The sequence below is a fragment of the Xyrauchen texanus genome, chromosome 12 (genome assembly GCF_025860055.1).
Source record: "Xyrauchen texanus isolate HMW12.3.18 chromosome 12, RBS_HiC_50CHRs, whole genome shotgun sequence".
NCBI classification, from domain to species: Eukaryota; Metazoa; Chordata; class Actinopteri; order Cypriniformes; family Catostomidae; genus Xyrauchen; species Xyrauchen texanus.
The window spans coordinates 33,746,135-33,818,223 of NC_068287.1; the positions used below are offsets into that span (position 1 = coordinate 33,746,135).

At 37.6% G+C, this 72,089-nt stretch overlaps 2 protein-coding genes across 3 annotated transcripts in view; both read right to left on the reverse strand.

Moving 5' to 3' along the window:
* Positions 1-303: 303 nt before the first annotated feature.
* Positions 304-36,860, reverse strand: LOC127652633 (signal transducer and activator of transcription 3). Of its 2 annotated transcripts, XM_052138889.1 has the most exons (24): positions 36,817-36,860; positions 31,049-31,182; positions 18,248-18,491; positions 17,800-17,892; positions 17,344-17,425; positions 17,129-17,229; positions 16,501-16,652; positions 16,252-16,410; positions 15,606-15,698; positions 15,441-15,500; positions 15,323-15,352; positions 14,822-14,915; positions 14,568-14,615; positions 14,366-14,449; positions 13,429-13,527; positions 13,200-13,335; positions 12,628-12,680; positions 12,409-12,503; positions 12,154-12,293; positions 11,558-11,776; positions 9,256-9,298; positions 7,752-7,811; positions 2,855-2,955; positions 304-2,645 (listed from the first exon to the last, which is right to left on the reverse strand). In XM_052138889.1, exons 1-24 carry the CDS (start codon positions 36,853-36,855, stop codon positions 2,539-2,541), a joined length of 2,466 nt encoding a protein of 821 aa, XP_051994849.1. In that variant the 5' UTR covers positions 36,856-36,860; the 3' UTR covers positions 304-2,538. The 2 variants fall into 2 exon arrangements, with proteins under 2 accessions (XP_051994849.1, XP_051994850.1); XM_052138890.1 differs by lacking the exon at positions 7,752-7,811 and having other exon boundaries at positions 305-2,645; positions 36,817-36,859.
* Positions 36,861-63,670: 26,810 nt separating this feature from the next.
* Positions 63,671-72,089, reverse strand: part of LOC127652638 (caveolae-associated protein 1-like) — a 22,076-nt gene continuing 13,657 nt past the window's right edge. The window contains exon 2 of the mRNA XM_052138898.1: positions 63,671-67,659. Coding sequence (XP_051994858.1) covers positions 66,913-67,659 — 747 coding nt within the window. The 3' untranslated portion in view covers positions 63,671-66,912. The remainder of the gene's footprint in view (positions 67,660-72,089) is intronic.

Here is a 72,089-nt window from a genome sequence, read left to right on the forward strand (position 1 = left end):
TGCTTTTATAAAATGAAACGCTTCACAATTATGCCTTTAAACCCTCCAAAAATTGGCCCCATTCACTTCGATTGTTAGTGCCTCACTCTAAATTCGATTTTTGCTTCTTTTTTTTTAAGAAAAGGAGGTGCAGATCAAAAATGTTTTTTGTGGTAATCAACATTATGCCACATATGCTGTCGATCGAGCTTAACTTGTATTGAATCCGGAATATTCCTTTAAGAAAATTTTCAAAATCTCGCTTAATTCTTTAAGTGACCAATATAACAGTTTTATTTCAGATGAGATTTGCTTTTACAAAATCTATACATTTCTGAAAAACAACTTCAGTATACTTGATTTAGTCTGTATCATTACCAATAAAAATAACTGAATATGAACAAATTAATAATTGTGGAGAAAAAAAATAAGCATAGCATATATAGTTAGTTTGCTTTAGAACTAAAGTATCACAGAATAACTGATAAACCAATGCAAAATAGTGAAGATTTTTAATGGCACCCAGTGAAGAGACACTGAGACTGTACATCTTTTCTCAGCTCAGAGAACATTTCCCACAAAAATGCAGCTCAGCATTTCAGCTGCAGTAAAATAACTGGTTACATGTTTCATAGGCTGTTCATTGTTTAATTCAAATTCAGAATCAGTGCAACGACACAGAGCTTGTCAGGAATGACATGTATATGACCATAATGCTGTAACATGGAAACAAAACAAAAATTCAGGTTTCTTGTGATAATAATAATAATACAATGATAAACAGATGTATACTCAGTCATCATGAGTCACCAGTCGCCACAAGTGCAAATATTTAATACATCACTACAACAAACCTATAAACAGCTTGAAGTCTAATCAAAGAACCTTCAAAAAATGTATAATGCAGGCACACTATCTCTTTTGGTTAACCTTTATAGCAGAACGGCTGGGATACGTTTAGTGACAGGTAGACAGATAAACATTCAGTTATTACCATTTGCGTGAAAGCAGTTGAGATTCATTTGGGAAGAATAACCTTTAAATGTCCACTGAAAAATAATCGCTACATTTTGTTCCACTGTGTATGCTGATTAAACTGCCCCTAGAGGGATCTTTATTATTGAGTTTACTTGTTTCTTTATTTTCACTATCAAATGTTCCATCTATGGTCTGATAGTATCTAAACATACAGCCTGAGTCCTGACTTCTCTCATTGCATGACGGACTGCATAACTCTCTCATTATGAATGCATATTACAATAAAGATAATATACATAATGCAGTATATATAATAGTATACATCTATAAAGTAGAGAGTGGAAGAACAAATACAGAGACTGAGAAACAAACCTAGACTGACTGACAGACATTTAAAAACATGGAAACAAATTTTCCATCATATTCCTGTTTAAAGCACTACCAGTTTATTATCAGTGAATCGTCTAACATCAGTGAATTAAACAACAAATTTATATATATATGTGTGTGTGTGTGTGTGTGTGTGCATATTTGTGTGCCTGTATATACAGTATATCTAAATTTCACAAATTCTGTTGCAATATTAGTCCTGTCGGCTCAGTGCAAGATTCATCTTGCTATGTAAACTAGCACTAACAGAAAGGGGAATATGGTGGAAAGAACATATTTCCTAATTTGTGGAACATACATTAATATATTTATCTTCTGCAATTAACCTCACAAAGACATCCAATAAAAGAGTAAAATACTTTTCTGCAACATTAAAATACAGTATGTTAATGAAAACCAGACAGAAGTTAAAAAGGTCTTTATAGACCTGCATGCACACATTTTGCATGCACACATTTTGCACTTTGCAACACACGATTTTATGAAAGGAAGGTTATACTTATATAAAAATCCAGGTTTTAGTTCAACATGGTACAATATAATGGCAAGTTGTGGCAGCTTCAAACTGCTTAACAATTTAATTTTAAGATTTTCTGACCCTTCACACTAAATATTTAAATTTCAACGTTGGCTCACTGGCTGCTATGCTTACAGCTTAAAATATTTGTCATGTTTTCCAACATCAGTGAATATTTTCTATGTGGTACAAGTGAAAGTAACTTCTGATGCAATAAACTGAAAAAATAATTACATGTGGCTACAATACAGTCATGGCCAAATATTTGCAAGCTTATTGTTTTGTTAATATAATTGAAACTCATTATAAATCCTGCTAATAATCTTAGTATTTACATTTTCATTGAGGAGTATTTACTAAGATTTTGATTAACTAGCGGTGCTTCTACTGTGGTCCCATTTTTGGGATAATCTGCATGATAATACAGTGGTAGGGATTATTTTAGTGGTAGATAGAAAAAACACTTCCATTAATAACCGTATTGAACCCATAAAACTGGCAAAAATGCCAATCTTATTTTAAATGCACACTCTTGGCAATGACTGTAAAAACTGAAGAGAAACAAAGAACTGGCCCGGAGAAAGAAAGCAGGATTAGCACCTAAGCATCCTATGTACATGAAAAAAAAAAAATTTCCAGTAGAAATAAAACAACAAAACTAAAATGTTGGAAAACTAAGCATTTCTGCAGGCATCCATATCTGAGACATTAGAGGCTGGAAACGCTTCTCTCATGGGTGAGGGATGATCTGAGCTCATATCTATGTCCAGAGTGAGGGATTCTGGGGGAAAAGAAACACAGTAATATGAGTTTAAGCATGAAAATATGCTCGTCCTTAATGGGATAATTCACCCAAAGATGTTTTTAAATAATTTAGCAAAAGAGAAAAAGATGTCTGCATATGCATACTGTGATGACACATCAAGTGTACAATAAAGCATTTAAATCTGACTTTAAAACTGGATGTTTTTATTTGTGGGTGTGTCTCACCAAGAGGTCCAGGATTGGCCTCCACTGCTTCATTATGCATGAGAGAGTCAAGTGTACGAGGGGACATTGGGAACAAATCACTTGTGTTTCCAGAGTTAGTCCTGCAAAAAAAGGGACCATGCATTACAAATGCCTTTGGAAAAGCTTACACATTCACACCAAATCCAAACTTCTTCAAAAACATTTGCAATACCACCAAAGCCCTGAGAGTTCATTTGCCACATGTAACCATTAACACATTTTTGTACTATATCATGTTTTTAATATTTGATTGTCTGAAACACACAGGTACACACACTCAGAATCATTCACATAAACATTACGTACTAGGGAACATCAAGGTTAAGTGTGTAAATTTCATTAAATTAAAAAAATAATTTCTCCTATCCCAGCTTAATATGCAGAGATGACTTAAAGTAATATACATTGATAGGTTGATTTCTCTGAAAATATATTAAATTAATATATCAAATAAATTACAAATCAACTGATTTGGAATCAAATCAATGTTTTGAAAGCTATCAAAACCAGCCGACCATAGCAAAATTGCTCATCCAATGGTGTGAGTTTGGGGTGGGATTATCTGTGTTTTCTAACCAATGACAGACAGAAGAAGTGTTTTATTTTTGCAATTCCATTTGGTGTCACTAGAAGCACATAAACAACAAACTTGAACTTTAAGCATTTAACAGTTCTCAGTCATGTGTTAGAAGAGCTGTGCACTGAAAATATATGTTAGTACATGGGTTACATCAAGTGACAAAGTGTATCTGAGGTTTTTTTCTCAACTATTTATCCAAGGATTTCCCAACTGAAATAGGTGTGTTTGGTTATCAAGCCTACTACCACCTCTAGAATAGCATTGATTGTAAAAGGGTTGATCCAACCCATTTTATTTCTGATTATAAAGCCTGGAAACAGGCAATGTTTCTGCCAATCACAGCTTACTTTCAGTGTAAACTAAAGTGAAAGATATACTTAAATTTTTTTTGTTACTGGCTATTAGTCTTTCTAATGTCTTTCAATAATAAGGGACACAAATGGAATGCAATCATTAATTCTAAACAGTATTTCGCCATCCTCTGATTAAACTAATTGCAGGACAAAATGTGTTAATTTGCAGTACTGAATTGGTGCTTGTAGAGGTTCCGTTACATACCTATACTGATCTAGCCAATTACTTAAAAGGAGTTAGCCCTACCCTGGGCAGTGATTTAACAGGGGTCAATGGTTTCCGTTTGTTGATATTCAAATGAGTTATATGAGCAGTTTGATTAAGTGTAACAGCTACTGTATTTTTTACTAGTGATGCGAGAACAAGCACACAAGTTGGTGTTCTTGACATACTCATATTGATGTGAGGTAGTATACTATTTAACAAATTGTAGTATCCTATTAAAGTCGGTCATAAATTCTAAAATTATCTTTAAAGACATCTAGGAGTTATTATTTCTGCATCCTTACATATTATCTCATTGGGTCTGAAAACTGAAGTCTCTAAATATTGTAATGCCATGCACATAAGATTGCTGTAAATCAAACCAGGTCATACTTCAACCAGGTCTGGCTTTAGTATTATGGATTGGATGGGACCTCGGTCAAAGTCTGGTCATCAGTACTTTGATATGTGCATTTACTTATCACAAGGCTGTTACACTGCAATGTCTCAAAGTAAAAGCATATTAAAAGTGACAGTAAAAGCACTAGCACATGTGCTATTTTTGGCTTGCTCAAAATAATTCAATAACAAAGGGTCAAATTTCACAAATGAGTTGGCTGTAACAATCCTGAGTTCCAGGAAGCATAAAAAGAATTTCTTCAGATTCTTGTTGGGCACAGACTATATTGAAAGAAGCATTAATGGGTTCTAAGGCTTACCCTTGCTCATATATGCAGTGTGAGAAATGTTACAAGAGTTGTTAGGGTTTAGGTCTTTGGCAATACAGTTAGCTAACCTCTAATATGCTTGGTGAACAGCTGTTATTTTGTAAACTGCTGTAGCCATATTGGACTTTGTAAGCTCTTTCCGTGAAAGGTTTTATCATGCCCACGAAAAGGACCAATCTAGATATTCACAATCTTAGATGAAGGAGCACTTTTATGTTTTCAACCAAGAACTAGTTTTCCTCCCTGGAATACCATATACTACTTATCAATGTCTCAATTAAAAGCTGGATTATTTGGCAATTCATTCAAACATATGGAAAGATTATCTCTAGCATATTTTATTGGGTCACCTTTCAGATGGTTATTTAACCCTTAATTTAGCTAAATGTAAATTCGGAAAATGGTTCAGTGATTGTCAAAGTGTCCGCTATTGTTACATTTTCAAACCTAGCAAAATGTGAATTGCGTCATTTGCTAGCTGTGATTGGAGTTTTGTATTTACTGTGTTGATATTGTATTAATTCAATGAATGTGTATAGAACATTGCACAATACATGTTTCAAAGCAGATTTCCTCAGTTCCTCTGAGTCGTTTGTGTGGTTTCAAATGTTTGGATGTATATAACTGCAGACTGCAAAATCTAAACTGAAAGTCTAATGACTTTGTGCTACTGTTTAAGTAAAAGGTACACTCAAATGTTATCAGGACAGGCACGGTACCCTTGTCTGTCTCTTTCTTCTGTGCTAGCATCTTTACTACTCCAGCCACTGTGAGAACTTGGCAGTTCTATACTGCAGATGTTGATAAACTTTGTATGACAAATTGCTGCTATGTGTCTCATTTGTAAGTCGCTTTGGATAAAAGTGTCTGCTAAATGATTCATTGTAAATGTAATCATTTTGTTACTTTTCAGAAAACATTTAAAACTCACAGCACATCTCCACTGAAACAAACTATTAGATGGCTCAACAACCATAACGTAAGAAAATAAATAACTTCTATTCAGAAAAGGACATATTTATAATACAATATTGCATTATTGTATACAACACAAAATATTAATTATAAGGATAATTATAAGTGATCTTTTAAGTAAAAGAATAATTGTGAGTTCCTTGAAATTCTTTGGTTAAAAATGTTTAAGTAACACTGACTCAAACAATCAAGTTAAGAACTGAGGTTGTGGGAAATACACATAAGCGCTTCAATAATTTGAGCATGTTTGTTTGGTCAAAAGGAACTTATCGGGACATTTAATAAGTTATTAAGAATTCATAGAGATTTGAGCTCTTTTTAGTATTATTGGTGTTGTTTTACTGTAATTAGTTTTGTGTGTGTGTGTGTGTGTGTAGTCACCATTAGGGTGATTAGTGTTCCCTTTGGTGAAGTTTAATCCATGTAATTTTTCCTTGCGTATGTGAATGAGCATAGCTGAAGAGCAGCTTTATCTGCACTTCTTTGGGCAATCAATTGTTTAAAAGACTAACCCAAGTCATTTTCTTTTGAGACAATTAAATTAGGTAGAAACAAATACATTTGAATGAACTGATACATTTGTGTATATCTAACAAAGGTTTTCTAGTTAAGCAGACATAAATTACAATAATCTGAATTTTCTAAAAAAGCATAATGCAAAAATGTTTATCCAAAATATATCCAACACATAATTTCTTTCAGTGTGTGGTTCCAAAAGTGGTTTATATAGATCATAATCTTTTCGTCTTGGTTCATATGATGGCCATAGTTTTAATAGCACATTATTTGTGTATTAACAAGATGACATTTAAGGGATGTTATTTGTATTGCTGTGGTTACATTTTCTTCTCCTGTCGCTACACATCCAGGTTGGCCAATGCCCTAATTTATCCTTACCTGTAACTGGTGTGGTAAGGAGATTGTTCAATATAAATACAGATTGCTGCCGTTTATAAAGGGGCTTCTACTTCAATAAACACCCACACTTCTCCAATTGTCATTAAAAGCATTGTACTATTGTTACCTGTGTTACTATGACTGTTATCTTTTGTTTGTTTGTTGATATGCATACTGTTGGCAATAACCACCTTTACAATGATTTATATTGATTAACTATTGTAAATAACAATCTACATTCCTTATTTTTTTATATTTTATAAAGGTACATTTTGCATTCTGTTAGGGAAGCTAGATAGATGTCAATTAATTTCTCTTGAGTCTGTGTATTATATTTGTATCATATGTTTTATTATTTTTGCTGAAAATAAAATCAATATTTTTGAAAATATTCTGGGTTGAAACAGTGTTTTAATTTGGATAAAGGTTATGGTCTTTATGCTGCATCTTTACCCTAGACAGGGCCACAACAAGGGTCACGTATGTGACAAATGGACATTGTAAAACACAACGATGGACCGAACCATTTAAATACCATATAAAATGCAAGACTCTTTCTACAAAACCCTCTTCTAAGGGTGAATGAGAGAAAAACATAAAAGACAAGAAAAATAAATGGAAAAAGTGAGAGAACATACTTTTTTCTAAAGTGTGAAAAAAGTTTACATACTGATGCAGGAAAGTTCACATGTGAGAGCAGAAAACATTAAACAAAGGGGTTGGTCAGACATGACAACAAAATCCTCATCTACAGAAAACCCATCCAACATTTAAATTCACATAAGAAATTAAAGTAGATATAGGGAATGTAGTTACTGCACATTTTAGTGAGGATAAAAGGAATGATCGCAGGAAAAACTAATTCACAAAACTTCAGACCAACACAAAGGTGTCCAAAAGAACCAATGTGAGACTTGTGCAACAGCTTTTCCAGCCCTTGAACATTATGAAGGTTTTCTCTGATGTTTTGTTATGAATGGATGAAGTGAGTTAAGGTTTGAACAGAACACTTGGTCAAGTTCTAGAAGTGTTAAAAGGGATATTCTATGTTAGCAGACAGTGAATTGAACCACAAATATTCACTTGCAGACTGAAGTCATTCTCATACACACAAATACATGAGCTCCCTATTGCCTACCCAGGGAAGCCGTTCCCAAGCAGCTCACTGTCCGGGAAGTCCATGAAGATGGAAGGACACCTATGGAGAGAGGTCAGTTTATAGCCTGCCTAACACACACACACACATGCAGGCACATAGATGGCCTCCAACCCCTCTATAAACACAAAGTAGTATTTGTGATTCTTATGTCAAGTATTTGAAGCAGTTTTTATTACAACTTTAAGTCGGTTTATGTAGCCAAACCTGTTACCTAAAATACAGTGGGGTATGTGCAGTTTGATGTGTTGCAGTTTACCATGTTTTTTGTAAAAGCATTACAATGGACTACCTCATTAGAATCAATAATGTAAGCAGATAAAAAATGTACATTAAGGACTCTCAGCATTATAAAAGGTATATTCCCCTTAAAGTCAACATGAAACATTGTTCATTAGATTTCTGTAATGTGATGTGTTTCCAAGTGAAACAGGATGATAAAAAAAGTATGGTGGAGCTTGAATTTCTCCTTCAGCGTTTGACTGCATCATGAAATTCATCCCTCTATAAGGCTTTTCACACTACACCAAATCTTGGAATAGTGTAATTTTTAACCCCAGATTAGGGACACTTTAAACCTTGGGTTAAGCAATATTTCACACTTGTAATTTTTAAAAGAAACAAACTGTGTGAAATACAGTATGTACAGTTTTAATTACTAACCCACCATCAAGTACGAACAGTGTGAATCATGGAGCGATATAACCCAGGCACACGTTTGTCCAGGGTTAAGATTGACCCTGGGTTAACAAATAAAAAGGTGTGAAAAGCCAATAAATGACAGGACATTGTAGCGGATTGGTTGAAAAATAAGACGGCTAGGTGATGTCAGCCGCAAAGAAAAGTCATTTCAGAGTCTAATTGATAGTAAGGAACATGTATTAATAGGGTCAGTTTGATTTCACACTAACATATATATTTTTTTTTCTTGTTTTTTTTCTTCAGATGATTTTTATGTTTTTTTTTTTTCTAAATGTCTACAATAAATGTTAAGATCAGAAGTCACATGGCTACAAAGCGTTAACACAATAATTACCCACAAGCTAAGTGTGCTTTTACAACTAAAGGACAAATATAGCCCTGAACTCTGTGTGATAGAAAAAAGAGCTTGACATCTATGCCCTTGAGTTCTCTCTCTTCCTGTGTAACACTGTTGCTAAAAAGATGATGGGAAGGCTCCTTGGAGGTTTCAGTAGAAGTTACATTCCTGATCCATGGTGAACACAGAACAAAGAGAAGTATTTTGCATGTGCTCCTGTCTGAAAAGTCACCAAAGATTTCCCAGTTTACAGGAGGACAGAGAGAAAACAGACTTCAGCAAGGTCAATTACTCTCTCTCTCTCTCTCACACACACACACACGCACGCACACACACGCAGCGCACACACGCGCACACACACACGCACGCGCACACACACACGCACGTGCACACACACACACACACACGCACACACACACACAGAAACGGAAGAGAACTGCTACTTACGGGGTGACACAGATAAACTTGGTCTTCAGGTATGGCTGAATAACTGAAAAAAAACAACAAACTCTGTGTTATCAATAAGGATAGCATATATCCAGCTTAACAAGGTGGTTCCCCCCAAAATTAAAATTCAGTCATCATTTACTCACCATCATTTTGTTCCATTTACTGTATGTTGTGTTGGATGTTAGGAACTGACAACCTCATTCACTATTCACTTTCATTGTGTTTAACATCTCTTTTTGTGTTCCACGGAAAAATAGAACGTTTTATGGATTTGGAACAACACAAGGAAATGATGACAGAATTTTCCCCCATTGAGTTTATATCATTAAACAGCTTTGACAACCCAAAATACTTCCATAACGTGACATGAAACAGGATTATAAAAAATGTAGGACAGGACTTCATTGTCTCTCTCAGCAATTGATTGAATCATGGATCAAGTGTCAATATGACTGACAGGTGGTTGGAAAAATAAGAGCGCTTGGTGAGTTGTTTTAGAGGCAGAACATGTTATTAGATTTTAGATTTTGCAAACATAACCAATGAATCTTTCACATTAAGACCAGAAACATGTATAAATAACACAATGGGGTCAAATTTGAGGTCAAGTTTAGTTTTAATATCTAACTAGGGCTGGGCGATAAAACAATCTCAATATTTATAAAAATAAATACATTTATGTGATAAATAAAATCCACAATATCAAAGAAAAGATTTTGAGTAAATTTGGATATTTAGCTTGTGTTCTACATCTAGACGATCAGGTGTGTGTCGCTAAAAACTCAAGCAGTTCCACATTATCTAGCACCGAACACCCTTCATTTATGCCGTCCTACACGTGTTGCCTCTTTTCCCTGCATGTGAGCAGACATGAGGTGCCACATAAGCTAACGCAGTTCCAGAGCACCTTTATGCTGTGCTCCATTCAAGTCAGATGTGGGTTATTCTTACATGATATCTCCGATCTCTGATCTGTGCAATGCCAGAGGTGATGTTGAAGGAAACAAAACTAGCACTCTTGTTAGCTTAGCAGGTGTTTGACTGTCACCAGTGATGTCTCCTAGCAACCCAATTCATAAACAATTTTGCAACGCTAGTACCTGTGCTACAGGTGTACAACTATCAAATGACAGTATAGTTTACCATGTTTTGAACATCTGTCTCTGCTAACATTTGTAAAACAACCTTTAATATCATATAATGTAGGTACTTTGACTAATGAATTGATATTATTTAATAAAAGTGAATGTTTATCACTTATTTTGTACATCTTCCTGGGTGCCGACATGTTTGTGTGACATCACGCACCTGCATCTCGGCAAAATCAGTTAAAATTGCCGCATGTTGGAATTCCGACTTCAAGTGGCATTGTACTTTTCCTAGAAGGTAGTTGGAAAATCCAACTTTCCAAGTTTAATGAAATGCAGCATTAAATCCCAAAGTTTTTCCCCTCTAAATTTAGCTTTATTAATTAGCATGTTACGAGCCATTAATAATAATCAAATAGATTACTGTTCTGATTTGTGTTAAATTAATCAGATGTCATCTTCTCTGGCATGGATGACAAGGAAAGAAATAAAATGACCAGTTTGTAGCCTTTCTCACTTTAATGAAAATATAAAAATGGTCCCTCTCAGGGGATACCTCTGAACCCCCAAACAGTATCATTCCTCAGTCACAAGGGCCTCTATGCCACCACTGGGTCTCTAAATGTAACGAAATATCAAAATAATTTGAAAGTAAAAATGATTGTCATTATACTTCAAAATGAACAGATGATCTTTTAACATTCATATCCAACTGCACTTGATTCATAAAAAATATTTTTATATTTTGGTAGACGATCCCTCAGACATCACTACTTTGGCTGACTCTGGGCCCAATGCAGTTTTGTATAGACTATTGTGACTGTTTAGGACCCACCCCCTTTTTTCTTCTGCCAACTTGGAATGTGAATGTATATCATGATAAATATTATCATCAAATGATATGAAAAAGAATATTGTGATAATATTTTGGCCATATCACCCAGCCCTAAACTTAACCTTTTTGAAAAATAGAAAATTAATGTCAATCTTTTGCATTCTCTTTATTTACTTGTTCTTTGACAACTTCCTCTGAAGCAAAATGTTTTTGGCAAACCACACCCTGTCAGTACACTTCAGTACCAATATTCCAATACAAAAATAGCAGTCTCCAAAATAAACGAGAATGAGATGAGACAAATAAGAACTGTTATTTACAAGCAACAGAGAGATCTGCTTCCAGGCTAGACTGATTTATATTGAGGGACACTCACCACACCCAGAGTCAGGGAACTCGATGTCTGGTTGAGGCTCAGAGCGGCAGTACTTGCCAAATGCCTCCTCTTTAGGGATTTCCGGGTACAGGTAGACCAACGGAGAGACCAGGATGTTGGTGGCATCCATGATCTTGTAGCCCATGATGATCTCAGCAAATGACATGCTGTTGAGCTGCTGCTTAGTGTATGGCTCCACGGACTGGATCTGGGTCTTACCTGAACATACACCAACAGAGAGTCTTTATTTACTCTCCTTCATGTTATTTCAAACCTGCATTTGGAATGTATTTAATAACCACCTTTATTTCAACTTAATCAGGCACTAAATGAATAATTTATGTTAAATTAAGTTAAATAAAAATATTTTAAGCGCAAACATGGTGGTGGTCTGCTGCATCCTTCACAACTGAACACTGCAAGTTTGGGAATTGTGCTATGCCATTTGCTTTTAGCACCAATGTTTTTGTGCTTTTACCAGATTTGCATAGTTAATAAAGTGCTAAAACCATGCAGACAGCAAGTGTAAATAAACATTGCCATCACTGGGTGCAGTACTTAGTGAATCCCCCCCTCAAGCAATTACAAGTTCTCACCACTGATGTCTTTCTCCACCCAGGTAAAGGTTATGCCTCCCTCTTTGCTGCTTTCACTGAAGCGCAGAAGGAATGTTCCAGGAGGTTTTGGGCTCAGGATCGCTCTTTCTCTTTCTTTACTGATAAAGCCCATTATATACCTGGAAAACACACGTCAGAGCTTAATGTCACAAGCAAAACAAGCAGTGATTAATGTAATGAACTATCAATACTTCATATGAAAACTGTTTGAAAGAGTTTAGTGGGAGTCCTCACCCTTCATTCCATAGAGCCAAAATATATTTCTTCACTAGGTCAATTATATTGTCTAGCCACACCCAGAACGAGAAACCTTTTCCTGCCATGTTCTCCTGGAACCAACAAACACATACAGATGCACAACATGTTTAGGATATTTTGAAAGTAACTGGTTCAGCTAGTCTGATCTGATCTCAAATTAAAATGGGGAACAAAAAGGTTGTCATAGAAACATACTTTGCAGAACTTGGCCCATGTGATTTGGCAACCGGAGTAGTTCACGCACGGACCTATACAAAAACAGAGATACAGAATTAAACAGTTATGCATAAAGAATGTTAATATATGCATACTTGGGCTGCCAAAGTTTATGTCATTTGCAGTTTTTGTATGGCAGAATGTGAAATATGTATGAAATATCCCCTAAGAGTGAAACACATCATTAAAGAGAAGGCCAGCGGTAAACTACTTCAGGCTAGTGCCAAATATCTTTCCTTAATAAAGGAACTAAATGTAAAAAAAAATGAAATAATAATAATAATTAATTAAATTCAATAAAGATTTTTTGGCATGACAATTGGAGTATAGTATTGCCAAAGCAATAATACTAAGTAACTGATGTTTCATACACAATATGGCCAAATTTTTGTTCCACCAACAAACTTGTTTGATTACAATCTTGCAAATCACACAATTGGAATTCTACCTTGAAAAACAAGTGGAGTGAGTCAAACCATGAAACATTCCAGTGCTGTAATACAGAGCTAAATGTACAGTATATATATGCACACACATATATACACACATACCTAACAGTTTTTCTGCAAGTGTGGTGAGCTGTTCAATGGTCAATCCTCTCTTAGTTGTGGAAGAAAATTGCCAGCTCAGCACCTCAGCCACCTGATCCCATGTTCCTACTGGAGGTTTGGTGAAGAAATTTACATTCTGTGAAGACAGAGAGAGAAAAATAATTCTTAGTAATATGTATTAACTGTAGAGCTAACAGTAAGTATGGCTTGCTGTGGTTCCATTTCAAACCTTGGGATGGTTGGTCAGCATGTTGTACCACAGGATGGACGCCCATGCATTTGGCATTTGACAGATATTAGAGATGACCACCACTGGGAGAGAGTGTGTCTGGACAGAGATAAAGACATTTATTCACAATTTAGAATAACACGGCTGAAGAATCCTCTTATTTTGTACATTGTGCTCAGTCGGAATTCTGATTAACACAAGCTGACACCAGAGGTTAAATAATTATTTCCAAAACCCCCATGAGCAAACAGAGCTTGCTGTAACTGGCTTGCTTAATTTGTATGGTTAATTAACCTGCTGTGTGTGTTGGTATTTTGCATAACCCTGTTGTTTCCATACACAAATAAGTAATGATTTTGTCTGTGTGCTCATATCAGCTCATAATAGGCAAGTAGGAAGCGCTGTGTGCATTTAGGGGTTCAATAAGGCAGATCGTCCAAGGACTCACTGACTGGTTACTCATTCAAATCCTCCCACAGATAGCGCCATGGCGACAGCATATCAGAATGACCTTATTGGCTTTCTGCATGTTGAATCAATCTCTGTGAGCAATGTGTTGGACTTAATCACTACTCAGGGTTTAATATAATCTTTAAATTGATATGAAGCCCAACAGGACTAGTTTGACATTTTATAAGAATTCGAAAACATTTGAAAAACACTAAAGAAAAAGCAATTCAAATTGAAGAGTGTAATTTCTGTGCCATCAGCGTCACCAAAAGGAATTGCAAAACAATTGGTAACCATCTTTAATGGTTAGCACAAACAGATAGTCCTGAAAAACGTAATCCTGCAACTGCATGCCAATCTACAAATGGGGGCAGAATCTCCAAAAGAAGGGGGTAACTCCATAAAGGGGCAGGTTTATTCCAAAAGTGTTCAATATTCTAACATAGAAAAATATCACAATTGTGTTTATGTGTGTGTAGTTTCTTACCTCAAGGTCGATCTTTAGGCCTTGATGGTAAACCTCTGTTTCAAATGTGATCAAGTGCAGTTCTTCAGTCACAATCAGGGATGCCTGTATTTAAGAGGGTAAAGGTCAAACACTTCAAAATGTTCAAACTGACTTTTTACCTCAAAACCTTGTATAATCATTCAAAATTGTGAAACAAAGCTGCTGTTATATAAATTCTTACATCACTGTTGGTCCGGCCTCCATTGCCACATCTCTGCTCTCGTAGAGTCTGACAAAAAGAGGCAAAAGTCAGGACTACAGACCCCATAATGCATTTCAACCAACTATGAGCCAACACCTGATCCAATTTGATTTTGTGTGACAGATCAAATTGACTGTGTCAAGTCTACGTCTTTTTATTTGATGTAATTTTGTAAATCCATAGAGCACAGGCTTCTTAACTACAAAATGAATTGGTGCACTGGATGAGCTTACCAGATGTTTGAACTCTGCTGACAGGCTGCCATTGTTGGATTCCTCCATGTTCATAACTTTAGTGTTGGTGCCAAGTATGTTGAATTTACGAGAGCTGGAGGAAAAATAAGTAGAGGACTATATAGAGCAAAATTGTTTACATGTAGAACCAAGAGAGACTTCATTTCACCACACTGGTGGTGATATATATAAATATATATATATATAGTAGTGGTCAACTTGCTGAAATGACTACTGAAGTGGCGAATGCTGAAATCTCGAGAGCAGGGTGGCCGTTATAATGCTAATGTATAGTGTAATCTAATGACAGCTAATGAGACTTCCACAAAATTGCTGGGAAAAACAGTTTCTGAATGCACTGAATGCAGATGATCTCAAAATAAAAACCTAAATAAAAAAGGCTTCTTAATCCACCTGACTGATATATCTGTCTGTTATTTCAAATAATCATGTGACAATGATATAATTCAGAGAGAATGGAGTTTTAACTTTAAAGCTCACCCTCGAATGGCTGCCACATCCCCTGACTCCCTGGAGGACAGAAGAGCAGAGATTAAGGCAACAAAATAAAACTCAAAGTAATTTCATGTTGACATCATAGACAGGAAATAGGACTTACTTGTCAATGCACACTTTGATCTTTAGCTGGTAATTCAACTCCGGGAATTTCACTAGTAATCTAAAGAGAGAGTAAAAAACTTTTCAAGATTACACATTTTAAGTTTTGTATCCTTTCTTCATTCAGAGTTCTATGTTCATTCATTTATGACTCATCTGTACAAACCTGACTTTGGTTGTGAACTGAACTCCTGTTTTGATGACGAGAGGTCGGTCAGGATGCATGGGCATACAAGGCTGCCTCTCAACGACAAATGCACTGCAATGAAACAAGTACACCATAGAAAACAATATGGTTGATCAGATCCTATTCCATTTATAGCACCGTAATAGTTACTATCAGAATAAAGAGCTTGATTTTGACAGGATTATGCATGAAAGAGTGTTACAAAATCAAGTTTGACCAAAAACTTTAACTGATAATAACTCTTTCCCCCTTAATCGGTTAAAAGTTTATCGATAAAGTCAGACATAGCCCAAAACAAAAGATAACCTCTCCAGGTAAAAGACCAACTGTGGAGATACAAATTAAGAGAGGAGACTTGGACAAGTGTACACTGCCAAACAATTTGTTAAATTAATCCTTTGACTTTGCGCCACATTAGTCTTGAAAAGTAGGCTGTTTACATTCAGGGGTTAGTGCTAAATTATTTAGTTATTACTGTGTCTAAAAGTAAAATCAAAACAATAAAAAATTGGTTGTGTGTGATTATCAAACTCTTAAGCATAATAATTGGTTTAAAAACAATAATTGGTATTGGTCTTTTAAAAAACACTGTCAGTCAATCTCCAGTTATAAGTGTGTTTTATACCTCTTCATAAGGTTTCGGAACAAGTCTACAATTTTCTCCTCCAGAGCAGGGCGGTGTTGAATGATCGGATCTCCTTTATATGAGACCTTCTGTTGAAGTTCCTCTAACTTCTTGATCTGCTGTCTGATCTGCAACTGTGACTCAGCCAAAGAGGTGATCCTGAGAATGAGAGGAAGATTTAAATAAAAAATGATCTGAACTGAACATTTCAAAATCATCTTTGGTCATGAATGGATTTGTCCTGTGTACCATGTCTCCAAGCGGTCCAGGCAGATGTTTGGTGGTCCTCCGATGCAGGCAATCTGCTGTCTCCTCTTCCAGTCAGCCAGCTCCTCATCTGTCAGATTCTTCTGTACAAAGTCCATGGCAGACAGCAGCCCTGCCATCTCAGTTACTATTTGCTGTGAATCAGACCCATTTTTGGTAATATATTTGAGGGCCTAGAACACTTTTCTTCATCTAAATGTACCCAATCTCAGATGGCAAAACAAAAGAATGTGAAAGTGGAGATTTATAGTAAAAAAGGACTTACATATTGATCTGATTTCTCATTTTAGAGAGCATTTTATTGAAAAAATATTTGGATACGCCCAAGTTGAGTCATCAATATTCTTTCTGTCAGTTTTCCCGGAAGAAAAATACTATATATTTGACAAGTGTATCTGTTAAAAGATAATCTTGTCAACTTGAAGGAGTACTCTAACATATAGATGACCTCAGTGATTACATTGGGTCTTTAAAGATTTACTGGGCTTTAATTTTCACAAACCTAGAATTCAATGTTGTACAAAAGAAATCAGTCATAATTTGGTTTAGACTTCTGTAGTGACTTCTGATCTTGATGGTCTGGTCTGGATAGGGTTTTACTGTATCTCACCCTCCTCAGCTGATCCAGAGCACTCAGCATCTGCTCCAGTTGAGACATCTTCTGCCTGGTGGCTGCTGCCTGGCTGTTTCCATTCAGGTCCTGGGACAACTCTGAAAGGTGATGTACAGAATTATGACACATGGGTTTTTATGACTACTGAAGGAAATTTGTTGGAATTTTAAAAACAAATCTGCAACAATTGCTCCAACATTTGCTTGCTATACCTCCAGCACTCTTGAGAGTTTTGTAATTAAAGTCAAAGTCATCTTGAAGGTTCTCCAACATCTTCATCTTCTGTTCCATGTCCTGCACAGAAAAGGTGAGTAAGGGGGGAATATAGAAGGTTGAGACCCAATTTGAATCAAAGTAATACTATGGGGTAATGTGTATAATATGAGCCCAACATCTTGTGCCCAATATAATATAATTAAATAATTGTGTGATTCACTCAAGTTGCTACAGAATGTCATTGTAATAAATTTATTGTACAATTTTGGGATAAATGAACACTAAATGACTACTTACTATGGGACCTCACTTGTCAAATAATCCATGTCATAAAGACTTGCTTATTCAAAACAACAATGTTTGGAGAGATGAGGGCATTTATGTGTACTTCTGATCTGCTTTTTGTAAAAAAATCTATGTATTTCAGCTAAAGTGTAAATATATTTACCAACCTGTACTCTCTTCCTGATGTCCTGCAGGTTGTGTTCCAGTATCTGCTGTTTCTCTGTCACCACGGTCCCAGTGGGGTGGGCAACCTGGCCATCCTACACACGTGAAAGGAAATGAGACACACCAGCTGCCTTAATTGTGGAGCAGAAATCTGAAGATACCCTAACAGAGCTAGAAACTATTCCAAGGCAGTTAAAATATACAATTGTGTAATTCGACAGGAAAGTACTTGCAATATCTGGTCTGGTTGAGAAAACAATGAACAAACTAATTGGATTATATGAGTTATTCTTTATTTGTGATTTCACATGTGAGTTCATTGTGTATACACTTACCTGTAGTTTGTGCAATATATAAGCACATTAGTATGTGTCTGCATCTATAAGTGCATACACATGCATTAATATGCTTACTAGTTATATGTGTGTGTGTGTGTGTGTGTGTGTATACCTGCTGTGCAGTGGTGGCTGTCTGCAGCAGACGCTGTTCTTCCCACAGGCAGCGGGCCACGATGCGAGCGATCTCCATGGGCTTCTCCAGGTACTTGCTCTGTAGGTGCTGTTTGATGCGCCGCAGGTTGTGTTGGTACAGGACATTATTCTCCTGCAGGAAGCGGCTGTACTGCTGATCAATCTCCCCCAACAGGTTATGGAACACCAGTGTGGCATGAGACTCCTTGTTGGCTGCATACGCCCTGTGGCACACAAGTAAACAGGCTCATACGATACACAGAAGTACAGCAACGTTTTACAAAATAAACCAGCAAAACTTGTACAGAGTAGCAACTAAACAATTAAAGCAAACTAGAGAGACTTAATATATTGGTAACTATATCGTTATAGGTCAATGTTATTGATTTGATAAATTATCATTTTTCAAATAAAATTAACAGTCCATCTTTAAATCCCCCATCATCCTTGTGTTTTGATGTCTGAATTAATTTAAAACAAGTAAAACTTGTGTTTTTAGTTAGTTATCGAACCACATATTTTTTCAATTCACTGTTTTTCACTTTTGCTTTGCCTTTTTTAAAGACAAAATAACAGATTCATCTGCCATCATATTCAGACTTAACAATAAAATAATTATCCTACAAACAAACAAACAATCCAATGTTTCCCCTATATAAATTTCACATGATTCATTTAATATTTTTGATGCAAAATAATGCTTACCAGCCCCAGTCAGCTGTGCGCTTTGCACACTGCAAAAGAGACCCAGCTTCACACACACAAATACACGCCCATACTCAGATTTACCTCACTGCATAACACACATGTCAAACTCTCTTCATTTCAAGTGGCCCGTGAGCTCATTTCTGAAATGTAGGATGTCAAGGGATCACAACGTTTCACTGAATGATTAGTTAGAGCTTTAGAATATTAATGAACCTTCTACTTCATCTGTATATTTTGGAGAGCATTTGCACGCTTCAAAAGCGGAATGAAACAGCGCTACATGGGTCAATTTATCAACATGACTCAATCATGGATAAAGCAGCACGAGCGCAATACAGGTGCGGTATTTCGAGGACTGGCCTCAGCTGCACGACTTTTTAAATGCACTTGTGAACCATTGAGATGTGCGCTGGGGTTTGCAGAGCCCGTTTGAATGCAGTACTTAACTATCTGTTGCAAAACTCTTATGTTTAGGGGATGAAACTAGTTTAAAACAAACAGCTCCCACATTCTAAACGGCACTGACAAAGAAAACAGGAGAAAATATAAATTAGAAGGCTTTTCAATTCTCAAATCACAACACTTACAAATATGTACCATGGAAATTTCTGTAGTAACACAAACTGTACTGTATTAACTATGGTAGTAGTGGCAGAAAACGTTTCTAAATGTATTTAGATGTTTTCATTACAAAATTGCCACAGTTCTCTATATAGAAACCACAGTTACTAACCATGATAGTGAGGAGACATGTATGGTTGTTATCATGAACTATTAAAAATATAATTGTTAAAACTATGGATACAATGGAAGAACTATGGTGCATTTTCATAATTATGAACCAATTGATCAGTTTTCCATCTGTGTAAAATATGCACTCTAGTAATGCTCTCTAATTGTAGGAACATGTAAGTTGTTTTGTTTGCCTTCAGTAATTCCAAGAGACGACTGTAGTTTAATCAGTAGGAGCCTGATGAAATGAATCTGTAAAGAAGACCCAACTTAGGCCCAAGCTTAAAATCAATGCTGTACAGTCAAATATGCATTTCAATGCACATAACATGTAATATTATTGGAAATTGAATGGGTGCTACTAAGTCCTTTGAGGGCACAAATCAACCCTGATGTGGCCCAGGCTGAAATTCAGTTTGACACCCCTGTTTTAAGCTATTCTTCGACCAACACGCGTTAATACGGGTCCAGCGTTGCAGGCTTGTGGACGCGTAAATGCACAACAGCACCATTGCTGAAAACAAATCCTAGGTGAAACACAGCAAACCTATTATCAGAGCTTTGTCTTTGAAAACTATGCAGTCATACTGAGTGAGTATTTTTTTAGTCCTGGCTGTTATGTGTACTTATGTGTGCAGCTAATTTATTAATCATCTAAAAAAATATCAGGAAAATAAAAATCATGCAGGGCCAGGCCATATAGTCAATACTATTGAGCTGACTTGAATATGAACTCACCTTAAAAATGTAACACTTATTTTAGCTTGTATAAACAATTTTGACAACTGCAAATTTGATGATAATGTGTATGTAGATAGACAATCATTGTGTATGTCTGTCTACATACACAATGGTTGGCTTTTGAAAGCTGAGGTCAGAGTACAAACACAGCTTTTGCAACTAACCATTTCCCTAAAGCAATAACATTTTCAGAATCAGAATCAGCTTTATGTCAAGGACTTTGTCTCGGTGACAGGAGCACAGCAATACAAAAACAGCAGCAAGTATATAATAATACAAAATAATACACACCACAGACACACACCTATATAGATACATACATACATAGTGCAATTCTAATACAAATATTTTATCTGTTATGTAGAGTGCAAAATACTTTTTATTGTATTTTTTTAGATATAAAGAACGGGCCTTATTAGGCTTATTAGAGTGTTTCAGCAAACAATCCATTCAAAACGCTCTATGAAACAATCAGTTTGTCACAAACCAAAAATCCTGAGGGTTATTTTTTGTGCTATGAGTCCCTTGATAGGGCTGAAAAATTTAGACCATGTTACAAAATTCCCCTTTTGTATTCCACAGAAGAAAGAAGGACATAAAGGTTTGGAGTGACATTAGGGTAAATAATGACAGAATTTTTATTCCGGCGAACTATCCCTTTAACAGTTTTCAAATTCCAGGAAGTTCACATAACAGGCCTCTCATGGGATTTCTTCTTGTTCTTGGGGAGACTCAAAAAAGAGCACAATGGGGTCTGCTAGATGCTGCAAATACTGTGAATTTGCATTATTTTTAACCAACTTACAAACTCCTCCCGAGCTGAGTCTTTCACAGTCTTCAAGAAATGCCTGAAGATAAACTCTCCATGTTCTTTATTAGGCAACCTGGTTAGAGAAATCCAAGTTCTTTTCATTATAGAAAACAAAGGTGTGCAAGAAAAATTTACAAACGCCCCAAATGCACCACAGAATCAAGTTGTCAACAGAGTGTATATGTTTATCTATATGTAATTTATCCAACTATAGTGCTTGCAATGTTTTTTGAAATCTGGAATATATGGAAAAACCGCCCAGCCCTACTATGTACTGCAGCACATCTCATGTTACTGTCACTTTGTGAAAGTAACGCACAACATACTTTTAAAATGAGTTTGCTGAGAAAAATAAATAAATAAAGAGTATCACGTCCAAACTACACCCACTCCAATCATCAAATCACATCGAATATCAGAGTTTTCTTAGGTCAAGAATATCAGGGATATGCGTGAACAGGAGAAATATCACCGAACACACCTTAGCAAAATGTAAATGTCAGTGAATTTTGTCATAAATTTAGAGGAATAAAAATAATCCTGTTCGCCAAGTAAGTATAAATTAGTCTTTAGAATAAATCGTTCATTGTTGAAGCATTACTTATTTTTAAGTCCCTTTGCATATAAGTGTCTGCTAAATGGATAACGTAAAACATACATTAGTGCAATAATAACGCTCTAATCTATAGTAACTCATGTTGTGTAAAATGACTATAATATTCTTTGATGTCTAAATACTGACATTGTACTCTCTCTTCTATTACTTCTATTTTTCGTTCATTCTCTTACTCTGAAGAACAACAAACTGTGATTTCACAAATTACTCGAAAAGCTTTCAAAAAGAAAAGAATCACTAAAATTGTCCAAAAGAGAGGCCTGGGTAGCTCAGCGAGTATTGACAGTGACTACCACCCCTGGAGTCGCGAGTTCAAATCCAGGGTGTAATGAGTGACTCCAGCCAGGTCTCCTAAGTAACCAAATAGGCCCGGTTGCTAGGGAGGGTAGAGTCACATGGGGTAACCTCCTCGTGGTCGCGATTAGGGGTTCTTGCTCTCAATGGGGCACGTGGTAAGTTGAGCAAGGATCACGAAGAGTAGCATGAGCCTCCTGTGCTGTAAGTCTCCGCGGTGTCATACACAACGAGCCATGTGATAAGATGACTGTCTCAGAAGCTTCTCCTCTGTCACCCAAATTGAGGTGAGTAACCGAGCCACCACGAGGACCAACTAAGTAGTGGGAACTGGGCATTCCAAATTGGGAGAAAGAGGATAAATAAAAATGAATAAAAATTGTCCAAAAGAGCACCACAACTGTCCAAAACCAAGTGTTGGTAAATTCAAATGAAACAAAATTCTAAGATCAACCGATTCAAGCAGCAAACAAAACATTAATGAGATAAAGCTTGGCTTCAATACTTCACCACAGGTGTAAACACTCAGCATGCCACAACCAAGAGAACAAACCCAACTAGCACTCAATGATATTATTTATTCTAGATTTTATCCATATGAAGAGGCATAATATGATACAGAAACTAAAGAGGAGAGTGAAACCAGACACGAGTCATTTCAGTGTGAGATTTCGGAGTCCACAGTAAAATTATAGAGAAAACCTATAAGTGAGTCATATCGACACTGTGAGAAAATATAGAGAAAAAAATGGCATGGTGTATGTTATTCTATACAAGAGACTTCCTGGAGCACTTTTACGGGCAGAGGCGTGACATCACAAAAGTGAACATTTGGCCTATATTCTAACAATAAGGAAGTGTTTTTACAAGCATGATATTTAGATTCAGTGAGGCTTGACAAACTGTTAGACAACAACTTTATCATCTCCATTTGATGTGCAACAGTGATAAATATATTCACCTCTCTTGGTGTCAGAAAGGATCTGTTGCTCCTAAAATAGTTCTGTGGGAAACAAATGTGAAGAATGTTGGCTGCAGTCACATTATCATTCTGTGGCATTCAAATCATCCTAACTCAAATTTAGGAGCTTTAAAGAAATAGTTTATCGAAAAATTACAATTCTGTTCTCATTTACTCACACTAATGTCTTTCAAACATCAAACACATTTTCTATCTTACATGGAACACAAAAGGGGGTTATTTATAGCAGAATGTCCACACAGCTCTTTTCCATACAAAGAAAGTGAACGTTTTTTTACAGAAAATTTAGAAGGCAAGAGATCAAGTGATTTCAGAAGACTTGGAAAATATGACACAAGTCATATAGACAGCTTTTGCATTTTTTGGAGCTTTTTCCACGTGAATAATCCTCCACCGTAGATCAGCTGTTTGCTTCTCTATGGGAGGCGTAAACAGGGTCATCCACCTGTCCCACACAACAAAGTCTTGTTCCAATAGCTCAGGCCACTTTGAAGCTCTTTGCTTGCTAAGTGAGTTCATATTAACTACTTTCACTGCGATATGGTACAATGCCATTTTTGATGTTGACTTAAAATCTACACCTATGGCAGGAGTCATTTTTAGAATTCATGTTCATCCCTCTGATCTGAAAGATTCACCTCTTCCAGTATTAGAAAGAAAATAATAATTGTCTAGTCCAAGACTGCCAGCCCTCTGCAGAATCACACATGCAGTCTGTATCCATACCAAATTATGATGATAAAGCAGTTTCTGTGCTGCTTGCAGTCTACAAGCACAGATGCAACTCAGTATGTCCACCAAACCTTAGCCTCCCTCATGTACTGGTAGATAAAGCACAGCAGCCTGAGTCCAATGCTGCTCACTCCAGATAAAATCCACAAATAGCTTTTGTATATAACAAATCATTTCACTGGGTGGTTCCATGACCATGACTTAATGCCACAATGTATATAGGCTGCAAGATGATTCACGACCAGAACTCTCCCTCTATAGGCGGATCTTTTGTGACGTCATTGTTTATGTTTGTCGCGTTGCATCATGGGAATCGTGTGGCAGGAAACACTGCTAGATACCTGTAATTTGATTGTTTTGCACGTTTGGAGGGGGATTTAGAGAACAGGATGGTTCAATCTTGCTGTGTGGTCGATTGTACGGCTCGTCGGGGGCCTGATAAAAAGTTTTTTCGAATTCCCTCCGAAAAGGATCGCAAATTTTCAACAATTTTTCACCATAGTACAGACGCCATTGAAAGTCTCACACTGAACACAATTGAATTGGTACAACAGTCACTACATTTTCAATAAATAAATAAGAACACTGATCAATGAAGACTTACCCGGCTTTGCAGTCGCAGTGAGCAGTGATTATTTCGCCGTTCTCTTTGGCGATCACCCACGGGAGATGCGAATCACGCTGTGACTCTGCTTGGCCAGGTCTAACCTCTGCTTTTAGCACGATCACTGCTTTCTGTTTGGCAGAAAAGATCGGCCCAACTTTTCGAGAAACAAAATAGTCATAGGCCTCCAGACTTTTGAAAGCCATTAATCTTTCATGAGTGAAGGGTCCAGGGGTTTCTATTAAATAAGAATAAATGTCTCCCCAGCAGATTGGTGGCCAAGACACGGGCGAGTCGGACCAACGTTTTTTGTCATCCCAGATCTCATATGGGCTTTGAATAACTTCGATTTTGTCACCAATAAAAATTTTGAGCTTCTCTCCAAACCTCCTCCGGTCTTCAGATTTTAAAGTGCTTATATATTGTGGATTTCGCCCGCTAACTCTCTTGAAAGTGCTCGTCGCGTATTTACAGCCCGCCATACTGTTTGTTTTGTTGCCACACAACCACTCGCGCATGCGTACAAAGATGTCAACAAAGATCCTCCTATAGGACAAATTTGGTAATAGCCAATTTCATTTAGACAATCAGGCTGATTCCTTCTCCGGCATTCCCTCCAAATATTTATTTTTAAAACTGTTCAGTTCACAAGACAACACCAAACACGTGTGCCCTCTTATGCCGATTTCAACCCTCCTGGAAATTTTAGAGGTCCAGTGCTTTCCCACTGTTCAACAATAAGTCCCTCACATTTCTCTCAATTCACTTTGGTGGTGGAAGCTCTCACATATAACTTTATACGTTCATTAAGAGTTGTAATGTCCTTCTGCACAGAAATTAAAACAGTTATGTCATCAGTATAAGCTTACAATGTTTTCCCTTCATTTGGAATTAAAAATCCATTAAGATCTCTCCTGAGCCTATACAAAAAGGGCTCCATATCAAGATTATATAATTGTCCATAAACAGAACAACCATGTCTAATGCCTCTTAGGACAGGTACTGGAACACTTAGTACCCCACCAACCTTAATCATAACAGATGCATCATGGACCAACAACCTAATATAAGAAATAAATTGGTCCCCAATTCCAAAACTCTTTAAGACATAAAAAACACATATTCATGGTCCACTCTTTTTGTTGATCTACAGACAGTAAAGCTATACTGGATTCAGTTAGACAACTAAAATCAATCACATCCTTTAATACAAATAAATTCTCTATGACTGAACAGTCAGGAACACAATATGTCTGGTCCTTCTGGATCAATTAACCCAAACAGCATTTAAGCCTGTTTGCCAAACATTTTGAGAATATCTTGTAGTCCACACAAAGTAAAGAACTAGGTCTCCAGTTTTACTAATAGGAAGTGATTTACTCTTAAAACATTCTGATAAAACTTTATGGAAATCTTCTCCCAATATTCCCCAAAAGTGCTGATAGAACTCAGACATTAGTCCATCTATTCCAGGAGAATGTCCAGTCGACAACTGGTGGACTGCAACTTATAACTCATGGAATGTAAATATTTGTCCAGGGCTTTTTGCTGCACATGCCCCAACTTTGGTAAATCATGATGCAAGTCTTTAGCACTCTCAGAATCACAGTACTCAGCACTATCCAATTTAGAATAAAAATCCACTACCAGCTCCCACATTTCAACTGGATCAGCAGTTACGTTTCCATTAGGAAGGCGAAGGGGATGCATCTGCTTTTACTGAACAGTCTTTTTCCAAATTAAAAAAATACAAATTTGGGGCATCCATGTCTTTAATTGTACAAATCCTAGCCCTTATAAGTGCCCCTTTCACTTTCTCTTATAAAAGGATCCATGGTCTTTTTCATTCTTATTCAAAAGATCACTGTGTTCCATATTCTTATTTACAAAAAACTCTACAAAAGACTCAATGTCTTTTTGCAAGCTTTGGACAATTACCTACACATTTGTTATACTATGAGAGGTATAATTTTGACAGAAATTTTTATCTGTGCTATTCCAACATCCCACTATTCATTAAGATTCTCAAACAGACTTTTGTTTTTTTATCTTTCCCGTTTTCACAAAACAAATTAAAACCATCACAGAAAATAACATATTTTCTATTAAAATGCCAATAATACATGGGTTTTAACATTTGTTTGATATTAAAATAAAAACCACCATTGTATTATCAGAAAACCCATTAGTTTAATTAAAGCATCCATCACCCTATTTCACACATCTTACCTAAATATAATCAGTCTAATCTAGCCACATTTACTTCATTTTCTGATACTTTTAGCTACAGTATCTCACAAAAGTGAGTACACCCCTCACATTTTTGTAAATATTTGATTATATCTTTTCATGTGACAACACTGAAGAAATGACACTTTGCTACAATGTAAATTAGTAAGTGTACAGCTTGTATAACAGTGTAAATTTGCTGTCCCCTCAAAATAACTTAACACACAGACATTAATGTCTAAACCGCTGGCAACAAAAGTGAGTACACCCCTAAGTGAAAATGTCCAAATTGGGCCCAAAGTGTCATTATTTTGTGTGGCCACCATTATTTTCCAGCACTGCTTTAACCCTCTTGGGCATGAGTTCACCAAAGCTTCACAGGTTGCCACTGGAGACCTCTTCCACTCCTCTATGACGATATCAGCTGGTGAATATTAGAGACCTTGTGCTCCTCCACCTTCCGTTTGAGGATGCCTCACAGATGCTCAATAGGGTTTAGGTCTGGAAACATGCTTGGCCAGTCCATCACCTACACCCTCAGCTTCTTTAGCAAGGCAGTGGTCATCTTGGAGGTGTGTTTGGGGTCGTTATCATGCTGGAATACTGCCCTGCGGCCCAGTCTCCGAAGGGAGGGGATCATGCTCTGCTTCAGTATGTCACAGTACATGTTGGCATTCATGGTTCCCTCAATGAACTGTAGCTCCCCAGTGCCGGCAGCACTCATGCAGCCCCAGACCATGACACTCCTACCACCATGCTTGACTGTAGGCAAGACACACTTGTCTTTGTACTCCTCACCTGGTTTTCACCACACACGCTTGACACCATCTGAACCAAATAAGTTTATCTTGGTTTCATCAGACCACAGGACATGATTCCAGTAATCCAAGTCCTTAGTCTGCTTGTCTTCAGCAAACTGTTTGCGGGCTTTCTTGTGCATCATCTTTAGAAGAGGCTTCCTTCTGGGACGACAGCATGCAGACCAATTTGGCTGGCCCCCCACCCCTTCAACCTCTGCAGCAATGCTGGCAGCACTCATATGTCTATTTCCCAAAGACAACCTCTGGATATGACGCTGAGCATGTGCACTCAACTTCTTTGATCGACCATGGCGAGGCCTGTTCTGAGTGGAACCTGTCCTGTTAAACCACTGTATGGTCTTGCCCACCGTGATGCAGGATCTTGGCAATCTTCTTATAGCCTAGGCCATCTTTATGTAGCGCAACAATAATTTTTTAGAGTTTTTAAGAGTTATTTGTCATGAGGTGCCATGTTGAACTTCCAGTGACCAGTTTGAGGGAGTGTGAGAGCGACGACACCAAATGTAACACACCTGCTCCCCATTCACACCTGAGACCTTGTAACACTAACGAGTCACATGACACCGGAGAGGGAAAATGGCTAATTGGGCCCAATTTGGACATTTTCAGTTAGGGGTGTACTCACTTTTGTTGCCAGCGGTTTAGACATGTGTGTTGTGTTATTTTGAGGGGACAGCAAATTTGATTAGGTCAATTCCACATTAAACAATTTACCACTATTGTTGAAATGTTTTTATCTGTATTCTCACCATCTTCACTCATTTCTGTTACAATAATTTCAGTAGATTGCACTTCCACGGTAGTGTTATTATTTTCCTCCGCAAGATTACCTGATTCAGCCCCATTCACGTCCCTCTCATCTACCGTATTTGAATGCGTCTCCTCTGTGCTCGGCTCATTGTTGAACTTAGACTCGTCACTAGAGTTCAGCTTAACACTACCTCCACTTTTACCAGCCTTATGTGGACACGTAAGCCGCTTATGACTGATATCTCCACACCCCTAACACTTCATATTATCTGTACTTGCATAAATCATATATGTCTTCCCTTCATGCAGGTTTATTTAGAAACATAAATATCTGTCTTCGGGAAAGATCTCAAGTGTTATAAGACTTTGTTCTTAAATCCATGTGGAATCATTCTTAAAACACTTGCAAACTATCCAAAACATGAGAATTTACATTAAATCTCAGCGTTAGGAATGAACGGTGGCACTTTTGAAACAGTCACTCTGATCGTTGGAGTAACAAGCGGCGAAATAGTAAGTTTAACGCCACTTACCCAAATTCTTCTGCTTATTAAATTATTTCAGGTTTCGGCACCAAAGTAACAGGGTTCAGGATGGGCAAGGAGGAGGCAGAACAGTCAACATAACTTTAATGACATAAATGAACTTAAACAAACAAACACACAGACACACACACAGCGACCATGTGTGCCTCTCTCTCTCTCTCAAACTGGCACCTCCGGCTCGTTTTATCCCCCTCCCAGCTAATTAGGACAATTCAGCGTCGGGCATGTGTTCTCATGGCCTAGCCACACCCTCCTCCTCCTCATCATACCGATATATCGCCAAGGCGATAAATCCCCCAATATTCCAAATTTTTAATTATCGGCATCAGCCAAAACATTTTCTTGAGGGTGCTGAGAATCGCCTGCTTGCAAGTGAAGTGACTGAGACCTGTAAATGACTAGTCACGGTTCGAATTGTTGTTATGTGCAATTGTGTTACTACAATAAACTGGTGTGTAACACAGTGTCATTCAAACCATCCATGTATCAGAGCCTCGAAAGACGCGTTTGAGTTCATAATGTTAAAGTGCTTGTCTGTTTCATTCTCCCTCTCTCTCCTCAAAAGTTCTCTCTCCTCACTGTAACTCTGTCTTGTCTAATGATGAAAAGGCAAATATCAATAAAACTAATATCATATACCGTCTGCAAATATGCACATATCTTGTTTAAAAAGATGTTATAAACAAACCTCACACAACTTCAGCATATACAGCTTCCTGTGGAGTGCTCATATTTCTTCCTCTGAAGCACATATTCTAACATTCTCTCTTCAACAGTTCCCTGTAACTTTTAACTTTCCTTTATAATGATAAAAGGCAAATATCAATAAAATGTATATTATATATAATCTGCAAATATGCAGACATCTCGTTTAAACAGATGTAATTCACGAACCTCATGAAAATTCATCGTTCTCTCCCCGTCAAGCACTAATCTAATTTCTTCCTCTTTTTAAGGCATGTATTCTATCAGCCAGAATGAAAAACTTCAGGATCAGAATAAAAAGTTCCTCTGATTCATAAATCATGAAGGTCAGTCCATGACAATCCAAGCAGATGATCCAGGCATTTAAACTGTCAGGAGATCTCGCTGGATCCGCACGAGCGCTTGAGTGCACCTTCAAAGTAAAAGCGTTTCACGTGTGCTATAAATAAATGTCCAATTCACTATGCAATAGAGGTCTGCACATGCCTTAAAGTGAAACCCGAACATGAGCCGTACCAGAGACTGTGTGGCCCAACCTTACCTGGCCCGAATGATACCGTCAAATTTTAAGCCCGAACCCGACCAAAAAACGCTTACTATCCAATTTATTCTATTAGCAAGTACTGTTGCAATAGGCTGTATTTTATGTAAGCATATAGGCAACATTCGGAACAGTAGTGAAACTGTAGACATACAGTTTTTTTAAAAGGCACTGCGTGCCGGTCATGCGCAAAACGCTGAAGAAAAAGCGAGACATGTTGCAAATGTCAAAGACGTTCATCCAGCATGTTTACATAGGAAAACAGAACAGACACGAGCAAAAAGGTTTGGTGTGAATGGCCCCTAACTCGTCCATTCACGAGTGTCAGTGATTGAGAGCACGTGCGCGAAACAAGTTCGGTAAGCCTGTTTATTGTTTCATTCATACAAACCTGAACCCGAAGCCCTAGATGAAAAACTGACCCGGACCATAACCCGTTGGGTTCTCGGGTCCAGTCGGGCCCAGGTCAGATTGCAGACCTCTACTACGCACTTTGCAATTGGTTTGATACGGTATTTTTTGAGAAAATGCTATTTTTAATGCGCACATGCTATTAATGGTTGCTGGAGTACTGTGTGTACAATTCCTTTATCCTAATATGTTAACAATTTCTTTATGTACAAATTGATTAATAAAATTTGATGACTAAACAGAAATCAGAAGAAACTGCTATCTACCATTTAAAATACAATATTACTTTATAATTTATATAATAATAATTTAAAGTTTAGTGTGAAATTGTGTAAATATAGTGCTAAATAAGAGTTTATTAATTGTTTAGCAATTTTATGTTTATGTTATTTACTTTATTAAATTGTGTGATATATCGGTATTATATGGTCTTATCGGCCGCCCTGCTCTCCGGATATCGGCATCGGCTATTAAAAAACCCATAACGGTCGATAACTAAATTTTGTATCTTGAGGTTTAGAAGTGGTAAGCCACCACCTGTCTACTGCTGGCAACTCACCAATCCTGGCTCTCGATCCAGGGGGCCAGGAACTGCCTTAGCTCCATGGGGAAGCTGTCACTGTACAGGTGGTACAGTTGCTCCAGGTACCGTGTCTCTAACTGCTGTAACTGATTCCACTGGGCCATGTTGACCTGCAGAAAAGAGAGAGAGAGAGAGAGAGGGGTAGATTTAATTCAAATGACACAAGAAAGACAAACTTAAAAGGTCTTTTCAGCTTGTCAATTTTCTTTTCCTTGTAGAGAAATGTCTCTGAGCTGAAAGGATAATGCCATGAGGACACTTCCTCATACACAGTTCAAAGCAAAGGCAAACTCTAACCAATTGTGAAGCAGAAAACGAAAGCAAACCAAAAAACCTAATGCCCTCAACAGTACAATGATCCACTATATACAACCCATGCTATCAGGTTGTAAGCAAACTGTAGAACCAAAGTACAAATGCAATTCAATAGCTCATATCTGTAACAAGGTCTGCAATCCCTGCTAAAAGGAAACACCTTAAACCAGCTGAACTGGTTTGCTAGTTCTATGGTTTAAGATGGTCTAGCTGGTCTTCCAGTCTGGCCATGCTGGTCTCCCATCCTGAAAAAGCTTGTGCTAAGCTGATTTAGCTGGTCAGCCAGTTAGTTTCCCCAATGTGATGTCCCAATCCTAGATGGCTAATCATATCTGAACATTTTGCTGAAAAATCTCAATTTAATATCTAGCTATATATAAGAGAAGCAAGTGCTCAGAGGATAGTCTAAAAAACATTTTGTATCTAAAAAAGGCAAAATTCATAGATGTCAAGAAAACAAGATACGGGTGACACCAGCAAATCAAGGCCGTGGAAATCAGTGGCTGTTGATCTTGAAGCAGCAAGAGCATCCGTTCAAAGAGGAAAACCTCAAAAGCCCATGCAGGCCGTCATTCTCAACATTAACTCAAGAAGCTATGGAACACACACTCAAAGAGTTTACCACATACAAACATATCCATCTACACTTTTTCTTGGTTTGCACAGACATATAAGTGGCACTTGTGTTTTGAAGAAGAATAGAGAGAAAAAGAGACAAGAAAAGGGAAATGTGCCCTTAAATCCAAGCAAAAATAAGTCCTCAAGCATTAAACCATTCAGAGTTACTTTTCTTTATTTCACTTCTCTTTTGTCTCCTATACTGAGCAGTCAATCAGCCACTGTAAAAACATGATGTTTCCTTATGGGTAACCTTGAGATTTAACCTTATGTATATAACTTGTAGGCCTATACAATTGTATATATGTAATTATTTATTTCAGGCTTCCCACACATTTTGAACAATTAATTTTCATGACTTTTCTATCACCTTCCCCATCATTGGTGTTTGTTTGGTAAGGATTTTTGAAAACCATTTCCATTTAGAGCATCAAAATTCAAATTGGGACTTATTCATTGATAAAAAAAAAAAAATGAATCAAAATTATTATTTGTTCGCAAATCAGACATTGTTGTGGCATGCAAGCAAGCTTTACATAACGTAAGAACAACATCTACTCAAAGAAATATTTGAGAGCAGAATTTTAGATTTAACTTTCAGAAATAGAGTTTTTCAAGTTTTAAAAAAACAATTGTAAAATTCCATGATATTTTCCTTTTTTCCATGACCATGGAAATCATGTTATGTATAAAATGAATGTCATATGATGGACTGAATGACCTAATTTTAAGTTTAGGCAACATATAAAGAAGCATTTAGCATATTTCAGTGTTTCCTCCACCACTGTTCAGCAGCAGTGCTCCACCACTACTGAATCTCCAGAGCCACAGTAAAAGAAGAAACTCAAGTTGTGAGCATGAAGTCTGAATTGAATGTGATGATGCAAAATTAACATGTGCCGCGAAATAACGCAAAAACAACACATCTTTCCACTGCTTTGTGTACGGGTGAACAATCCATCGAAATAAAAGCAAAATCAAGACATGACATAGTGTGAATATTAAACCACAAATGGCTATGATGTGATTTAATCAAACAGTCTGCACACAATGCTCGTGCACAGCTCTGTTCTGAGTGAGCACATATGAGACTGTTCTGTGCTCGCTCCACGAATTTCATCTTGAGCACAGAATAACAGCGTTGCATAGTGACCATTTTATATGTACAGCACTCCATATTCCCTTTAATTGTTCACTACAAATTCCTATAAATAAATCTTAAGCACCCCTATGACACCAGGTTTTTGTGGATAGAAGAGGAGGTGAGATCATCTCGAAGGTTTAACCAGATCTCATTGCAATGCCACATACAATATATTATTATAATACAGTTGTCTAACACTTATCTAATTCTGTCATTTCTAAATGTAGTAATAATAACCATTATTATTATTATTATTTTTATTATTATCGGGGCATGAAATTTGGCGTGGATGCGGGTATTGCACACAAATGTAATCAATCCCGCATGTTCCACATTCATAATACTGGGAATTTCTGCACTATTCATTTTAACATGTAGATGAGAACTGTTAAACCAGTCCATACAGATGAACAAATCAAATAAATAATCTTGTATCAAACTGAAATTCCACAATCTGTGTGCACAAGCAACATGTAGCTGGCTGCAGTTCACTTAACGGCCACAGGTGTCATTAATAACAAGGGATTCTGAATCTTACATCATTTATATAAATATTATATAAGCAAGGTTTTCTCAATACTTTTTTTTGTAACGGTTGAGTATTGACTTGTACTCTTAAAGTGATAGTTCACTCAAAAATGAAATTTCTATAATCACTTACTCAGCTTTGTGCTGTTGCAAACCTGTATGACTTTCTTTCTTCCATGGAACTTAACAGGAGATGTTAGGGAGAATGTTAGTTTCAGTCACCATTAACTTTTATTGTATGGAAAGTAAGTGACAGAAATGACAGAACTGTCATTTTTGTTTAAACTGCCCTTTATCTACCCGTTAAAGTATTTGTTTAGATATCTGCCAAGAACAACAACATAAACGCAAGTCGTATGTCTTTCTGGGAAACAAGTGTGTGAAGAAAAAGGCCATAATGTTGACTGTTTACTTCAAATAATCATTCTATCTGAATAACATTAGCGGTAAGTGTTGAGAAAAGTAGCTCCCTGTGATATTTAGGTGAGACTGCTGTAAAACTTCAAATGTTTTAGAATTACAAATTGTATTCAAATGTGGCAATGAGTGGTGGTGGCGTAGTGGTCTAAGCACATAACTGGTAATCTGGTAATCAGAAGGATGCTGGTTCGAGCCCCACAGCCACCATCATTGTGTCTTTGAGCAAGGCACTTAACTCCAGGTTGCTCCGGGGGGATTGTCCCTGTAATAAGTGCACTGTAAGTCGCCTTGGATAAAAGCGTCTGCCAAATGCATAAAATGTAAAAAATGTAAAATGCAATATATATGGTTGGCAGAGCATTTCCCTCCACTGCAAGAGCTGGATTCTGTACATTTATAGTAATTTAATATTCTTGATGCAACATAATGCTTGTCAGCCCCAGTCAGCTGTGTGCTTCGTACACTGTGAAAGAGACCCAACCTCACACACACAAATACATGCACATACTCAGTGACGTCACCGCAAAACAAGTGTCAAACTCGCTTAATTTAAAGTGGCCCACAAGTTCAATTCTGAAACATAGGATGGCAGTGGATCACAACGTTTCACTGAACAATCAGTTAGAGCTTTCCTCATGAATATTATTCAGCCTTCCCCTGTTATCTGCATGTTTTGGAGCGCACTTTGCTCACTTGAAAAGTGGAATGAAACAGCGCTACATGGGTCAATTTTCAACACGGCTCAATTATGGATAAAGCAGCACAAGCATAATGCAGGTAATTCGCGCAATGGCCTCGACCGCACCAACTATTTTAAATGCGGTGGGACTGCAAAACCCGTTTAAATGCGGCACATACACTCACCTAAAGGATTATTAGGAACAACTGTTCAATTTCTCATTAATGCAATTATCTAATCAACCAATCACATGGCAGTTTCTTCAATGCATTTAGGGGTGTGGTCCTGGTCAAGACAATCTCCTGAACTCCAAACTGAATGTCAGAATGGGAAAGAAAGGTGATTTAAGCAATTTTGAGCGTGGCATGGTTGTTGGTGCCAGACGGGCCGGTCTGAGTATTTCACAATCTGATCAGTTACTGGGATTTTCACGCACAACCATTTCTAGGGTTTACAAAGAATGGTGTGAAAAGGGAAAAACATCCAGTATGCGGCAGTCCTGTGGGCGAAAATGCCTTGTTGATGCTAGAGGTCAGAGAAGAATGGGCCGACTGATTCAAGCTGATAGAAGAGCAACTTTGCCTGAAATAACCACTTGTTACAACCGAGGTATGCAGCAAAGCATTTGTGAAGCCACAACACGCACATCCTTGAGGCGGATGAGCTACGACAGCAGAAGACCCCACCGGGTACCACTCATCTCCACTAAAAATAGGAAAAAGAGGCTACAATTTGCAAGCGCTCACCAAAATTGGACAGTTGAAGACTGGAAAAATGTTGCCTGGTCTGATGAGTCTCGATTTCTGTTGAGACATTCAGATGGTAGAGTCAGAATTTGGCGTAAACAGAATGAGAACATGGATCCATCATGCCTTGTTACCACTGTGCAGGCTGGTGGTGGTGGTGTAATTGTGTGGGGGATGTTTTCTTGGCACACTTTAGGCCCCTTAGTGCCAATTGGGCATCGTTTAAATGCCACGGCCTACCTGAGCATTGTTTCTGACCATGTCCATCCCTTTATGGCCACCATGTACCCATCCTCTGATGGCTACTTCCAGCAGGATAATGCACCATGTCACAAAGCTCGAATCATTTCAAATTGGTTTCTTGAACATGACAATGAGTTCACTGTACTAAAATGGCCCCCACAGTCACCAGATCTCAACCCAATAGAGCATCTTTGGGATGTGGTGGAACGGGAGCTTCGTGCCCTGGATGTGTATCCCACAAATCTCCATCAACTGCAAGATGCTATCCTATCAATATGGGCCAACATTTCTAAAGAATGCTTTCAGCACCTTGTTGAATCAATGCCACGTAGAATTAAGGCAGTTCTGAAGGCGAAAGGGGGTCAAACACAGTATTAGTATGGTGTTCCTAATAATCCTTTAGGTGAGTGTAATTGGCTGTTTCAAAACTCTTATGATTCGGTTCTGAAACTAGTTTAAAATAAAATCCCCACATTCTAAACAGTACTGACAAAGAAATTCTGTAAAGAAGACCCAACTTAGTCACAGTGTCAGAATATTTCAATTTAGCCATATCAAAATGAAGTGTTTTTTCCACAGATATTACTGTTGTTAATATCATAATTATCGTCTGCATCCAAAGCTCAAAATCAATGCTGTACAGTCAAATGTGCATTTCAAAGCACATAACATGTAATATTATTGGAAATTGAATGGGTGCTACCAGAGTAGGTGCTGGTGCCACATTTTTAAAGGGCCCTTTGAGGGCACAAATGAACCCATGTGGCCCAGTCTGAAATTGAGTTTGACACCCCTGTTTTAAGCTATTCTTCGACCAAAACGTGTTAATACGGGTGTGGTGTTGCAGGCTTGTGGACACGTGCACAACAGCACCGCTGCTGAAATAAATCCTAGAGGAAACACTTTTATATCCAAAACATATGCAAATTCATACTTCATAGATTACATAGATAACGTAAATAACTAGAGACTGTTAAACTTATTCATAGATCTTCCAAATACCAGATAACTGTATGCAAACAATTAAAAAAATATAAAAGGATCAACTTACATTGTTATTCACAAAACGAACTGCAACTTTGCTTGCCATGTCTACCTGGTGTACGAACAACAGGGAAGTGAACTACTTTATTCACACAAAGGTGAAACTAAATGAGAATATGACGTGGAGGGTTGCACTGATATGAATACCAAGATACAGCATTCCACTGATCCTGACATGTCAACAGCACTGCCATCTTGGAAAGATCACAATTTTCAGTTTATGGTTTATATACATAAACATACAATACAGTTCATGCCTTTGATATAGATCATATAAACTACTGTATATACAATATATAGTCCACTATAAACATATTGTTATTTAATTCCATTTATAATGTGTGTTGTTGCTTGTACAATATAGGCCCTTGATTGTAAGTAATTATTTAGCAAATTATTACAATTATATAAGCATATTTTGATATGATAGGCCTAAATGTTTTTGTTCTAAAAAACAACCTAAAAAAAACATTAAGTGGACCAATATCACTGTTATGTGAACAAACAGATATGTATGGGATGGTTTCAGAAATCTAGATTTATTTATTAATTTGTGGTTATTATTAAATTTCTCTCTCCAACTCATTGAATAGGACCACTTGTCCAAACTTTTTAGCAGTAATATCAGTTTCTAAGAGAGGCATTGAACCAATCAAGATACCACACCTCCTGTCAAGACATTTTGACTAGAAAAGGAAAAGATTACATAAAAATGCCGCTCTGGATTTGATACAAGAACATCAAATAACATCAACACTCACTGCTACCCTCTGTATAATGTGGGATATCTTCATTCAAAGAGAACTGTTATAAAAAAAAAAAAAAAAAAAAAAAAGCAACACCGAGCAGGCAAACATACTAATTGTATAAACAAGGCTAAGGGAAAAGGATCTCTTTGTTGCACAATTCAAATAGTGGATAAAACTACAATACTTTTTTAATCTCAACACACACTTAAACTGCTACAATGTTTTGAATGCGTCCATGATTTTAAGATGGTACACATCATCTTGGATCATATTGCCAAGACTGTCTGTGTGGAGGAGGAAACCACAAGACTTGTGATCTGTGTTCACCTTGAAGGGTTATTCAGTTGTGTCCTACCACCTGGCAACCATTCTCAACTTACTACTTAACTAGAACTCCCAAGAGGCAAGAACAACAACAACAAAAAATCCCTTTGGAATAAGAGTCATAGCCCTGAATCAGCTGTTGCCCTTCTATCTTGAGGAACAGAAAGCAGTCAGCTGACTTCAGATCAGTGCTTTCACACTGCTTCAAAAATGCTCTTAGTTCCTGTCTCAGCTCTCAGATTGCGACCTAAATGTTTGCTGATCACTTATACAACATGCTGTAGCACACTAAGAGTGTACAACACCTTGGCTTACAATGTTGGTTAGCCTTCCTTCCTTGATGTGCTGAGTAACCAAACTCACTTCACAGAGCTGGTTTGATATGGCATCATTGTTATATCACCAGAACTTGAATTTGAAAAAGCCTCCAAAGTCATAATCTTGAAAAAAGACTTATTGAAAAATGTTGCTGGTAATTTTAAATATTTGAAAATATTTTGTCAAAATAATTCAGCTTGTGAAATTCAAGTTTTTATTATTCAAGTGATGGATTTCAGGTTGTGAAATTCAGGTCTCAGTATTCAGGTTGTTAAATACGGGTTGAGAAATTCAGGCGGCAAAATTCAAGGATGACATCCGGGAATACTAGGAAGAGCAAACGAGCAACCATGTAATCCATCTCACTCTTGGACAATCACAGAGAGATGGAAACAGCTCAAAAGTAATTTTAAATGTATATATCGTCGCTGTCTGATAAAAAAGACAGCGATCTCCAAAAAACACATTTTTCAAGAGCATGGAAAAACTATTTGAGTCTATTCTCATAAACAATCATACAAGATATTTGTTCAACAGACAGCCTGATTAAACATCTTTTCATTGGTCATTTCGATGCACAATTAAAACAGTAGGAAGAGGTAATTTAGTGAATTCCATCTATAGGGTTAAGATCCATAACACTCTTTTCCAATTATCTGTTGTCCGATGTCTGTGTTTCTTTGCCCACTCTAACCTTTTCTTTTTGTTTTTCTTTTTCAAAAGTGGCTTTTCATTGCAATTCTTCCCATAAGGCCTGCACCCCTGAGTCTTCTCTTTAATGTTGTACATGAAACTGGTGTTGAGCGGGTAGAATTCAATGAAGTTGTCAGCTGAGGATATTTGAGGGGTCTATTTCTCAAACTAGACTCTGATGTACTTATCCTCTTGTTTGGCATCTGGCCTTCCACATCTCTTTCTGTCCTTGTTACAGCCAGTTGTCTTTTGTCTTTGAAGACTGTATTGTACACCTTTGAATGAAATCTTAAATATTTAGACAATTTCAAGCATTGTTTAGCCTTCATTCCTTAAAACAATGATTGACTGATGAGTTTCTAGAAAAAGCGGTTTCTTTTTTGCCATTTTTTACCTAATATTATGTGGCACAATTATTTGCATCCTTTTATTCAATACTTTGTGCAACCTCCCATTGCCAAGATACCAGCTCTGAGTCTTCTCCTATAATGCATAATGAGGTTGAGAACATGTTTAGAAATAAGAAATAAGGTTTTTTAATGAAGGATCCAATTTACTGATTAAGTTGATCTTTTCTTCAAAACACATTAATAGGGCTGAAATGATTAGTAGACATTATCGGCAACGTCGACAATAAAAAATTGTCAACAAACATTTAGTTGTCGAATAGTCGTTTGATCTCATTTAACGTAACACAGGATCACATTAAACTGTAATGGTGGCACGTGAGAGCAGCACTTCAGTTCGCATCTGACTGAGGAGAGGAAGAATTACGAAAATCACAGTCCAGATGCACTCTAAACTTTCCAAACAGCTTCAGGTGATGTAGATTGCAAATGATTTGGAATTATACAACAAAAACAAATAAGTAAATTCAGAAGCACTCTCTTTGTGGAATAAGCAGAGCCGGAGATCTTTAAAGGAAACACCCCGGCATTACATCTTTAATGCAGTTTTAATGCATTTTAATAAGTGAAAAAAAAGGTAAAACAAGAGATGGGTGTGAGTGGACCGCATTTACCGCAAGTTTTACAAATAAGGATAATCGTGCACTGTTTTAATGATAATTAAATGTGACACGGTAATACTAACCATCGGGAAAGTTTATCGTGGTTTATCGTGAAACTGGTAACCATTTCATTCCTATTACTTACTATATTAAATTTACTTTAATGTAGCAGTATTGTTTAAAATGTATAACTATGAAAATAAATAATGTATAATTCAGTTAGAGAGTCTTATTTTTCTGGCACAAAACAGAGGGGGTTATGAATGAATGTACAGTCTCAATTACGATAACAGCATAATAAACAAACAAATAAATTTACAACTAAAGTAGAATAAACCCTTTTCATATAACTCAGTCAAAAAAACTGCATTTAACTAAATATTTCACTATAAATAAAGACAGCTAAACTGTGCAAAGGGTGAATCAAAAACTTTGTTTACATGCACATTCTTACACTGATTATGCTTAGGCAATTAAGCATGTTTATCGGGGGAAGGTAATAAGTGGTTTAAGAAAAAACAATCAGCACATATATTAAGAAATACACAGACACATATATTATGATTCAATAAGTCGTGAGCTATCTTGTTATAATCTAGGTTCAGCAAGCGTGAGTACTCGAGGGATGAGCGTCCCTGTACAAGAGTGTGCCTCAGCCGGGTGTAGTTTCAATCTCTCCCCTTAAAATGGGACATTTCACACATCTCAAAGAAGAGGCGCTGAATGCAGAGAGAAATGTCAGTTTCGGAGTTTGTAGTTATTTACATGACCTGCTTTATTGTCAACGTTGTCAACAATGTCGACTAATCGTTTCAGCCCTAAATATGTGCACAACCAATGCAACATAAATAGAACTGTGTTTTTGTATTTAATCATGCTACACTGTTACTTATTGGAAAAAATGGATTGTTACCTGATATATTAACAACACTATTTTGAAAATACCTGAACAACTGTCATACTACTAAAAAAGTAGTTAAGTTAATAGTAGAATCACCACTTTTATTTAATTACTCCCCAAAACTGAGAAGTATAATGGGCTTAACGTTGAAAAGGAGTCATTTAAAGCATGGAGGATGTTTATATGCTAACAAATAAAAGCCTTCTGTTCTTGTTAAAAGTGCAGAATGCACACAAATCCAGCCTTTGGCATCATTAACTTATGGTGTAGGTATATATGTGGAATAAAGTGACATTTTTTATCTATGGGAAACAACTTCCAGATCAACCACTCTTGCAGAGGTCGAAGGAAGGAGAAAATTTAAGTTGGCTATGACACAAACTACCTTTGTAGAAATTTTCCCTCCTCTGCTGGCCACTTGCTTTTGTTGTAACATTATTTTGGACCTAAGAGGAAGTGACACTCACTGAAGAGGCTTGAATTTTTTTTTTTTTAAACGCAGACGCGTACACAGACATTCCTCTGCTGGCCACTTGCTTTTGTTGTAACAATATTTTGGACCTAAGAGGAAGTGACACTCACTGAAGAGGCTTGAATTTTTTTTTTTTAAAACGCAGACGCGTACACAGACATGGCTGTGAACTTCACCTCCTTTCCATTCTTGCGAAGGTTGAGGAAGGACTGATGTGGTCTATCACCTCCTACCTCCTCCTATGGCACATTCAATCATATTAAAGGGGTATCTGTAAAGGGATGCATATGTCTAGTTTTACGATTACATGGTATTTCCAGCAATTTTCTGTTGTTTGACAAATTCCGATCTGCATTTACCGTAAAACCACCACGCAGGATAAGCAGTATATAAGAGTGTTTCAAAGCGAGATTTATTTATTTGTGTTGTGTGGCATGAGAAGGTATTCTAAAGTAAATTGGCATTATTTGGCCCATTTGCCCATTATTTATTAGCCCAAATTGATGCTTGTTGATGGCAGTTGGCTCCAGTAAGACAGTCTTTGAGTCTGACAAATGAAATGCAGGACAGTTTTGAAGTGTTTGTATTTAAGATTACTGGTGTTTATGTATGAGGTCATTTTGAAATGTTAAATTGAATTACTGTGAAGCACTTTGGTCTTCTCTGTTGTTTATATGCAATATAATTAAAGCTGAGCTTAGATTTAAGCGCAAATAATGTGATTTTATTTATGTAAATATATAGCTTACCTGTGCTGCATGGTTCACAGTGGATAAGTGCTCTGCTCTTTCTGTCATCTCATACAACATGAATGATTCTCAATATCAGTGTTTGAGTGGTCGGATTTATACAAAGTACACAGCTCATCCACACTAAGAATGCAGCCGTTGGTGGTTTAATAAATCACACTAGGACATGTTACGAATTTAATTTGATTCATTGCCCATTTCAGTGTAAGGAGTAACAGACCACACGTTCAAAATAAGCGTGTGAGCATTTTAAATGTGTTGTGTGTCAGTAATACTGCGCGCTGGTAACACACTGAGTCAGTACTCAGTACTATCGGTACTGCAGAAACACTGGTATAGTTACATCTTTTTTATTTTAGTATCGATTTGGTACGGAAGCACCAGTACTTTTGACAACACAAGTACCAACTTAGATTTTTTACCCTTCGATCTAGTCTGACAGTATCAAATATGTTTGATATTTTTTAGCTGCCTATCCTTGACTACACATGAAATCTTTGTGAAGTATTGAAGTTTGTCTCTTTGGATTTACTACCAAAGCTTTACAAAAAAAACGGACAAAATCTTCCACAAGGGAGCGCATGCGCTGCAAGATATGTGAAGAATGTCAGCAGCTCTCTGAGAGGGATTTATTTGGATGAAGCAGGTATGAGAAATGCATTATACCATATTCATTTTTATAAAAGACGTCAATTATGTCATCACAAGCGATTTGCTACAATTGCATCATATCAGCAGCGAACCATTCACATGAACTGTATCCCAGACCACCCGGGTTGCAGCAGAGTTCATAAAACAGTGCTAACATCACGCAAACGAACCAAACTTTTACATTATCAGGACCCGGGTGCGCACCAAAAGTGCTAGTTTAAAAGCACCCTTAAAAACAGGAGGGTGTGTGTTTCCACGCAGTGTTGGGCATGAATTGTGCAGGGAAAACTGTGCTTGGACAGGTGGACAAAATTGGCCGTGTTTTAAAAATTATAAAATTAAGTAATTCCATTGCTCATGCAACTAAAACAAAGAAAATGGCTCCACACAAAAACATTCAATCAAATAGCCAAAACACTTTTGACAGAGAACAAGTTCAATCCGGTTCAGAGAAGCTACAAGTAGCCACACCCACTAGTATATTTTAAACCATGTGATTTCCAGGTGTTGCTCATGGATTAACCATGACAAAGTGGTGAAAAATGGTAAAATAACTGAAATCGTGATTAATGCCAGGATTAATCAGTGGTGTTTTTTTCATACCCATCTGACACTCTTGCAACCCAATGGAGAAATTGTAACTGAGTATTTCTTTCGTGACCACTGATGCCTTTTTGCAAGAAGTTTAATGATGCTGGATGTTATCACTGCAGGGAATTTCAAGATTTTAGCACTCATGCTAAATCTAATCGTTGTGTTTCGAGAAAAAACTCGTTAAGTTTAATCTCGCATTATAATGACTTTATTCTCGATATTTAATGAGTTTATTCTCAAGATTGTATTTCGACTTTTTTCTCGAAATTTAACGAGTTTAATCTCGCATTATAATGACTTTAATCTCGAGATGGTTTTATTTTTTTATTATTGCTTGGCCCTAATCCTCTTCCGTACAATGACACTGTAACCTAAAGGGAAAAACTATATTTTTACAGTTAACATTTTCTACCACATTGAAAAATGCTTAACGTGGCTTAATGTCCAAATGGCTTTTGCAACACACAGAGGTGCAAGTGTTGTTCACTCTGGTTCGGATAATGGCACTAAATGAATACAAATATCAGATCAGAATTTTTTTTTCATCTGCAGTGTGAAGCCTTTGAGTCTCTTTTAACCAGGAGTTATTCAAGGTCTCCTGCAAGTCTGGTTAAAAGCCAAATGCTTTTAGCCCTGGCTCAGGACATTAATAAGTAATATCAGAAACAGCTGACAGCTGCTGCCTGCATTTCAGTGAAACTAACAGGGGTTTCACATCGCTGTGTAACACACTAAACCTGTGTAAGGTTTACATTTCTCAAGTTATGAACATATTCATTAAAGTGCAGGGAAAATCAGATTTTTTTCTCAAATCAGATGTGTTCACCATGCGTGAGTGTTTATAAATGTATTTATTTTTTCATGAGGGCATCAAAATGGCTTAAAAACAGAAGTGGTGGCATACACAATGTTTATACCTGCTAGTTTATGACTGTATTGCAAATGGGATGCGCCTGTTATTTTAGAAGGTAGCAAAACAACCCGTAATGAAGGCTTTGTGTCCCATATTGAAGCATAAAAGAGGATCCCCGTCCTGTATTAAACCACTCAAAATGCTCAAGCATCCCTTATTCGTGTGAAACATTCAACCATATCATGTTGTGGTGGTTTGCACTAGTGTGTATTACCACAACTTAGCGCTCTTTGGGTGAGTAAAGCCAATATCTGTATTATTTTAAAAGAGGTTTGCACTGCTTTGTTGCCCAGTAACATACAGTATATATGACATATGGATGTGTTCTAATCAAAATAGCCTCATACAAAACGGTCATTATGAGCTCAATTTTTAAGTCATTTTATTGCAAATTCTCTTGTAACGGTCATAAAGCGTGGCCATCATTATTGTTTTCTCTTCATTATTTCCTGTGAAGGCATCGTTTATGCCATTTGGAATGCAGTACATGTCTTCTAATCACAACAAGGGATGTGTTGAATGGCTAATTTCACTGATGTTTAAATGGAAATTTTGATGTCAACTAGTCTAAAAAGAAACCAACCTTCAGAAAACAGTAAAAAACAAATTGTATATGATACTCATTTAAAATACTTAATCTATTCCAAATCCATAGCTAAATTCAACTGAAAAGGGGCATTTATCTGTGACATGCTCACCTTGCATTATGATCATTATACTAGAGGTCGACCGATATTGTTTTTTTCAGGCCGATGCCGATGGCCAATTAATGCTGCCGATTTATTTTGGCCGATATGTGCTTGTTTTTAACCTCTTATTTGAACCTTTTATTTGAAAGATAAAATGTAACACAAATAATTACTTAAGATAGACAACATTTCTCAACAAATACATTTATTGAACACTTGACCAATCTGCACTTGTAGACTTAAATTAAAAATGTATAATGTAAAAACATACTGTATAAATAATGTATAACAAATATATTAAATAAACAAAGCAAGTTTACCTAACGACCTGTCCAGGGTGTCCCCCGCCTTTCGCCCAATGTTAGCTGGGATAGGCTCCAGCCCCCCGCGACCCTGTACACAGGATAAGCGGTTGACGATGGATGGATGGAAACAAAGCAGGTGATTACGAACTGCTCCGAGACACGAAGGTTGAGATCCAAATGCAGCTTTAATTAAGGGGCAATCCAGACACGTAATCCAATATTCAGAGCATCCAAGAGAAGCACAGGCATAACTAGGGATGGGTACCGATACTGCTTATCGATCCAGTACTTTAACAGTATTCTTAACGGTTCTTTTTGTTATATATATATATATATAATTTTATTTCAGGAAGGTCTACTAACATTACTGTTCAGGTGTGGTCTAAAAAGAAATCTAATAAAGTAATCAATTGTAAAATAACACTGCATAGTTTATCATAGATAGATTAATGCTTATTAATGCAGAAGTTATTCATTCAAGAGTGATTTTCTCTTTGCCTTTTTGTTGTTTGATTCGCAGTAATGGCTCAATCGTCACATGTTTAATAGACAGCTTCCCCTTTAAGACCGAGTTCAGATCTAATAGGCTCCTGATGCAGCATATTTTCTCCCCAACTATTTCCATAACTACGTCCATTTAAGACATAAACTGTGTTTAAGTGAATCTCCAAGCCGGTCATTATGACATATTTTTGTGTATAGTTGATCGTTTAGACGCATGAAACCCAAAGTAGCCTATAGTTTGCTTGTCTCTTTGCGGTGTGTTTCGGAGCGCGCGCCGCCTTGGGACCGGTATCTCTTGCGCTCTTTTTATTATTAAACGCGTCCCGCAATTTAGCAACAGTAGCTAGACTGTATTTTACAACAATCACCGATCGTGCAGATTCTGACGTTAAGTTTGAGTTTTAGGAAGTTGTGCTAGACAGAATGCGACTTATGTATAAATATTATTTTTATAATCTTTGGAAGGCGAAATCTAAAATAAAATCAGACTAATAATCACAGATCTAAACCAGGCTATGTTTGAATGTTTAGTTCTGTCACTCATTAAGCAGGGCTCGCTGTGGCACCGCGTGAGCGAGTTCTCTCTCTCTCTCTCTCTCTCTCTCTCTCTCTCTCTCTCTCTCTCTGACTGCGAATAGCTAAACTGCATCACAGACAAATGGTTTCATATTATTATACATAGAAATGGCTGGCGAGATAAAATAATTTTCTCTTTATAGCAATAAAGAATGTATTTTCTTAATTTCTCCAGTACCGACAGCAGAACCAATAACGTCCGAGCTTACCAAAGCCAGTCCTTCAATAGCATATAGCGCGTTGGTATCTTTTTTTATTACTTATTTCTCTGCATTGAGTGACAACCCTCTCAAATATAAGACACACAAACAGAACAAATAAAAGTCTCAGATTCACTGTCTGTAATTGCAAAATTCTTGCTTACTTATTGTGACATGATAGCAACCCTTCTGCTGTGATAATGCAAATTCAACTACGCTATCAATATCCAAAGTAGCCGAACGTCATGTCAACTATCGCGTTTGTCACGTTTTTTCTTGAAGTTGGCAGTAACATATCAAAAGTTTTTAATTAAATCTAAAGAAGTTATACAAATGTAATCCTTACTGTTTTCTCCAAGGAATTTAGCTCCTTCCTTAGGCACTGAGGTCTGCTCACTCAGCTGGAAAATGACTCTAGGGGCAGCGTGCGTCGAACACGTGTTCCACAACAACACTAGGCTGCCCACAGATGCGCCTGCCTAATAATCGGCTTGATATGCGTGGATATTGGCCGATGCCGATTATGTAAAAAAAGCAAAAAAATCGGCCGATTAATCGGCCGGACCTCTACATTATACATTAAATATAGACATGACACCAATTCACTGAATCAACATTAGCGAATAGCCTATTTAACAGGCATATGAAAACAATTGAATGAATAGTGCAGGACCAATAGAGCAGCCCAGCCTGTACTAAACAGAATTCACCACGTAAAAGTTACTTAACATAGGCTATTAAAACAGTCAGGACATTGTTGAAAATAATTTACAGGTAGACTAAGCCAAATCTACTAGAGAGAAATATATGCAGAAAAGTTGTGCATATTTCACGACGTGCAGTCGTGCATTAGCCATTGATCTAATATGACACCTGTTCGGTAAAGAACGTTAACCAGTTACAGTTGCAATGTAAAAAAAGAAAGTAGCCATTGGATAGAAAAATAGGCCTGTGATGTAACCTACAAATAAACCTAATGTATTGTAAACATGACACAGTTCACACAGAATAAAAGATAGTTTAACCCGTTAAGCAGTTAGCACCTCGTTGAAAATAAACAGTCATTTTCTAGGCTACTTACTCAAAAGCATACCATTTTTGATGAGGGGGTGGTTTGCTGTCCTTTTCTGCGTATCGCTACCCCTTCGGCATTTTGTGGCCCGTTCTGCATAATGCGGCGGCTCATTTCTTCTTATCATACCCGTTTTGCGGCAGGCCCACTGGCCGGCCTGGTGCTCCAGACGGCTACTCCGCCCCTGATCGGCCCCAAAGTCGGCCCACTGGGAAAATGTCGGTATGCCAGATTACCAATCCAGCCCTGGTGACTAGTAATTCCAGTGTCAACCAACAGCATCAAAACCGTTTAGTCGACTAGTCTCGCACATCCCTAATCACAACACCTGAAGATACAACCAGTTGTGTAGAGCAGCATGATTAACCTTTAAGAGATAGCAATCTCGATTCAGACACCCACGCAATCTCATTTCTAAATGACAACAATTCTGCAATGTATGGCATACCTTAGTAAGGCGGTCAAAGATAAATGAGATAAACTACAAGAATTTTGCACGTCTAGAAACAGTGCTACTGCACGAGATGCTGAATTCGACGGCCAAATACGTTTGTCCAGCACAGTCCTTTACAAACTGCAGGGTACAGACCACGCAGTGTGCTTCTTGATATATGATATTTATATATATATATAACTATATATTTAGATATATATAAAACCACTTTTACATTTACCGTCAGGCAAGTATCCATCTAAACATGCAGGCAGAAAATTACTTTCACAAATGAAGACATAAAAACAATTATAAATGTAAAAAATAATTACAATGATGATAATAATCACTGAAATATAGATGACTGTGTTTTTTATTTTATATATTTTGTATTATTTTACAGGCTGCAGAGATGTGGTCACAATAAACTGCTCTATAAAAATAAAGCGAATTGAACTCAAAGCACCTCCTGACCTGAGATGTCTGAGGTCATTTACAGCATTCTCACAGACAAAAAAAACTTCAGAGGACCGGAACAAAGAAAGTGTGAGAACCTTTTACATGCATGTGTTCCACGAGACTGCCTGCCAGCGAACAAACATACATGCACACAGACACAGCTTTTCTGTCATCTGTTCTTAATAATATAATAAGTTTATTTAAGCACTTGTCTGTGTGTCTACGGGCAAATTATTTGTAATATCAATTTGATAATAATAATAGCCTAATAATAATAATAATAATAATTTAATACATGGGAAAACTAGCCAAATATCGTCTTGACATGGTCAAAGGCATCTGCTTTTGGCGATCACTCTGACCATCGTTGATCCTCAAGATCTTCAACCTGTTGGCAAAATCCTAATGTGCATTTCTCTCTATAAATTAACAAAATGTTCAGACACACTCCTCTGAATGTGCTGGTTTTTCCAACACATTCAGAATCATTACTGCTGCGGCTCGCTTTGTGCGTGCGCTTGTAAAATTTATATTTTAAAGGCTCAATATTATGGTTTAGTATTTCTCTGTAATGTTACTTATAACAATCTTTCTCAGCCCTCCAACTAAAACCATTTTCTGATGCCCCCAAAAAAGCTTTATTTAAGTAATTAAATTAATATCATAAACATGCGACTAGTTGACTAATGGCTTAAACTAACGACTACTAGTCGACTAGGGAAATCTTTGGTCGGGGGCAGCCCTACTACTCACATTCAGAAAATTAAAAGAACACAAACAACACAAACACAAAAGCATACACAAACAAAAAACATATGTGGAGTTAATGTGGAACATTATTATACCAACCAAGGCTAACTTCCATGTTTTTGTCAAGGACCATTTCCTCCTTCATGAAATAGGCTTCAAAGATTCAACTGTTGTGGTTGGCAGACTCTTGCAAAAGTGCAACAAAAACTGCCATAAAACAATGATGTCTCCTCCCGCATATTTCCAGCTGTTAACTGTGCCATGTTTGGATCCTCTTATTGGAATAAAAACCTGGAAATCTCTTAAAGGAATGGCACCCAAAAATAATTCACCAAAAAGCTATTGTATGGCTTGTAATATAGTGCACAAGTTGTATGGATCACTTTTATGATCATTTTAGGGTGCTTTTGAAGCTTGAAAGCTGTGGCCCCATTCATTGCAATTGCATGGAAAAGAACGACCAGTAAATTCTTTAAAATGTCTCTTTTATACTGTTCAACAAAGATAGAAAGTCATTGAGGTTTGGAACGACATGACATAACAATTAAAATTTTGGGATGAACTACAGGTCCTTCTCAAAAAATTAGCATATTGTGATAAAGGTCATTATTTTCCATAATGTAATGATAAAAATTAAATTTTCATATATTTTAGATTCATTGCACACCAACTGAAACATTTCAGGTCTTTTATTGTTTTAATACTGATGATTTTGGCATACAGCTCATGAAAACCCAAAATTCCTATCTCAAAAAATTAGCATATCATGAAAAGGGTCTCTAAACAAGCTATTAACCGAATCATCTGAATCAACTAATTAACTCTAAACACCTGCAAAAGATTCCTGAGGCTTTTAAAAACTCCCAGCCTGTTTCATTACTCAAAACCGCAATCATGGGTAAGACTGCCGACCTGACTGCTGTCCAGAAGGCCATCATTGACACTCTCATGCAAGAGGGTAAGACACAGAAAGAAATTTCTGAATAAATAGGCTGTTCCCGGAGTGCTGTATCAAGGCACCTAAGTGGGAAGTCTGTGGGAAGGCAAAAGTGTGGCAAAAAGCGCTGCACAACGAGAAGAGGTGACCGGACCCTGAGGAAGATTGTGGAGAAGGACCGATTCCAGACCTTGGGGGACCTGCGGAAGCAGTGGACTGAGTCTGGAGTAGAAACATCCTCGCATTCCCCAGGTCAAGCCACTTTTGAACCAGAAACAGCGGCAGAAGCGCCTGACCTGGGCTACAGAGAAGCAGCACTGGACTGTTGCTCAGTGGTCCAAAGTACTTTTTTCGGATGAAAGCAAATTTTGCATGTCATTCGGAAATCAAGGTGCCAGAGTCTGGAGGAAGACTGGGGAGAAGGAAATGCCAAAATGCCTGAAGTCCAGTGTCAAGTACCCACAGTCAGTGATGGTCTGGGGTGCCATGTCAGTTGCTGGTGTTGATCCACTGTGTTTTATCAAGGGCAGGGTCAATGCAGCTAGCTATCAGGAGATTTTGGAGCACTTCATGCTTCCATCTGCTCAAAAGCTTTATGGAGATGAAGATTTCATTTTTCAGCACGACCTGGCACCTGCTCACAGTGCCAAAACCACTGGTTAATGGTTTACTGACCATGGTATTACTGTGCTCAATTGGCCTGCTAACTCTCCTGACCTGAACCCCATAGAGAATCTGTGGGATATTGTGAAGAGAAAGTTGAGAGATGCAAGACCCAACACTCTGGATGAGCTTAAGGCCGCTATCGAAGCATCCTGGGCCTCCATAACACCTCAGCAGTGCCACAGGCTGATTGCCTCCATGCCACGCCGCATTGCAGCAGTCATTTCTGCAAAAGGATTCCCGACCAAGTATTGAGTGCATAACTGAACATAATTATTTGAAGGTTAACTTTTGTTTTGGTATTAAAAACACTTCTTTTATTGGTCGGATGAAATATGCTAATTTTTTGAGATAGGAATTTGGGGTTTTCATGAGCTGTATGCCAAAATCATCAGTATTAAAACAATAAAAGACCTGAAATATTTCAGTTGGTGTGCAATGAATCTAAAATATATGAAAGTTTAATTTTTATCATTACATTATGGAAAATAATGACCTTTATCACAATATGCTAATTTTTTGAGAAGGACCTGTATTCCTTTAATGCATGTAGAATGTTATACTGGATGCACATCCTTTCATATTTCCACAGCAATGCAGCTTACATATGACAATGTAATGCAAATTCTGCATGCATTACGGAAAAAAGTCAAAATGTTATGAAATCAGTTAAATCGGTGATAACGTTGTGAGTCATGAACAGTGTTGGGTAAATGACTCTAAAAAGTAATTAATTACTAACTACTAATTACATCTTCTACAGTATAATTAGATTACTGTACTAATTACTGTCTGAAAAGTAATTGCATACTTATTACTAATTACTTTTTAAACCCTTATAATCCTCAACCAGATGAACAATACAAGGATAGACATGAAACTGTTCTTTTAATCCTTAAAAAATTATTCTTTAAATTTGGCCAAAGAATTTAAGGGGGCAGCATTAAATTAAAAAACATAAATGTTATAAGAGTGGAGTGTTGAGATCCTTTAAAAATATGGTTCAACATTTTGGGATTCCAAGGTCTCAATTCTTTAGGTATTTACTAGGGGTGTGACGAGATCTCGTGATATTACAACTTGACGATATTTCTCGTTGAGGTGAAAAGCTGTCTCGCGATATCAGCATGACTGAATTTGAGGGTGAAATTAGGAAAGAAGATGCCCCCGCCACATTTAAGCAGTTGCGGAACACAGATGATCGCTTCACGCTCATATCAAGCGCTATTTTTCCTTCCGCTCATCTTGCGGTGCAGAAATGCTAATATACACTAGCAGTCACAGACAGCGCTCACCCTTTCAGTCACAGCGCTCGTTCGGAGAGGGAACAGTGCTTTCCTGAGGTAATGACTGAAAAACAGCATCTGGAGTTATTCACAACAAGTAATGAAAACCTAGACATGACATTTATTATAATGGGCTTGTGTGACCATTTTTACAGGCTTATTTAGGTGTTTAAACATTGATAATGAGCATTAATCCTCGTTAATAAATGATACACTCATGAAAACTACCCATGGATTTAATGTAATAATATTGTATTAACCATGTCTAGTAACCACGTAGTTTGGCAGTAACCAAGGTTTTGATACAATTAACCATGGTTTTACTACAGCATTACTGTAGTGTCCATATGGTAACTTGGTTTTAGTAATAGTAACCATATAATAATATCTATGGTTAATTTTGAGGTTTTCTACGTGGCTTACTAACACATTTTTAAAAGGAAAACAAAGCAGCCTAATCATTTTCTGCTTAAGCCTAAAAATATATAAAAAATTTAAGTAATAATTTAAGTTACTAATTTTAACCAAAGATGTCGTAAAAATTCTGGCCTAATAGTACTTGTTATCGGATCGAAAAGAAAATAGTGGCATCGCCCATCCCTAAGTCGAATAAAAGACCAGTCGTATATATAGTGTTAAAATATCGTCTCGTCCTCATGAACCCAGTATCGTGTATCGTCTCATCTCGTGAGCTAAGTGTATCATCGCACCCCTAGTATTTACAGCTGCGCCACCTGCTTTGTACTATTTTTGGGAGTAGCATACAACCCCCCTAAAGCGGCAGATACTCTGGAAGTGATGATTACTGCTTTTGGAAAAGGTCATGAGGCATCAGTGTATTACTCCCTGCTAAATCAGAGACTGGGGGATGGAGCTTTAACTTCTCTCAAGAGATTATGGGAGAAAGATTTAAACTTGGTTTTGGAGGAGGGAGTGTCGGCTGGGATTCTAAAAACCTCAAGTCTACATCTAGAGATGCAAGGGTGCACCTTATGCAATTTAAGATTTTACAGTCCATTAATTTTGGTTGAGGGTTCATAGTTTTATGTGTGATGTATTGGACACTCACATTTGATTTTGCCCCAGACTCTATATTTAGGCGATGGTGGCGGTCATTAATATAGCGGATATATACATAAAAAGCTGGGTCCTAGCCGGAGTTATGATCAGCAGACGGCTCATTCTTAGGGGATGGAATTCCCAAAAGCGATGGGCGGGGTGGTGGCATTTGAGGAGGTGTCAGGCAGAAGGCTGGGATATTTGGATTTGTTTAATGAGAAGTGGGGCAGATATTTGGCCTTTTAACGGTTTAATTTTATAAAATTTGATTCCATATTTTCTGTTATGTTCATTTAATTTGTTGAAGGGAATCAATAAAAACTGTTAATACATTTTTTTATTCACTATCGTTTTATATAGAATTGTCTATAGCCTATCCAGTATTTAATGCAATTACATCAGAAGTAACTAATTAAATTACTGAAAAATTATTAGTAATCTCTTACTTTACTTTTTTCAAGGAAAAAGTCATTTAATTACTGTAATTAATTACTTAGAAATGCATTGCACCCAACACTGGTCATGAAGAACCCAGCAAAACTAGATGTTGTCTCATGTTGTGGTCCGAGTCCCTGGAAAAAGAACACAACGCCCTTCTCTGAAGTGCATTATAAGTGAGAAGAGAGATGAACTCATTGAAAACAAGGTGATATTATATACTTGACTCAGTTGAACTGTCATGTTTTACTGATACAGACTTTTAACCCATCTCTCACACATACGTAGGTGATCATTTAGAGATTACTACAGAAATGAGAATTGAATGTAGCTTGCTATGAAATCTAATGTCTTCTGAAATACGAGTTCTTTTATGGGCCTTGAGTAAAAATAGCATGATTCCTGGAATTGAATTTATTCAAATGGAAAACAAAAGAGGAAATGGATGAGCTGGATTGGACAGTGAAAGCTGATGCGTGTCATTTGTTTTGTTTTGTTAACTTAAAATACATTCTCCTATTTCAGTTTAATATGTAGACACAATTCTAAATAAGTCATTTGCAGATTGATTTCCCTGAAAAGTGTAAACACTGTTGTTCTGTGCCACTTTCAAACATGGATGTTTGTTGGAGCGGCCCAGTCAGCTCGACACAGCAACATTGGCTCAACCAATGGCTGTTTGTTTGACAAATGACAGACAGAGTGTGTATTCAGAAATCTGTTTGCACTTCCATTCAGTAACGCTAGTGTCATAGAAATTGCATACTTCAGCCTGAAGGACAAGCAGCCAACAAGTATATATGTGAATCCAGGCAAATGGTGGCTATTCTGAAGAAGCTCAAATTCAAGTTTGTTTTGATTTATTTAACATATTCGGTCATTGATTAATTCAACTTGGCTTAATCCAATTTGTGTTATTTCATAGTTTTGATGGCTTGCTTAAAATGTGGAAAATGTTTATTAGAATTAGTAGGTTTGTCCAAACCAGAGTATGTGTGGAGTGGAGCGGCAACAATTTTCCCTCTGCGCTATCATTCCGCTCCAGCTCCACTCGGGGTTGTCCATTTCCCGCTCCTCGCTCTCTACATGTTCCTGGATTAGAGAAACCCCACTCCGTGTTCGCTCCATGGCAAAATTAGCTCCTAACTGTAACTGTACCCACTGTTAAGTTATTTCAGTATGCTTTTTAATATCACAACCTTCCATGCAGAAGGTTTATCAAATGAAAAATAAATACACAATACAAGAAGAAAAGCTCCAATGTGCTTTATTAGAACACTAACTTAGCCCAAGACTAAATTAAATAATTTGTATTGCTTACTTTTGAAACATATCTGCAGCATTCTCTGGGTTTGATCAATTAAATATACAGGTGAAACTCGAAAAATTAGAATATCGTGCAAAAGTTCATTAATTTCAGTAATTCAACTTAAAAGGTGAAACTAATATATTATAAAGACTCATTACAAGCAAAGTAAGATATTTCAAGCCTTTATTTGATATAATTTTGATGATTATGGCTTACAGCTTATGAAAACCCCAAATTCAGAATCTCAGAAAATTAGAATATTGTGAAAAGGTTCAGTATTGTAGGCTCAAAGTGTCACACTCTAATCAGCTAAACACCTGCAAAGGGTTCCTGAGCCTTTAAATGGTCTCTCAGTCTGGTTCAGTTGAATTCACAATCATGGGGAAGACTGCTGACCTGACAGTTGTGCAGAAAACCATCATTGACACCCTCCACAAGGAGGGAAAGCCTCAAAAGGTAATTGCAAAAGAAGTTGGATGTTCTCAAAGTGCTGTATCAAAGCACATTAATAGAAAGTTAAGTGGAAGGGAAAAGTGTGGAAGAAAAAGGTGCACAAGCCGCAGGGATGACCGTAGCCTGGAGAGGATTGTCAGGAAAAGGCCATTCAAATGTGTGGGGAGCTTCACAAGGAGTGGACTGAGGCTGGAGTTACTGCATCAAGAGCCACCACACACAGACGGGTCCTGGACATGGGCTTCAAATGTCAAACGTCTTACCTGGGCTAAAGAAAAAAGAACTGGTCTGTTGCTCAGTGGTCCAAAGTCCTCTTTTCTGATGAGAGCAAATTTTGCATCTCATTTGGAAACCAAGGTCCCAGAGTCTGGAGGAAGAATGGAGAGGCACACAATCCAAGATGCTTGAAGTCCAGTGTGAAGTTTCCACAGTCTGTGTTGGTTTGGGGAGCCATGTCATCGGCTGGTGTTGGTCCACTGTGCTTTATTAAGTCCAGAGTCAACGCAGCCGTCTACCGGGACATTTTAGAGCACTTCATGCTTCCTTCAGCAGACAAGCTTTATGGAGATGCTGACTTCATTTTCCAGCAGGACTTGGCACCTGCCCACACTGCCAAAAGTACCAAAACCTGGTTCAATGACCATGGTATTACTGTGCTTGATTGGCCAGCAAACTCGCCTGACCTGGCATTGCCAAGAGAAAGATGAGAGACATGAGACCAAACAATGCAGAAGAGCTGAAGGCCGCTATTGAAGCATCTTGGTCTTCCATAACACCTCAGCAGTGCCACAGGCTGATAGCATCCATGCCACGCCGCATTGAGGCAGTAATTAATGCAAAAGGGGCCCAAACCAAGTACTGAGTACATATGCATGATTATACCGACATTTCATTAGGGCCGACATTTCTGTATTTAAAATCCTTTTTTTTTATTGATTTCATGTAATATTCTAATTTTCTGAGATTCTGAATTTGGGGTTTTCATAAGCTGTAAGCCATAATCATCAAAATTATATCAAATAAAGGCTTGAAATATCTTACTTTGCTTGTAATGAGTCTATATAATATATTAGTTTCACCTTTTAAGTTGAATTACTGAAATTAATTAACTTTTGCACGATATTCTAATTTTTCGAGTTTCACCTGTATTGCTAGATGCAAAAAAAAAAAAAACACTTTCAATTAAAATATAAATTACCAAACGAAGAAAAATTATAAATTTACCAGAAAAAAAAACAAAACATTAAATTAAATTAAATTTATAAATTACCCAAAAAAAAGAAATTCCATCTTTCCTTCATGCCAATTGTGTTTAACACTGCTAAACACATGGTGAATTATTGCATTAAGGTCGGTTAACAGGTGTTTTGCCCATGATAAAGCATTAGTGGAGCACTCTTAGAGTGAGAGAAAACAATGACGCTCTGGTTTTTTAAAAACCCGCTCCTCACTACAGGCAAAATAATGCCGCTCCACTCCTCACTCTGCTCCACTCACATACTCTGGTCATCATTAGAGTTTAATGTGATCTCATGTTACGTTAAACAAGATCAAACGACTATTCGACAATGAAAATGTTTGTCGACAATTTATTAATGTCGACGTTGTCGATAAAGTCGGCTAATCGTTTCAGCCCTAGCTGTATATTCACACAGTACAAACAGAGCAGATGCAATGAAATCTCAAAGCGAGTCTCCCAATAAACTCGCACACTCGCACATCCACACATGTGAAATGGTTGGTCCTCTTTGTATCCTTCGTTGGTTTTACTTTATTTCTGTTAAGGGAATTGTCAAATTAGTGGAATCCTCTGAGTAGCAGGTTAGCTGCTAGTTGTTTGCAAATGACGGATGTCAAATGACAGAATTTGCATTGCTTTAGGTGTCATAGGTTTTTTTGACCAATCACAGGCTGCAACATCTCCCACATTCTGTAACACTCCCTATCCGTCCACAAAGTACCTACTCTGGAGTAGGAGCTAAAAATTCCCCTAAAACGGTTCCAAGGAACTATAGTTCCTTAGGTGAGAAAGCGACGAAAAGTCCTAGTCCCGGGGAAAAGTACCTAAAACAGGCTTTTGTACCGCCAGTGGGAAAGGGCCTAGCATGTCTATAGAACATTAGTAGTACCATGGTACATTTTTGTAAGAATACATAGGCCTATATATTTCAGAGTGACTATACGCACTAGGTGTAAATAGCACCTGCCACACACTGCAATAGCGTATTTTGCAAAGACGGTGTGCACTGTGCATCAAGTGGACATCCCGTGTTCGGTTTCCCCTTATTCTCACTTTTTCCCCATCCTGTCTCTACTTTTAATATTTTAATAAATAAAAATGAATATAAAGGTTGAATTTGTATTTATTTATTTGGTGGGGAGTTATGAGAAAGGTTTGATGCAGGTCAAATTAACCATGCTTTCACTATAGTAATATTGTAGTAACCATGCTTTTTAGCCGTAGTTTCAATGCAGTTGACCATGGTGTTACTACAGTAATATGTTTTAATATAGTAACCATGTCTAATTTGATGGTTTATTGTGATTTTACAACAAAATACCATGGTTATACTATGGTCACTGTAGTAAAACCATGGTTAATCTTTGTAAGTTAAGGTTAGGGTAAGGTTTAGAGGTAGGGGTTGGTGTTGGGTGTCTATGGGACTCAACAGTATAATATTACTTTCTAAAAACATGTCTCATAATCTAACTTTTCTAATTAGGGCATTGTGTGACGTCGTTATGGGCAATACATGTCATCTGTATAGCTAAACATATGTAAATTCAACAGTCATACAAAGTCAATTCGGGTTCATGCAATACGATTTGAATTAATTACTAAAACTCCCTGAAACGACATCAAAGGCAGAACCGAAAATGCGTGTGACCGACGAGAATCAGAGAACGAGATGCCGCCGCTCTCCATCGCACACCAGGATTTCCTCGGCCATATACTGGAAGAAATGACGTCATGGGGGAAGAGGTGGGGAATACCCCTGGAGACGGCGCGTGAGGGGGAAAAACTGAAATTTCAACCAGGTGTAATTGATATAAGTTACACAGGAAGAAATCCACAAGCACGAGAGCAGCAAGATCTGGATAAGAGTCCTGGAGAAGTGCGCATGTTCTACTGAATGCAACAAATGTGAGCAGGACAATCAAGAGTAAGAGAGAGAGAGAGAGAGAGAGAGAGATGAGAGGAAGGATGGATGGCTCCTATAAATGTGACAACACACGACACGTAAATGGCACGTACACCTCTAGCCCACTCTTGTATATTCAAAGGTTTTCAAAAAAGCAAAATATAAATATAGGAAAAAAACGTTTGTGCATATTAAAATATACATTTCATTCAAGAAGGTTAGACTCTATGTGAACTCTTATTTAGTCACATTTCTTGACTTGTTAATAAACTAATGAAACAGTTATGTATGTAGCTATAGTGTAACTACTGTTGTCTTTGCGAGATAGCCTACATTCTTACAGTTTCATGTAACGGCTCACATGAAACAGTGTGTACATTCATTTCCGTCACCACAGCATCGCGTTCTCAGAAATCTATCTAGCGACTGAACATCAGCACACAACTCGAGTTAAAGCAGCAAACTCTATTCTGCCACAGAAACGGACGTACAATTTTCACAGGAAAACATTCACAGAACTGCGTCAAAGTCTTCACTGCCTTTAAAAGAGAAAGACGTGGCTGGACAACTTACCCCTCTGAGTGTCGCTCGAGGTTTCTGAGAAAATGTGTTGATCACTCTCGCACCAAAAAAAGCGTAGTCAAAACGATATTGACTTGAGGGAGATGACACTAACAACCGTTTAAGACAAAAACAAACCGTTTTAAAAAGCTATTTTCCAACTTTATTCCACTACGAGCGCACAAGCTACAGTGGTCTGCGCGAAAATGGGCCGCACATTTCCAGCTTGTCTGTGATTGACAGGTCTTTGACGTACTCGTGAGCGAGATGAGGTATTTGTCCAATCACTGATCGCGAAGAAGGATAAGGAGGCGGGTCAAAGACCAAGCGAGCTCGAGAGCGCCTGTGTTTAAGGCCCATGTTCGCTAAGCTCTTCTGGCTGTTCGTTCCTCCCTCTGAACGCTCAGTACAGAAACCTAACACGGCGGAAGGGGGAAAGCGAGTTGCTAGAACAGCGCGCCTGGAAGTCATCTGAATTACTGGCAGTGTTTACGTCATCCCAACTTTAATTCAGTGGATGTGGACTATGTACTGTCGTGATGTTTGTGTCTAATCAATAATAATGCCTTCTCGAACACGATGTACGAGTTTATTATTGAAGTATGACACTGAAATGTTACACAGAGCGTCATTTAGAGGTGTGTAAAAAAAATAAGCGATCTCAAAGTCGTTCCAAGTTAATTGTATGCTATGAAAACCAATAAATAATTTAAGGCTCGTTGAATAACAATATGTATATTAATGACAGTTATTTTCATCAACTTAGGTCATCATTAGGAACATTATATTTTAAGGCAATATTGATATATTATTGATTTGCAGACCATTATTAATGTGATCATGTGCTCTGCAACCATAGGCTCCTGAACTTCTTGGTTGAACTTGTGTTTTGTAGATAGTGTCTGAATTTAATTCAAAATAATCGTATTGTTACTGATGATACATTATGTGCAAACATTGTCTGACACAAATGTTTTAATTAATTAGGCCCTTTCTGCTCATTTCCTTGAAATATCAAAACTGAGTGTTATAGCGCCAGAGTTACATCTGTTTGTGAATAGGGACATTCAAGGAAACCTAAGGGGATTTTTCCACAGTTTAGTAGTCATGGTTCAATATGCTATCATATCTGGTCTTTCAGAAATTACACATCACACATTAATACTGGTATGAAAGTCCAACCCAAATACATTTACCTTAAAGTGAAAGTATTTTGTGTCTATTTTCCTTATGCAGTGTTTACATAGGCCAACAACATGCTGTGTTTTGAGCTTTAGACGTGAAACTGGGACAATTCACTCAAATTACAATTCTGTCATTATTTAATCACCCTTATGATGTTCCAATGACTTTGTTTCTTCCATGGAACACAAACAATATTAAGCCGAATGACAGCCTCTGTCACCATTTTCTTTCATTGAATGAAAAAAAGATGCAATGAATGCGAATGGTGACTGACACCACTGTGTCTACTACTGTGTTCAAACTCATGCACAAGGAACCTGAGAACAAACAGGGTTGAAGTTCACTGATTATATAAATTACTCAACCTTTATTTAGGAAAAACAAGTATTTGCTGTCATAGTGTTATATTAACCTTTGAAGACCACAATGATGACAGAAGAGGAAGAAAAAACAAGGAAATAAAAAACATTCCAAAATGTCATCAGCATAATTTCTCGGAGATCAGAACAGGTGTCTTCTTTCAAGAGCCATTTAACACGTCCTCAATATTGCACGTTTGTTGCAAGGTTCCATTCTATAACTTTAGGTATCACAAACAAACAATTAAAAATATGTTTGACGGCATTTATTCATATTTTTAAAGTGACTCCTTTTCACTTTATATCTTGTCATCAACAGTCTCCTTAGCAATAATGATTTCAAGATTGATTACACTTCCTATAGATACATCTAACCAGAGATTATAGCAGAGATGGGCCACTTCTACTTAAATTAATGAGAGAAATTGGAACGCTCAACCAAGGAGCTCTGAGCGCCCAACAATCAACAGATGTAGAAAGGAAGTCCCGCCTTACAGTTAAAAGAGGCACTCACCTTTTAGATACAGACATTTCCTGTTAATCAACTCAAGAACGCGCATGCGCATTAGCTATACAAGCCGGGAAATTGTATTTTTTTTTTTCGTAATGTGAGGTAAAGAATCAGAATTTATGATACAATTATTGTCAGATTTTATTGCTGATTTTAAATAATTTCTTTTGATCATAATCTTGATCAACCGTTTTTGAGATTTTGGTCTTTGAGTCTTGAGATTGGAGCTGCCATGGCATAACTGGAAACAGCCTCCTGTGAGCATTCCAAAGATGGCCAACTGGGACTGACTTGCTAGAAAGACTTTGATCAAGTGCTTTGCCCATGCATTAAGCACTAGGAAGTGTACTCAAGCTTGAGATCATGATCGTGCCAAGAGATTGCAATGGCAAGATGTACAGTGAAAAATTTGGTATATTTTGGTCTGTTCTCACCCAAAACCAACTGGACCGCTTCTGAAGATATGGATTTAAACACTGGATTACTTTTTAAGTAATTCAAAAGTAGATTCACTTGCATTGTATGGACCTACATAGCTGAAATTTCTTCTAAAAAATTCTCTTTTTTTGTGTCCTGTAGAAGAAAGAAAGTCAAACACATCTTAGATGACATGAGGGTGAGTGAGATTTTTGGGTGAACTATCTGTAACAGGGTTCAGGATGGGCGAGGATGAGGCTGGAACTTAACTTTAATGACATAAATCACACATAAAAATACAGAAACACACACACACACACACAGCAGCTGCGTGTGTGTCTCTCTTTCTCTTGAACTGCCACCTCTGGCTCGTTTTTAACCCCCTCCCGGCTGATTAGGACAATTCAGTGCCGGGAATGCGTCCTCACGGCCCGGCCCGGCCCTCCTCCTCGTCACACTCCTCCACTTCCCAATTCAGGCCAGGGAAACCTCCGGCATGACATACTCCCCTACCCTTCCTTGCAGATGGCAGCGGTTCCTCCGTCCCCTGGTGGACAACAACAGCATGGACACCACAACATCGCCCTCCTCCTCCTCCTTCCTGGATTTCGGCACCAGTGTAAGGGGGTTCAGGATGGGCAAGGAGGAGGGAACCGAGAGAATGCCAAGCAGAACCCCACACACACACACACACACACACACACACACGAACACCATTCCACCTGCTTCTCACTGATTGCATTCCATACTTATTCCTTGTGTTTTCCCTCATTCTTTGCCAGTTTATTGTTTGCTGTCAAGTGTTAACTGTGCTCTCTTGTTTAGTCGGAGATTGCTCGTGTGTCTTTAGAGGTGTGGTTACCTTCCTGTTTGCTGTCACCTTTTCCTTCACCTGTATTGTCGCCCAGTTCCCTTGGAGGAGGATTCCTTGGTCTCTGCCTGTGTGTCGGGGAAGCAACTCGCCTGGGTATTGCTTCGCACCACACCAGCTTCAACAGACGCTCTTCGGATTGCTCCTGACTTCCACAATGCACACACTCATCGTACTAACACACTCATTCCTTAGCCCACTGTGCGACTATAGCTTTTGACTCTGTTCATCACTGCAGCCAGTGCTGGGTGCGCCTGTCCTTGTTTATAAAATTTTTTGTTAATAAACTAATTTACTATTTCCCTCTGCGTTTGGTTCCCTTTGTCTCCACTCACCCTCTGAAACAAACAGGCTGTACGTATTATGTACTCACTGATCTGCTTTATCGTTTGGAAATCAAAAATCTATTTTTTATGTTCTCTGATGTATTGCCAAATCAAACTTAGTGTAAAATTATTTGAGTCAATTCATTTTAAAAGCTACATTTGTCAGACATGACATGATCAGTGTAGTTTCTTTTATTATCGAGTCCTCTTTTACATCTGCCTCTTAAATGGTAAAAAGAAGCTTAGACCTGTGTTTACAAAGAAATAATGTGTGTTTGTCAATGTATGATGTATGATTCTTGTCTTGAACAGTATATGTATGCCTATTTCCCACCCTCTTTCTTTTTTTAGGCTGTCCTTGAAAGCCCTCCCCCTTTTCGAAAAGTACTCTCTTTAATCAGATTCCTTTCATTGATTATTTTAATGGATTCCCACTTCGCCCGACATCACCAAGGACAGAAGAGAGAGAGAGAATATAAGAGGGTGGAAGATATTTAACCTCATCAGCTTGGAAATTCCCAGATCTTGAGACCAGATTTTAAATTAAGTTTTTATAATCGTTTCTGGTAATTGCCATAATGTATGTGTTCACTCAATTTGACCATTTTCTATTTATTTTTTTTTGTAAAAATATTGTATTAAATTTTTTTTCTACCAAATAGTTTTATATCAACAAATGTTAAAAGTAAACTAATGCCTTGCAATATGTTAATTTTCATACACAAACTTTCAGTAATACGGTTTGGACCTGTCAAGCTCTGAAAAAATACCAAGTTGATTGTCTTTTGGAAATGCAAGTTCATTCCATCATACCACAACTGGAAATATAGAAACAGCCAAATTGTCATTACTAGTTTAAAAGAGTCATCCAAGCCTCAGTAAGTAATTTGAAAGGGTCACTTTAGAATTAGTAATGCGGTTTTGCAAGAGTAACAAGGTTGTGTGCCAATAAGCAAGCCTCAAGACTCACAGCACAAAGATTCATCACTGAGGGACACTTTTATTTGGTTATTAAAATATACCTACACCTAATCCATTTACATAGCCACAAATGTCACAGGAGCCATTTAAATCAGCTTCACTCTAACTCTCACACATAGAAAACTGTCATCCATAAGTACGGTGATCATTGCAATAACTACATATTTTCATAATATCAGATCATCAAAAGCATGATAAAAAATAAATGTGTGCTTTCAGTGATTCTACTTTTTGTAAAAACGAGCACAGCTGATGATTTGGGTCAATTATTTGACATGACGGTACTTAAAGTATTTCAAAAATATTCCAATACAGAATACAAATATGACAAATTTCTCTTTACTTCAGTGACTTTGATTATACAGTCATGCATCATGAGAGATATTACTCAAATATCAGCATATCAGCAATACTTTTCCATAGGTCCCTGTTTACCTACTACTGTATTTATGTAAGTATTAGTGTTGTCACGGTACCAAAAGTTCAGTAATCGGTACCGATACCGGTGAAATTGCATGGTTCTCGATACCAAGTTTGATACCACAGCAAAAATATGCTAATATTATAATGTGCTATTGTATACACCAGTTTAGATATTTTTTTATTATTTAATAATTATTTTAATAATTACAGTTTAATAATTATTATTTTCCAGAACTATACAGAACATTTTTTTACAGTTTAATTAAATTTTATATTCAAAATGGTGTCTAATCAATACATTCTTAAAACGTTTAACAAGTGAAAGCAGAACTTTGCATTTTTTTTTTTGCCAAACTTTTATTCAACAACTGTCTTGCTTGTGATATTATGATTAATTATTATTAATAATAATAATAAAGTGAATAATACATTTTACTATACAGTTTACTATACTCACAATTTCAGGCATCTAGTTTTTATTATGGCGTGTTTTTTTTTTTTTTGCTGGATGCTTCACTTTTCCTGATAAACAGTTCACATGGCTCAGTGTGATCACGGAAGACTTTAGTCATCTCTTTACACTGGACTTTGAGTCCGACAAATGAAATGTAGGACACAGTTATGAAGTGTTGTATTTTAGATGACTTGTGTTTTTGAAGCACTGGTCAACGTTTTAAATGCTATATAAATAAAGTTTGAGTTGAGATTAAAGCGTAAATGCTGTGATTTTAATTATATAAATATATATTTTACTTGTGCTCTGTCATCTAATACAATGTGAATGATTCTCAATGTCTGTGGCGTTTCAAGTGTTTGAGCAGTTGGATTTATACATTCGAAGTACGCAGCTCATCCGCACTAAGATTGCAGCCGTAGGCGGTTTAATAAATCACACTAGGACATTTGATTTAATTTGATTAATTGTCCATTTCAGTGTAAAAGGAGTCACAGAACATATGTTCAAAATAAGCGTGTGAGCATTTTAAAGGTGTTGTGTGTCAGTAATACTGTGCGCTGGTAACAGATTGAGTCGGTGCTCTGTACTTCCGGTAGGCTACTACAGAAACACTGGTATCGTTACATATTGTTTATTTTAGTATCAACTTAGTACCGAAGTACCGGTACTTTTGACAACACTAGTATGTATATTTGAAAGACAGATCAATCTTGCTCTGAGCAAGTAAATTGGTATATGCATGTACAAACAGGGTGAACACTGAAGAACTAAATTCAACTTTTGAATGAATAGAACTGACAGGGAAAAACCACCTCTAAGACTCTGATATTCTGTCTGATCTTAGAGGTATCTGTGATTCTTTTTTAAATATCTAAACTCAAAGATCACATTATGCCATCTGAAGATGTAAAATGAAGAAATTAGAACATAAAATACATTTACATAGTGTTAAGCATTTAAAATGGTGGCGTTTCATTTTTCTTCTTTTTTTAAATGTTTTTTTTTTTTTACTTAAGATCACATTTACGTTATCAACTATACTGCAAAACAACTTGCTGTATCCATGTGATTACTAAAACTTTTAGTCTCAAAAAAGCAAAAGTTTGTTCAGTAGTACTTTGTAATTATTGTCTTTCTTTCTTTTTTTGCATCACTTCAAAAATAATATTTTATAATAAACTTTCCCTCACAACAATGCTTCAGTCAGACTATATACTCTGTAGCACCTTTCATTTCATATGATCCAGGTAGATGCATGGGGCTTGCTATTTTATTTATTTGTTTTCGCGCTGATTTGGAATGCCCAATTCCCAATGTGCTCTAAGTCGTTGTGGTGGTGTAGTGACTCGCCTCAGTCCAGGTGGCGTAGGACGAATCTCAGTTGCCTCCGCGTCTGAGACCGTCAATCCGTGCATCTTTTCACATGTCTTGTTGTGCTTCACACTATTCTCCATGGCATCCACACACAACTCACCACGCACCCCACCGAGAGCAAGAACCACATTATGGTGAACACAAGGAGGTTAATCCAACGTGACTCTTCCCACCCTAGCAACTGGCCAATTGGTTGCTTAGGAAGCCTGATTGGAGTCACTCAGCACGCCTGGAGCATGGGGCTTGCTATTGAATGAATGAACATTACATTTATATAGTGCTTTTCTGACACTACACACAAAGCACTTCACACAGTGAACAGGGGACTCTCCTCAACCATCACCAGTGTGCAGAATCCACATGGATGATGTGGCGCAGCCATAGTGCAGCAATACGCTCACCACACACCAGCTATTAGTGGAGAGGATAGAGTGGAGTGATAGATTCTATTATTTTATACTGTTGGAATTAGCAGCTGTGCACATTCCATGATAGTACAAAGAATACTGGGTGCTTTTTAATATAAATATATAGGCACTATCTGGCTGTCACCAGGTTGCCTCGATTAAAAATTAACAATGATTAAGTTAATACTATATGCCATCTAATAGGATCTAAGTCATTAGAGTATTTAATTATTAATGTTTAAATCCACCTTTTGTGAAAATACTACACAACATTCATGTTTTTAAGATCATGTCAAAAGATAATGTACAATTCTTCACACAATGAAAATAAAAGGGGCCTTTAGTAAATTTTAGAAACTCACAATTGAAAATAAAAATCACAACCTTGGGTTTCAATAGATAAAAACAAACAAACAAATAAAATGTTCAGCCAAAGGTCCAGTCTTTTCCACATTCCTTTTCTTTTTAATCCATCCTTAAGCACATCTGAATTCCCTACATCCCTTAATCCTTATTCATCTCCAGACCTCCACAGCACTTATCCATGTTGAGCTATCTCCAAGCTCGACACACTGGTTGGACTTACTGACTGGCCTTCTCCCTAGGCCTCACCGTATCCTGAAACACCAGCCGTGAGTTATCAGCCGCCTCCAGAAAGGCCTCCATCTCTGCACTATCAAGATTGACCAGTTCACCCACCTCCACCTGTGACGCTAGGTCTTCTTCTTCCTGCACCTCAAGACCCTTCTGGACCTCCTCATTCTGCTCCTCCTGTTCCTCTTCTGGCTCAGGCTCTGGTGTGGGCTCGATCTCACCTTCACGGATCTTCTTCACATGGAAGGTGAAGGGCGGTACATGATATGTGGTAGATTTGGAGCGGGCATAGACAGTGTAGTCAGGCGTCAGTGACTTCTTTATCTTCTCTCGTGAGCTGCGGAATTTCTCTCTGCGCTCAGTGTTTGGTGTCATTTTTGTTCCCAACTTGCCCATCTTCTTTCCCAGGCTCTTCTTGGTCTTCTCAAAGTTCTCTCGAGTTCTTTGACGTGTCTTCTCCAGGTTCTCTTTAGTTCTCTGACGGGTTTTCTCCAGGTTCTCCTTGGTTCTCTGTCTGTTCTTCTCCATCTGCTCCTTGCTGAAGGACTTCTTCAGCTCGTCCACCTTCTGCAAACCGCTGCGTTTGATGCGCTCAGCACGTGATTCTTCTATGATCTCCTCCACTTCCACTTCCTCTTCAGAGCCATGTTCTTCTGCTCCACATTCAGTCAGTATTTGCTGTCCTTCTTCTACAGCCACTGGCTTTTTAGAGCCCTTCACAGGTTTCTCCTTGTCCTACGAGAAAGATGGAGAGAGAAAAGGAGAGAAGGAATTAAGGAATTAACATTAGATTAGACAACACAGATAAGATTATTCTTGATCTGAATCAGTTCAAGAACGTTGTGGCATGTTTAAACAATACGTGTTACAACTCCAATCATGGGATCACAACAAATAAAAGAAGATGATGAGCATAATTAACAAAATAGAAGCATTTTATTTAAAAAACACCCATACGAGTAAAACTTCAGGAAATGGAATGTTTCTGCTCGAGCAAATAAACCAGGTAAACGGACACAGAGTATTATGTGTAGATGGAGCCCAGGTTGAAATTAGAGACTCTCCCTTAATGGGAAGGAAACCTTTTAAGTAGTCTGGGAAACATGAGCGCTGTTGTTCCCAATTACTTCCCAGCAAATCACCTGCAAGAAAACACACACAAACACAAGCACACACCAAAGGGAAACAAAACACAAACAGGTAGCAGCCGATAGGGGCGTAACCCCCTCCCCCACAAAATCAGAATCATACACTACAACCACATTAAAACACTGCACCCATACTTTCTTTCCACTCTCCATCACAGATCCATAACCTCTCAACAACATGGGCCCTGGGAGGGGAATATAATGTCAGATACAATGCGAAGTGTGGAATTGCACCACGTACATTAAGATACAGGTGCACAGGACATTGCATCAGGCAGAACAATATCAGTCTCCTTAATATGACGGACCTCAAGATTATAAGGTTGTAAAATCAGCGACCAGCGCATCAGACATTGGTTAGGGTTTTGGATTTTTTTAAATATCAGGGGATTGTGGTCACAGTAAACCCTACATTCTCCCAAATAGACATTTAAGTGCTGAAGCACCCAAACTAAAGCTAAAGCCTCCTTTTCAGTCACTGAATAATTTAACTGATAAGGTAAATCCTTTTTAGAAAACAAACATATGGCCTGGGCAATCATCATCCTGCAAGAGGACAGCTCTTGCTCCTACTTTACTAGCATCCACATGAATCTTAAGCGGTTTATCCAACTGTGGACCAGCAAGAATCAGAGCAGAGCTGAGAAGAGATTTCACAATTTCTTAAGCATTTTGACAGGTCAAATTCCAAATAAATGAATCTTTTACAATGCAATATTATTAACAAATTATCAAAACAGAACACTTCTGATTTGTCAGCAAATTTCAAAGCACATGTTCAGTTTTGGTCAAATTTCTACTTGCATTGTAAAGTACAGCATCAAAGCTTTAAAACGATAACTATTTTGTGTTGGACAAGACTGTAGAAATTTATATTTTGATAATATAGCAAGGAACTCTGGGTCCCCTGACTGTTTATTGGTCTGGGCACCTTTCGTTTTACATTCATATATCGTTACCATCTTTCACCCCATTAGCTAGGGCTCTGTCTGTCCATAACAACTGACCTAAAACAATGGCATAATCTAACGTTTAGAGCTTTATTAATCCCCATGAGGCAATTCATTCAGACTGTCATGGTGCTTCACATATACAGACAACACTGAATACACGTACAAACAAAAAATCTAAATACATGAAATATATAAAGAAAAAATTATATTAATAATAAATAAAAACAAAGAAATAATAAAATAGTCAGTTATGTTTGTTACAGAAAGTAATTGCTTCAGGCACAAAAGTTAATTTGTAAGGGTTTGTGAGACACCTGATTGTCCGTAAACACCGCCCAAGGGGCAACCACTCAAAGTAAAGGTTCAAAGGGTGTGTGCTATCTCCCATTATTTTATGTGCCATCCTCAACACTTGCTGTTCATAATAAAATGTTAAACTACGTAAAGAAACACCCATAATTTTTGAGCATATGTTTACAATACCTTGCAGACGATTTTTGTTCTTCATAGACATTGAAGAAAACCAACATAATAAAGAAAACGACAGAATACTTTTTTAATAATGGCATCAGTATTTTTATCAAACTATCAAAAATTGTCCCTAAATACTTGTATTCCTCTACTACATTCACCTGTGTACCATTAATAATCACAGGTTGAAGTGAAAGTGTTTTCTTACTAAAATTGATAACCATCTCTTTAGTCTTTGAGACATTCAAGTCTAGTTTCATACGTTTACACAAAGAGATAAATCTGTGTAGAGCCGGACCATAATCCTGGTCTGAATGTGAAAGCAAGGAAAGAAGAACAGTATCATCCACATATTTTACTAGGTAACTGTTACCTTGTAAACTCTGACAATCATTAGTGTATAATATAAAAAAAGATTGGAGAAAGTACACAACCTTGTGGTGAACCTATAGAAGTGTTTAACGTATAAAACCCCATTAACCCTAACCCTTTGTTGCCTATCTGTTAAAAAGGCCACAATCCATGACACTAAACCATGATTAAAATTAAACTGACTAATAAATTTTTTCCCTAAAATAACAAGTTGCAGAGTGTTAAATGCTGACGAGAAGTCCACAAACAAAAGCCATGCAAATGCTTTACTTTTTTCCAGATGTTGATAAAGAGTATTTAACAGAAACAGTTTTGCATCATCTACGACTCTTCCGGTGCAATATGCAAACTGCAGCGGATCTAAAGCCGAACTAGAAACCGTCATCATATGCTTTTTGATCTATTTTTCAAAAACCTTCATGACCAAAGAGGTCAAGGCAATTGGACGATAGTCGTTAAAAGAATCTGGCTTAGCTATTTTAGGTATTGGAACAATAGTTGAGCTTTTCCACAGATCAGGTATCAACCATAAATCTAAGGAAGACTGACAAAGTAAATGGAGAACTCCACTAAGCTGATCGGCACAGTGATTCAGTGTTCTACCACATATCCCATCCGGACCTGGGGCCTTATTAAGCGGTGTGGCATTCAACTGTCTCAATATATTAAAAGGATTCAGTTTAAAATTATTAGAAATACTCAGTGTGTCTTTAAAATCTACCATATCATCAATTGTAGCAAATGTATCGAAATGTACTCAGCATTAGAGTATGCTGATTCAATACCAGTGTAAGCTGCACCTGATTGGAAAGTTGAACCTGCTGGGCCTGGACACCTCCCTCTGCAACTGGATCCTGGACTTCCTGACTGGGAGACCTCAGTCAGTCTGGATCGGGAACAGCATCTCCACCACCACCACACTGAGCACTGGGGCCCCCCAGGGCTGTGTGCTCAGTCCAGTGCTGTTCACTCTGCTGACTCACGACAGTGCAGCAATGCACAGCTCGAACCACATCGTCAAGTTTGCAGATGACACGACCGTGGTGGGTCTCATCAGCAAGAACGACAAGTCAGCATACAGAGAGGAGGTGCAGCGGCAAACGGACTGGTGTAGAGCCAACAACCTGTCCCTGAATGTCAACAAAACAAAAGAGATGGTTGTTGACTTTAGGAGAGCACAAGGTGAACACACTCCGCTGAACATCGACGGCTCCTCTGTGGAGATCGTCAAGAGCACCAAATTCCTTGGTGTTCACCTGGCGGAGAACCTCACCTGGTCCCTTAACACCAGCTCTATCACCAAGAAAGCCCAGCGGCATCTCTACTTTCTACGAAGGCTGAGGAAAGCACATCTCCCAACCCCCATCCTCACTACATTCTATAGAGGGACTATTGAGAGCATCCTGAGCAGCTGCATCACTGCCTGGTTTGGGACTTGCATTCGTTTCGGACCGCAAAGCCCTGCAGAGGATAGTGAGGACAGCTGAGAAGATCATCGGGGTCACTCTTCCCTCCATCAAAGACATTTACAAAAAACACTGCATCCGCAAAGCAACCAGCATTGTGGACGACCCCACACACCCCTCACACAAACTCTTCACCCTCCTGCTGTCTGGCAAGAGGTACCAAAGCATTCGGGCCCTCACGGCCAAACTGTGTAACAGCTTCTTCCCCCAAGCCATCAGACTCCTCAATACTCAAAGACTGGTTTGACACACACACACACACACACACACACACACACACACACACACACACACACACACACACACAGAATACATAATACATTTATTCTGACTTCATAACCAGTTTGACTACATTCTGTCTAAAGATTAATAATGACTCTTCATCGTCACCCCAAAACCCCTTATAACAATGCGGGTATTATACCGAATTCATACTGAGACAACTAGTGCATTCCCTCTAGAGAGCACTCTACTAAAAATGGATAAAAACAATCCACTCAAGCAAACCTGTGTATGTTCATGTAGTTCAAAAGGAATTATAATAAATGATTGTAATACTTATTACACATACTGTATGCACTACCAGTTAAAATTCTGGACATACTTGATTGAATTTACTGTATGTGTCGTGCCTCAATGTATCCCTTAATTTTATTTATTTATTTGTAAGAAAAGGAGGGATGAGTTGAAATAATTTTTTTTGGTAATCAACATTATGCCATAAATGTTGTTGATTGAGTTTAACTTGTATTGAA

What these genes read in the sequence shown, in the direction of transcription:
- LOC127652633 (XM_052138889.1), bottom strand. Translation starts at nt 36,855, where the DNA reads ATGGCAAGCAAAGTTGCAGTTCGTTTTGTGAATAACAAT. An exon ending in CTCTGGATCAGCTGAGGAGG is followed by an intron (nt 16,653 to 17,128) that starts GTGAGATACAGT and finishes TCTGATTCACAG; the next exon opens with CAAATAGTAACTGAGATGGC. An exon ending in CTTGGGAACGGCTTCCCTGG is followed by an intron (nt 2,956 to 7,751) that starts GTAGGCAATAGG and finishes CTTTTTTTGCAG; the next exon opens with GACTAACTCTGGAAACACAA.